The sequence below is a fragment of the Dermacentor andersoni genome, chromosome 1 (assembly GCF_023375885.2).
Source record: "Dermacentor andersoni chromosome 1, qqDerAnde1_hic_scaffold, whole genome shotgun sequence".
NCBI lineage: Eukaryota > Metazoa > Arthropoda > Arachnida > Ixodida > Ixodidae > Dermacentor > Dermacentor andersoni.
Genome location: NC_092814.1, coordinates 194,311,683 through 194,372,610, shown reverse-complemented (window position 1 = coordinate 194,372,610; position 60,928 = coordinate 194,311,683). Strand labels below are relative to the sequence as shown.

The 60,928-nt window shown below is 48.6% G+C and overlaps 2 protein-coding genes and 1 long non-coding RNA gene across 4 annotated transcripts; all 3 read left to right on the top strand.

The window, feature by feature from the left end:
• Nucleotides 1-17,871: 17,871 nt before the first annotated feature.
• Nucleotides 17,872-21,365, top strand: LOC126546894 (beta-1,3-galactosyltransferase 1-like). Its single transcript, XM_072288066.1, has 3 exons — nt 17,872-18,134; nt 20,221-20,477; nt 21,343-21,365. The coding sequence occupies exons 1-3, from the start codon at nt 17,872-17,874 to the stop codon at nt 21,363-21,365; spliced, it is 543 nt and encodes a 180-aa protein (XP_072144167.1).
• A 9,928-nt stretch (nt 21,366-31,293) lies between these two features.
• LOC140215273 (uncharacterized) lies at nt 31,294-32,706 on the top strand. The gene is made up of 2 exons (XR_011892229.1): nt 31,294-31,758; nt 32,104-32,706. It is a non-coding gene; the product is annotated as an uncharacterized lncRNA (long non-coding RNA).
• Nucleotides 32,707-37,520: 4,814 nt separating this feature from the next.
• Nucleotides 37,521-57,607, top strand: LOC126546997 (uncharacterized). Of its 2 annotated transcripts, XM_050194789.2 has the most exons (2): nt 37,521-42,325; nt 57,359-57,607. In XM_050194789.2, exons 1-2 carry the CDS (start codon nt 37,933-37,935, stop codon nt 57,478-57,480), a joined length of 4,515 nt encoding a protein of 1,504 aa, XP_050050746.1. In that variant the 5' UTR covers nt 37,521-37,932; the 3' UTR covers nt 57,481-57,607. The 2 variants fall into 2 exon arrangements, with proteins under 2 accessions (XP_050050746.1, XP_050050747.1); XM_050194790.3 differs by lacking the exon at nt 57,359-57,607 and having other exon boundaries at nt 37,521-49,568.
• Nucleotides 57,608-60,928: the final 3,321 nt, after the last annotated feature.

Below are 60,928 nucleotides of genomic sequence, written 5' to 3'. Positions count from 1 at the left end.
TAGATCCCTATGTTTCAAGGTCGCGCTGTGAGGTACAGAAAATCGGAGCGCTCATGCCACTGCTCGTGCGTTCGGCGTTCGTCGTCGTTATCCTCCACATCGCTTCTTCCACATGGCTGCCACACCGATTCCGCTAATCATGCCAAAAAAGACACATTTAATTAATATAGAGTTAATTAGGGCAATCGAACCCACGACCATTGACGGGAGTCGGACCCACGACCTTTGGTGTTAATTAGGGCGAAGTTAATTAAGGCACAGTTCATTAAGTTAGCCTTACTTAAGGCACTCGATCCCACGACTTCTCGTGGGAGAAAACAATATATAAGAAATAACAGCACCTTCGAATGAGAATGTTAGGTAATTGAATGGATATCTTTTGAGCGCGCAGGCTTTCGCCTTCACCCTCCTTGGCGTATGCTAAAGTGACAGCAGGGCGCAAGCAAGTATACAAGACGCGCGAGCGCGCATTGCGTAGCCGCGTGGACTCAGAACTTCATTCCACATCGCCATGGGTGACGACGCACCAGGCCCTAGTCGCGGGCGGGGAAGACCTAGAAAGTACGTCACGGCGGAAGAGGCTAGAGCAGCTCGAAATGCCACTCGTCGTGACCGCTGTCGGGATGAAGATGCTATGGACGAAGCTGCGGCAGCGGCCCGACGACAGCAACATGACGTTCTGGGAATGCAGAATTAGGGGAGAGAGAGGTCGCTGCCGCACGCGCAAGATGATCCGTGTGGCCTTGAGAGGTGAAGGTACCGACGGGGGCGAACAGGAGGCTCCTGGCGATGGCGTTCAACAGCAGATCAGCAGAAAGTTTAACAGCACATCAGCAGAAAGTTCAACAGAATGTTCAACAGCAAATCAACAGAAGGTCAAACAAGGCTTTCGCCTTCACATTCTTCGAAAATTCTAAACATCCTCCGTATTTTTTCAGTTCAGCCGGTTCAAACTTGTCTTAGGTATCAACCAACTAGCGCAGCTAAATACTATTCAGACTATGCTGGCTTTCTCGCTCCTTCTTTTTTTTCTTAATGCGAAAGCATTATATTCCCCATTACGCGAAAATCCGGCGATGTCGTCGGCGGCGGGACCGAAAGATTGTAGCAAAAATGGCCGACGGTGCGACAAGCAAAAACACGTCAAAAATGCTCGGATTGGCGGTAAATTTGTCAGGCAGATTTGGTACATTTGGTGAATTTGGTATATTTTGACCTGGGTGAGTGCGAGACGGCACGCTTCCTCGAGCCCACGATGACTCCACGGTTATGGCTGACGAAAGTTGTGTCTAGTGCGTGCGTCACTGCGCACGTCACGTCACTGCCTCCCACGTGTCACTTGCTCTTCGGATTTCATGGGTGCTGTGCCTACTGCGATGCACTCTCGACGCCAAATCATGAGCGTATAAAGCGAGGTGTGTCTAGTGCATGCGTCATTGCACACGTCACGTGGCTGCCTCCCGCGCGTCACTTGCTCTTCGGATTTCATCGGCGCTGTGTTTACTGGGATGCACTCCGAAGCGTCTACCTCAGTGGGACCTGTGAAACGTGACGGTCGCCCAAGGAAGCACGCCGCAGAAGACGAAGCAAGGGAACACGAAAAGTAATGCCGTGCAAGTTTACAACGTGCACAACGACATACGTACGGATGAATACATACGTGAAAACATATCCCCAAAACGACTACAATGCTTTCGCATTCTCACACGTAAGCAGTCTTAAGTGTCGCTGCCGAATCTTTCTTTTTTACTTTATTTTCCAATCGCTTTGAAAATATTTCTTTGTGAGCGTCGCTACTAACTTGCGAAAACCTTTGAAACAGACACAGTAAGAAGATGTCAGATCAACAGTATTGGTGCCATCACGACCGCGCGTAAGTAGCACTAACTGCGACATGCAAAACTACCGTGGTGGCTCAAGGATGTTGGCCGAGATTCGATTGACTATCTTTTCAACAAACCAAGGAAACCGTGCAGCACTAATAGCAATATTAAGTAATTTTGCTTACAATGGATGTTTTTAACTAAAAATCGTCAATGAAGCCAATCAAAGAAGTGCGAAATTTGATTTTGCAGGCAAATTTGCCATATTTATTTCTAGACTTCCTTTTGGTGGGGGGGGGGGTCCGATTCCCCCCCCCCCCCCAAAAAAAGAATATTACTACGCCAAAGAAAGAAGTATGTTTCAGGTTGGCTCAATGTACGAAACGCCTCTTTTGAGATATCAAAAGAAAGAAATCCGTACCATCGCTCAAGCATAAACATTAACAATTTTGTATATAATGTGCCACAAAATTCATTTGTAAATTTGAAATCACCTGCAGCGAAAAACTTGTGAAAGCTGTGGGCTACTGTAGCTCTATGCTATGCAGCGTACCAGCTTTACTTGCTATCTAACATATGGTGAAAATGCCGTGCTTTAGGTGTACGTGGCTATGGCGTTGGGCAAGTTGGGATGCTAGGCACGAGGTCACGGCCCCGGCGGCGGCATTTCGATAGGGGCGAAATACGAAAGCACCCGTGTACTTAGATTTAGGTGCACGTCAAAGAACCCCAGGCGGACCGAATTATTCCGGAGTCCCCCACTGCGGTGTTCCTCACAATCAAATCTTCGTTTTGGCACATAAAACCCCATTATTTTTAACTTTCTCCAACACTGAGGTGGCTAGTTGCAATATACACGGCTTCGGATAAGGCATTAGATGACGGAACAAAGAATACAAGACAGGCGCTGCTTTCAACGGAAGTTTTATTGCGAGGCATACACCGTTTATGGCATGCGCAGATGGTAATTTGGCGGCTCATTGCCAAATGCGAATGCCGTCCATACTTGGATAATACCGTGGTGTTGTATCTCGACCCGGACTTGCCTGCACGGTTGGGTCCTCTTCGGGCGGTCGTCCTTTCCGCTCGACTGGGGAGGCCTCCTTTCTCGTCTCTTCTTTTATTCGCCTCACCTCTCCCCGGTGCAGTGCTGTATCAGATGTCTTCACAGCGAGAGACAGATACGGCACTGCATGTTTCTCTTCAATTTCCTTCCCTTAAAAGTCACATACAATACTACAACTGCACGGCTGATAGTATAGACTGCCGAGATGAAGAGGGACGAACTCATAGCGGTTAGCGCTCCGTCTGTTTCGCTAACGAGTAAGGAGCTGCAGTTTGTCGAGTCTGCGCATCCCGCTGTTTGATTATATTAGGTTTTTATTCACATGTGTGGCGCCTCAGAATTTCCCTGCCGATACGAAGGGCGCACATGCTCTTGCACAACTACGCTGTAACGCAGCATAACTGCGGGGCGCCGTTCGTCGCTGGAAGTTGACCATACCTTTCAGAAGCACGTGCTGTCGTGCGAGAGGTTTGTGGAGCCCAAACGTTTCGGTGAGTGCCGGTGGCGCTGATGCCGCGCCTTTTCTGCGCGGTTGAGACATCGCTCTGCCAACTCTTCTTCGCTGAGGATCCGTCTTGGTGGCATTTTTAACCTTCCGTTGCAGACGGCCGCGATTTTGGCTAGCTACCACAAGCTAAGCAAAGGGAAGGGGGCCAGTCGCAGGCTCTGGTACCACCTGCCTCATCCAGTTATCTACTTTTACTGCGCTAGTTCGGCCCCACCGAATCTCTCTCCACTGCTGCGCGCTCCTCGCCTCATTTCAGCCAAAAACTGTCAAGGTAGGCAATGCTATTCGCTTTGAAAGAAAAGCTGACCTACTCTAAACAAGGAGAGCGTTCGATTGGGTGGTTCAAACAACGCTGCGGGTCACCACCCGATGCGGGCGGTTACATAAGTTTGATCTCAGAAGATTGGAACAAAGACAGATTGGAATAGTTTAACTTTATAGGGCCCCTGCGCAACAAATTAATGCGGGGCCGAATTCGAAAGGCTTTTTTTTTTTCGTGTGTGTTTTGTTCGTAAGTGCTCTTTGCCATTGGCTGATCGCCTTTGCTAATAATAAGTCCAACATCACTATTTAAAGGCAGCTGGTCTTACAAAGATTCATGGCTTAAGAGGGCTTCACTATATTTATTGTTTTAATGCAGGCCCTGGGTCCGTATTCGCAACAATCTCTTGCGCTGGAATCGTTCGTGAGGAAAAATTCCAGAAAATTCTGATGCTGCACATTTCATTAGCGTGAGTAGCCCGCCAATGGCAAACAGCACTTACGAGTGAAAAGCTTTGCGAACTCGGGCCTTGATCCGCACTTCTCTTTCCTAAATATGAACACCCGCGTACATTACAACGGACCCGCGTGAGCACCACGCTAAGCGATATTGTTCTTCGTGCCCCGAATATCGTTCGCCTCTAAGTTCGACTAATGGTCGACTATTCACGGGGCTTACTTTCGACACCTTTCTGCCGCCTTCAAGCGATGAGCATCGGCACCGCCATGTCGCAAAGGAAATCGGAAGGCGCCGCGTGCTGGCGTGCGTTCCGTATATGGTCAGCTTCCACAACTCAAGCTGACTCCCGCAGAGTATTCACAAACGCTCCAGCCGCTCCGCCTTCCGCCTGGAGCGGTCGCCGCGCTTACAATAGCGCGCTCCTGGGCGAGTACGCCTACTCCAATTAATGTGTGGCTCGAGAAACACCCCTCCACTGCAGAGTCCTTCGGTGGGCGATCAAGGTGCCTGATTACGAATTTCTAGCTCAACTATTGCCAAGGCCAGTCACTGAAGCACAGAGATTATAATTCACTCGAGAAACTCCCCATGCTGTCCGCTCAACCGTGCATGTGACTCGCGACTTCCTCAATGCCCCATACCATCGCACATAAGCTAGAGCGTGTTCATTTTGTTTTTCTTTTACGTAGCAAGGTATTTTGTTGCCCTTTTAGCAAGTGCACAATTTAATGCAATCTTGTCTTGAAGGAGCAAACAAAACGAATGCGAAGAAATATCACGCGAGGATTAAAAAGATCTGGAACAAACGCAACTCCTTTACCATTGGGCCTAGATGGTAAACTCTTTTCAAGCGCGTCCAGCCGCGTGCATGTCACGTTCTGCTTGTGTCAGAACTGTTCTAAAATCACCTTCTTCGAGCAATTAGCGTTACTGCTGTCTAACGCAGCGACAGGTTGTCCCCGTAAAATATATGATTGGATTGCAATCGCCGCTTGGGGTTCACTGTGATGTAGCGATTTTGTCGAGGACCACTTCCATGTAGGGATCCTCTGTTCGAAAGTACAACTATCCAATCGCAAAAAGCAAGGTATATAGCTGCGTAGAGCGAGAAAGCACCTGAATTATCTTCTACATGTAGTGCGAAATCGTTCCAGCCTTGGCGCTGTAATTTTGAAATATTGTTTTGTAACAGTTCCGTCTTACGCAGTGACAGACAAATCGGGTGCAGGAAGTACGAAGTGTCACGGCAAAACAGAGACGCGATCGGGCGCATCTATCATTAACGCGTCGGACATGCCAGAGGATATCGGATCACGGCGGGTGCGATGGCAAATGCTAAACCGACTGTTTGAGCGAGGGTTTCCCAGCAATTATTCAAAGGAACGCTTCAATTCAATGTATACTTGCAAAAAAGAAGAAGAAAAACGCATTCACTCAAAATCCTATTTTCATTCTTTGGCGGGAAAAGAGAGTGTTTTGAGATAGCGTATATAGTGGGCCTTGCCTGCGTTAAACGCGAACAATTTATGGGACGTAAGGGTGCACGGTCACTTGATGTATTTTATGGCACATTCGAATGGTCGTTTTCGAGCGCTTTAAATCGCTCCCGAAAGATTTATCCTGTTCAGGTGGTCGGAAAGGGGCCCGCCGGCTACATTCCTGAGCTCTTTTCCGATCATCCGACTCCAGATCAGAGCCGTCGAGAGGCGCTCCCAGTATCCCTGTCGGAGCAGCAAAGAAATCTGGTCAATTTCTGGTCACCTGACCCCACTCATTCTCATGGTTGCGCTAGCGAAAGCGCATCGACTCTCACAGCGACGACTATTGTTATCCACACGTACGCTGGCTGCCATCGCCAGCGTACGTTTTCTACTTCTGTTGTCCGTGTGTCTTAGCGCAGTAACCCGAGTATTACAAGATGAACTTCCACCAACTAGCCCAACTTGCCACTACTGCCATCGCCACCATGTTTCACATCCAAACACAGTCGGTATGCGATAGCGGCACTGGCAGCTTTACCGCAAGCAGCCCTTAGATATCGCTTTCCCCCCTCCCCCTTCTTCCCCCCCCCCCTTTCCTACAATGCTCTGAAAAGCAGAAGACTTTTCGGTTGGCACAAGCGCAAGTTATTTGTTAACAGACTTATATGGGCTAGTTGGTTGCTGGCTTGATGGAACATGGTTATAACGCGTCGTATACTCGGACTTTTCAAGGCTCAGAAGAGAGGGAATTGTTTGAGGCATTTTGTATAAAAAAAGGAGAATGTTGCATTAACACCACGTCGCTCAATCTACCAAGAAAAGAAGCGATATATTTGCACAATAAGTATCGAAGTCCGCAGATATAAAGACCATAGAATGCGTTATAGCATGGTTAGGAATGTGTCTTTAATCTTGCGCAGATCAGGACTTTCAGAAGTGAAGTGATACATGATGATCTGCTTTTGTGCCGACAAAGTGCGTTGTGTCAATGTTGTTTATAATGTTTCCGCGCAGCAGCTGCTGCTCATGTAATTTTTCCGCAGTAAAGCTCAATTGAAGTTCGGCTACTGGTCTTGTGTACATCCTTTCAGTGTCCTGTCCTCAAAACGCGCCGTTATAACCATGTTCCATCAAGTAAGTGATCTCCTACTTGAACCCAGAGTGCCTCAGGGATCGGTAAGCTCGTATACGGAGGATCGCAGCGACCATCCAAAGTTGCCATTAGTTTAACGTACGGTAACGCTAGCGTCAAAAATAGAGGGAGGTAGAAATTGAAAAAAGGAAGAGGGAGTCACGTATTCCCCCGCCATGATTACGAACGCCCTTATGCGTACGCCGCAGAAACGTGATAGCATATAGAGCTTGCGCAGCGAAGTTTGTTCCTTTCCGTGCGTTAGGCATTTGCGTTTGCTTTCTTACACTATTCTAAAGCTGTCTAAAAGGAGATAGATAGATTATGGGGTTTTACGTGCCAAAACCACTTTCTGATTATGAGGCACGCCGTAGTGGAGGACTCCGGAAATTTCGACCACCTGGGGTTCTTTACCGTGCACCTAAATCTAAGTACACGGGTGTTTTCGCATTTCGCCCCCATCGAAATGCGGCCGCCGTGGCCGGGATTCGATCCCGCGACCTCGTGCTCAGCAGTCTAACACCATAGCCACTGAGCAACCACGACGGGTGTGTCTAAAAGAAGAAAAGGCCGGTTCCGGTAATGGCACTTAAAACGAACAACTTTCCTAGGCGGTCGCTCAACCATCTGTCATGCTAGACCAATGACCTTGACGGTACCATCTGAGATGGTAGAGCGACCGCCTAGACATGACAAAAGACGGAAGATTGGTCCCCGGGTCAGGACGAACTTTTCTTCAACTGGAAGTCTTCTTTCCGAGAAACCCGTATGGGTTTCCTTTGTAGCTTCTTGCTCTTGTCGGGTGGATGTCAAATTTTTCCGCGCCATTCCTCTTTAGTGTATGTCCCTTCAGCACTATAGCCCCGCCGCGGTGGCCCAATGGCTATATGGCGGTGCACTACTGAGCTCGAGTTCACGTGTTCCTTCCCTGCCGTGGCGGCCGCAATTCGACGGGGCGAAAGGCAAAAAAATTCGCGATTAATCCATCCTTCAGAGATGACTGGCGAATTTAATGTGATTAGCAAACTATCTTAGGATTGGGTAGTAATTGTTTATATAATTTATGTTATGATTATTATGAAAAGCGACACCTACGCAGTGACACATACCCTGCGGCCCAAGTTGGCGCCAAAGAGGTTCACTGAAGAGCATCACATACCTGGTATTGGATACTAAGTGACCCCAGTTGATCCGACGGTTCATTTGAACCCGGTTCCCTGAGAATTGCAACCCGATGCTCTAGCCATTTCACCATCCCAGTGATCCAAGATGGCAGAAGGACGTTAGGCATGGACACACATATTCATAGAGGCATACTGAAAATTGGGTGAACTTCCCAACGAATGCGAATCGTATTAAAACGCTCGGGTACTTAGATTCAAGTGCACGTTAAAGAATCCCCTGTGGCAAGCATTAATACGGGGTCCCACACTATATATACGGCGTTCCTCATAATCAGATCGTGGTCTTATCACGTGAAACCCCTGGATTAATTAACACTACGGTAAAGTTAAGCTTTTTTTTTCTGCACATCATTACTCGCACCGGCAAACATGAAAATTGTTTAACCATCACTGGTGAATAAATGAATTATCAAACATTCACAAACGTTTCAGTCAACTTCAGTAGCGTAATTGCAATTGCGGAATAGAAGCCGATCAGTGCGTTTCCACTTGCTAGGCATCCCGAGACCAGTTCTGAGATAACCGTCCCTCAGTAATATTCCGGCGACGCATGCACTGCCATTTCGCGTATGCGTTTTCCAAAAAGAAAAAAAAATATTCTTTGGTCTTAGGTGCCAAAACCATGATATGATTACGAAGCCTGCCGTAGTGGGGGACTCCGGACTAATTTTGACCACCTGGGGCTCTTCAACGTGCACTTAATGCACGGTACACGAGGGTTTTTTGCATTTCGCCCCCATAAAAATGCGGCCACCGTAGCCAGGATTTATTTTAAAAAAGAAAAAAAAAAGCTTTTCGTGTGACGCGCGGCAGGACGAAACCACGTGTAACGTCTGTGTTTGCTGGCAGGAACCGGTGGCGAAATATAAACACACATACACATGTATGTAAAACACATGTACACATAAAACACATGTATAAAACACTTGTAAACATGTACACATGTAAAACACATGTACACATGTACACAAGATGCCGTCGCAGTGTCTTGCGCATCGACTGGTTCGAATTCCGCAAGGGATGCGATCGAGTGTGATTGGCTGAAAAGATTGTCGGCGAATATTAATGCAAATGCAAGAAACGATTATCACGCAACTTATTTGTGTCCGCAGGATCAAATAATATACTGCCGAAATACCAACTTGTTTATCTGTACAGCACTGCTCTTAAGGATTACTTGACCGCTGAAATATGCTGGCGCCATGGGCATTAGCGAACCATGCTGAATTCGCTTGGTCTTACTGTGAAACCGCCGGCTGCCTCAAGAATAACGGTACATCCGTTTGACTTCGAGCCAGTGCCATGAATTCACCGTGTTCTGACAATAATGTGAACGTCTAAGTTTCACTTGGCATGAGCGATGGCCATGCTTTGTAAGGCGTCTGTGTTTGCACCTTGAAGATCCTCGGGCCACTTGAACCAATGTCCCCCATTTGTTTTTCGTATCAGTGCACGAGGTGAGAGCACAAGAAGAGGCAGCGTCAAGGCAGTGGGCTTGCGTTGTGCTGCATTCATGCGCACTGAGTGTTTGATGCGCCTTGCTACTGGTGTCATGTGCTCGTACGCATGCATTTACACCCTTACTTTTTTTTAATGCGAAGCAATATATAGGTATCTCTCATCAACGTCACACAAGGTAATTTTCAATTTCTCAGTTCACCTTTAAAAAATATCCGCTTACACAACTACGGCAGAATAACGCTATAATCTTAAACCAGACCTAATAACGTCTATAATGCTGAAATATATGATGATATATGCAGTATGTAATTAGTTAACTTTCAAAGAATCCTCAATTTCTTTCGTTTTATTTTAGGAGTGTGAAGTGATGGAGCTAACTCAGGAGTCTGAAAATAGGCAATATCATTGTCTATCTGTGTAGTAAGATTTCACTCAAGGTGAGTGACGTGACCATAGGATAATATGGCGGTCCTGGGTCGTGTGGGCACGTAGGCCACATCACCCGCAACTAAGTCTGAAGCTCCACGTCACCCTAAAGCGCTCAGCTACCGCTCAGCTGGCGCACACCTGGCGCGGAGGCGCGCGCTCATTGGTGCAACGATTGAACAGCGGGCGCCGCTCGCCACTCTCCACAACTCTGCGTAACACAAAAGGCAGCGCCTCGCTATCTGAGGCTCCAGCTGGTTGCCCAAGCACAAGAACATACCGGACCAAGTATGTCTGCAAATATGTGTCTGCTGCAGCAAAAATTCGGAGACAACTCAGCGCATCCTAATGGAACGCGAAGGGAATTCATCTAATGAGGCCTATACGTATCGTACACCTTCCAGGAGTCAGCAGTCGAGATAAGCAAGAGAGGTTTAGAGTATTCGTGGAAAAAATAAGCAGGGAAGAGATTGATAGGATTCGATCCGTTACAGGCATAGGCAACGGTACGGGGTAGACAGAGAAGTTTCGAGGAAGAGAAAACGTATAAAGAAGATTTATACAAAAATGCTAGAATGAAAATCGTGATAGCATACCTGATTAGCTCAAGCAGGCTAGGTGACTATTTGTCACCGCACCGTCTCGAAGAGATGCTAGCAAACCATCTTTATTATGAGCTTCTGCTGCTTCTGTTCTTGCTAGGACAGCAAGCATGACTCGACCAAAGAATTTGAGCGCGCTTCTACGTCATGCGCCAGAACAACCAGGGATCGGCAGCGCTACCCTAATCCAATGAAAGAAGAGAAGCAAGAACAGCTAGATCGCAAACCAGCAAATAAGGAGCCACTATGTAATGCATCTCGTCACGGTAATACCTCTAATGGAAGTTTGAGCCGCATTTTTTTAAATGTTTTTTACGTACCATGGACCGGGAATTCAAAAATTTTTCATTCGAAAGTGCTGTTTGCCATTGGCTGGTCACCTTCGCTATTAATATGCCCAGCAACATAATTGGCTGGGTCTTAAAAACAGTCCCAGCCCAACAACACTTTCTTTTCTTTCTTTTTTCTTCTTCAAGTTGCGTCCACTGGTGGGAGGGTAGAGGGGGGCGCACCAAGCTAGTCACCCTTTCATTGCGGATTGCGCTATAACGTTGACGGCTGTGTTAATTGCTGTATGGGTATACAGAGCAAGCATGACGCATAGAAAAAGAAGGGTAAACCACATCTTGCTGTCCCGTGTCGTTTTACAGCGTAGCTGTTAAAAGATGTTCCACAGCTTTTTAGAGTGGTGGAGTGCTTGGTATCAAATGTTAATCAAAGAACAACTGTAGTCCAATATTCTTGCTTTGAAACGTATTTATAAGTGAATATCAAATTAACGTTACCTTGTGTATATATCATTCGAAATAACGGCATATTATTCGGCAGTATTTGTTTTTTAACTAGTAGTTCGTAATTGTTTTTCGCCTCCAGTTTGACTGGCTCCACGTTGTTGGTCCGCTCTTGTACAGCTCTGGCGGGGAAAGCTGAGGACGTGGTTCTGCGAGCCGAACAGCCAGCCTCGACCGCGCTCGAACGTATAACAGCAACTCAGCGCTGCTGCTGCGTTCGAGCGAGGCTGTCAGACAGCAAACATACCCCTAGTATTTGCAAAGTTTGTGAGAATTCGCATACGTAGCTTCGCTGTCTTTCATGTATCAGTTGTCCTGCGGATTGGCATACATCTCTAGCAGTATTCTTTTTTTTTCCCATACCTCTGAGACAACGCTTGCGTGCATGCTGACGGCTTCGGTACTTGACGTCGTTAATTATGTGGTCTCCCTTTGCGATGGCTTTCTCCGCTGTGCAGGTGGGCATCGAGCTGACAAACTCGCGCTGCTTCATCCCCTACGCTGCCAGGCATCCTTGCGACTATCGCAATTTCATCTCAACCCACGAGCCGGAACTCGATAACCTGTGGGTCGCGTGGCAGAGCGTTCACGACACCGACGACCAGTGTCCACCAGCTGACGACAGCTTGGTGGCGTGCTCCTATACGCGCTTTCAGAATGAACACGCGTTTCTCGAGTCGCTGTTACGGTATCGCATTAGTGACTATAACCGACGTGTATAGCTGCCGTCCGGCGTGGAGAAAGTGAGCGTGTGTATGAAGGGAACAGAGAATGAAAAGGTGAGCGACAACTCAAAGTGTACCCTCTTTTCTCTTAGAATGCCAGAAAGTGAGGGGTAAAGTGTTTGCTACTTTCCCATCAGTTGATACTGAAAGGCATCCTGTGAATCTCGTATCACCTATATTTCCACGCACTGCTGTTTCTGAATACAGTGGAATCGAGTGAAGCAGCTGTTAGTCGCGCCACTTGGCGACGGGCACTTTGGCTGTCTCTTGGCTATCTATCAAGCCAGATTTCAGTGAGGCCGAAACAGACACTTTACGCTGATATATGGTAACGCACCGCTGCATTCCTTTTTTCTTCTTATCGCTTCATGCATTCGCAGCAGTGCCGCGTTACTGTCAATTCATTTTATGCATGCTATTTTCCTCGGCGCGTCCAAGGACACCAGTGCAGTGTATATATATATATATATATATATATATATATATATATATATATATATATATATATCGCTTTCCCAAATAAACATTGAAACATTTTCACAACGAACTATTCTGCTCAGCCATTATCGTGATATTGCAATAAACAAGTTTCAATGTGCAGTACGTATCAAGAGCTGACATACTGCGTCGAGAGACATCGTATGTCTCCAGACCGTGCCGCTGATCGCCACCTCCACAAGCGGGGACGACTCGAACTTGAGTCGCCAGACAACCGTGTTCTCGTCGTCTTCTTCCAAACCTTGCCGCAGTGCCTCCTGTAGCTCGCCTGGCTCTTCGCAAGCTCAGGGCAAGGAAAGATGGGAAGGGGTTCACAATTCTCTCCCAAACCAAACGCTTTGAAGCATGCAGTGAAAGTGCTGCATACTGTATATGCATACCACTATCATCCTCTCCCTCCGTATACTCTGGAATAGGTAAAGTCAAGCTGTCAAGGTATGTAAGGAGGACAAATGGGGGGGGGGGGGGGGGACATAAAAAGCTTGACCTCATTACTCGAACCTTAAAGGGGTCATGACACCAAATTTTCGAGCTTGAATTATGCATTGCATCTTATGCAGCACACGTCCCAAAGCAAACAGGCTTTTTTTTTATGTCGCAGTTGAACCGTAGAGCCGCCTGGCAATACTGAGTGGCGACGAAATAAATGGGCAACCTGGAAACTGATCCCTTGGGTATCAGAAGCCGAATTTGAAGGTCACGTTTTTGTGTATTGTAAATTTGGCAAGACCTAGCCGCCTTGTCTAGCCAAGACAAGACGACTGAAAGCATGAAATTACAAAGTTGCATCTTCTACACGAATAGCGGATAAAGTGTGGTTGGTTATACTCTTGAGCGATATGCAAGGCGCTATGTCAGCAAGAGAGGTTTTACTGCGTTCGTCCGGAGTGCCCTTTCGTTTCAAGCGTGTAAGTTTAAACTTTATACATACCTGGCTGCCCTGAGCTCTCCAACTAAGGAGCCTCGCTGTCTCACCTACTGCCTATATACGACTTTACTGAGAGAGCGAAAGAGATGCAAGTAAAGACACGGGGGTTAACCAGACCAGAGAGGGGATGAGAGATTAATAGAAGGAGTAGGCAAAAGGAGAGAGATAGCACCCGCGCACAGCATAGTAGACGCGGGGTGTCTGTAAGCGTCTATTTAGGCGCGTTGATTTTCGAAAACCATTAGAGAGCGTGTAGCTTTCTGGGTTGATGATGAACGACTTCACGAATGCGCGTGTAGACTGGCTCCTGGTAGCCGATACTTTTTAACTCTCTCCTCCGAGTTTCCTAGTATATTTCGCTTCCTTTATTATCATTATTTTCTCCAACTACTTAAAAGGAACCTCGAAGCTGGGCTTCTACTCGGTGATATGGAGCCACTCACGTGAACGCAGTCACTCAAGAAGTTGCGGCAAGCTTGTGAGAAGAAGAGAAAGACGACGGTACGCCCGGCGGTAAGGTGTAGTAGACTGCGTTTATTCCTTGGCCTGGCTTTTATTGGAGGTTACCTAGCTTCAGTTGCATACATGTCAGATTATTTTCTTTAATGTGTACATCTGTTAAGTGCGTAACCACCGAGAGCTGTGAGCAAGAGCTCCATCACACTCCCTTTGATGCCATCTTTCCGAGCAGCGCAAAGCATATCGTCTACCACATCGTATATGGCCTATCGCGAGATCCTTTAATGTATCTCACGGTAAACGCTGTCATTGTGATAAATTTGTCGCCACGTGAGAAAAATTTTAGTGGTTGGACTTCGTCAACTATCTCGACTGTTAACAGCATGGGCACAATGCAATGTTCGAATCTATTTACCTCCTTCGTATGAATGAATTTGTGCACTCGGCCCTTGAGAAGCGCTTTCTAAGGTGCCCGGTATTAATTACTAAGGCCACAAACCTCTCACTGGAGTCGCGCTCTGAGCGTCGCCAAACTGTGCGCTGGACAGTGAGAACGCTCGAAAGCGCAAGAAGGGCCGCGGTGCGCCGGTTCTTTACTCGCTTGCGGTGTAGTCTCAACTAAAAACGCTGGTATGACTCTACAGTATAGAAACAGCGGAAAGTTACATGTGCGGGCGCCCGAAGGCTTAACAAGGTTTTCTTTTTCCGGGACTCTTACACCTGTGGCGCTGTCCGCGCAGATGACCTGCGCCGAGTCGCGGCCCGTACAACGGTTCGTCAGGCGCAGCGTCGCCTCCGTTTGGTTGCTGCTGGCCCTATGCGTGGCGAACTACGCGCTGGTGCGATATTGCATGAGCGACATGCGCTGGCACGCCATGCAGCGCGACCAGACGCGCATCGTGGTGGGGCCCGGCCGGTTTTCCGCGCTGCCGCGCCCCGGCTGTCCCGACTTCCTGGCCATCGTCGTGTGCAGCGCCGTAGATCACTTCGAGCAGCGCGCCGCTGTGCGTGACACGTGGGCCCGCGATGCCGCGGCCAGGAGGTCGAGTGTCTTCTTCATCATCGGCTTTGACGACAACACGGTCGGTGCACTCGCTCTGTCTCCGACCGCGCTAGGCAGCCTGTTTGGCAGTGTTCCTTGATTCCGGAGCAAACAACTGAGCTTAATTAAGAGCGTTTGCATTGAGGTGGAGTGTGTGTATGTGCGTGCGCTCGGGGGAGGAGTGAGGAGACCGGTGATTAATCACACTGAAGAGATCGAGAGAGAACCTGTATCAGCGCCAATGCTGTAGCAGGATCCATCTTCGTTGGTCGCGCCCTCTTTCCAGGCGTGATTATATTTAAGTTTTACGGAATATTCTGAACTTTCTTCTTGCACATAACGTAATTCTAGTCCTTGAGCTGGATTATTACTTGCACAAGAAATCGAAACACATGTTCAACTAATTAACATATATTCACGAATTAACTTCTTAACTATTTACTTTACGGCACGCATGGCAATTTAGGAATTGTAGGCGGCGAGTTTGCAAGGAGTATCCGCTCGGAATGAATTTCCAGAATGGCACCAGTTTGGAGATTTTCGCCATCACACTAGCTTTAAATAATGAACTGTTGGTATGCTTACTTTTTTGAGGAAACGCTCTTTTATGCATTGAAGCACGAAATTAACTGGAACGCCCACGTATCTCGTCCCACACTTTGGGAAACGATATATCGAAACTGGTGTCATTCTGGAAATTCCTTCCAAGTGGATACGCCTTGCAAACTCACCGGCTACGATTCGTAAATTGCAATATGTGCCGTAAAGTAACAATTAGGACGTTATAATGAGTGAGATTTCATGAATTAGTTGCATATGTGTTTGGATTTCTCGTGCTAGTAATGTCCGCCTCTTCGAATGTTACAGCTCAAGGACAAGAATTATGCTACCTGCCACAGGCGATTTTTAAGATTTCCGTAAAACGTAACAACGGTCACCTCACCTCGTTTCAGGAGGTGAAAGATATATAGCCACAGACAACTTTTTGTGGTGATGAAGGGAAAGCTACAACGGTACAGCGTGGGCAAATATGTCTCACTGCGCCAAGTATACCGGCAGCGTTTCACAGTGCGTTTGGTTTCTTTGAACTGATACTGAATCATCGTAGCTTCCACGCGTGATGGTTTCGCATTTGCCCATACGCGGTAGGGAAAAGCAGAAAATATGAATCACATTTAACACTCGGTGGTATATATTGTTTTATTTTCTTGATGTAAATAAGTTGTTTCGTTCTTTGTTTTTTTCAGCAGCTTAAGCTAATGCGGATGAGCACGGGGGGACTTTTCTTTAATAGAGCTCTTACTTGCATGTGGTTTGCCTCCGTGCTATAGCTTACCTTTCGTTGCCATGGAAAGTTGTCTGCCGCGACTATAACACAGTGTACCACGATGCGCGTCCTTTTATTCGTTGCAGCGCACGCGTCAATGATAGAGGAGCGATAATGTGAGTATCTCCAAGAGACGGCAATCAGCATTACCTTAGTTTATGTTCAGCTACGCGTGGCATTCGCATATCTTTTAAGTTTGGCTCAAGGTACGTAAAACACCCTGTATATAGGCACCAAGTACTACCCGTTAGGCATATACATAGGCTCAATTAAATACAGCTTCCGCTGTGCATTAGAGTATCAATTATAATTTTTTAAGGAGCACAGCCTACTGAGTACCTGTTTTGTGAAATTCATTTTATTTTCTCCGTAACATGGAATGAAGCAAGTTGCGTATGTGACAAGATTTGTCTGAAATTTGGTGCCACTAGGCATCGCGGCAAAAGTTGTTAAAGCACTGACAAACAAGCAATATTTCAAGATTTTCTGGTATCATGGCGTACCTTTTTACGCTGAGTTTGTATGCAGAAAAGGAAAGCTTAGCATCGGCCGAAATTAGTGGCACATATTTCGAAAGGTTAACACGATGACCCAATGCTCTCTGCAATTACAAAGTATTCGCCAATCAGAGCCTTTGACAGTTCTTTCAGCACCGGAAACCCGTGATTTTTGCCCGAGACAGATTGAAGTTTCAAATTAACTCCACCAGCAACAGGTCCAGTTACGATGGTGGCGAACCTCTCCTGAGCATTGAAAATGAGCCCCACATTCCGGGTCACAGTTGCGCTCGAACTTTCAAGATTCTCGATGACGTAGGAACGTGAAGTGAGCGCACAGGCACGCTAAGTCACCTTAAAGTGTATCGTCGCATAGGGCAGCTTGAGCTCTTCCCATCGCCGAGGCTCTCGTCTCCTATAAAGCTACTACTAACAGCATTTACGCCTACAGTCTTTGTGGTAATTAATCGACCGCCTTAAGTCAAGTTCTCAGGCAGGTTCCCATTTTTAGCGTCTGTGAACTGCCGTATTGTTTAGTTTCAAGCCAAGGGTGCATTGAGGATTCGCTGTGAGTGCCCGGTCAGCCTGCAATCTTCTAGATGGCGATTCAATGCGGCACTCTCTCTGCCTCTCTAAATACGCCCACACCCAAACGTTTCCTGTTGGCCACATTTAGCTGATATCGCATATTTAGGCGACAGTTTGCATAATGTCAATTCAGGTTTGAGTATAACGACTACTCCGCTAGGTCTTATGGGCCAAATGATTAGTGGTTGCCAGACATGCATGAGAGTAATTTCATGTGAAGACGTGCTTACAGCATGACAATTACCTGTAATCTTGGTACCTACAACAACGCTTTGAGGCACGAATTTAGTTTCCTTAAGCTACAGCTCTACACATTGTTCACCTCAACGAGAAAAGAAAGCGAATAATGAGAATTTCCGGTTTTTCTTATTACTCTTTCTCTCTCTCTCTCTCTCTTCTTTCTCTTTCTTTTTTCTTTTCCCTTTTTTTTTACGCACGCTTTCTTACGGTTTGCGATTAACGGCTCACTATGGTGAACACTAATGTCAACATTGTCTTAGAGTTTGCTAAAATTTGGCACTCATTTGAAGCAATTGACGGAAAACGCCGTGAGCAAATAACAACCTCCGTGTGTATATTCTCGTACGCTTATACGACCACCATTCGACACTCATGGCAGCACCCGCGCAGCCCAGCGGAATGATCCTGCAAGAGCGCGTGGCCAACGAGAGTGCCCGCTACGGTGACATCATTCAAGCGGACTTTCGCGACACGTACCGGAACCTAACGCTCAAGTCCGTGTTCCTGCTGAAGTGGGCCTTCATGTACTGCTCGCGGGCTCAATTCCTCTTGAAGACTGACGACGACGTGTTCGTCAACGTGGACAACCTCGTGCGCTTTCTACTGGCACTGCGAAACGGAAAGCGCCGAACAGGGCAAGCAGCGCTCGTTCTCTCCACAATATCATCGCGTAATACTGCGAGATGAGCTTGCGATTACGTTTTGGCTTGTAAAACTGAGCTGTCCACAGTTCACAACTACTGTCTACGTTGTCATATACGCGTATACACTACGAAGTCGCAAGCTTGCCTTAAATGACTGCGTGGCTCGCTTTAAAGTCGAACGGCATAAGTAAACTGCGAAAAGAAGAACGAATGTCGCACTGGATTGATTGATCATAGCACGCATACTGTGTAAATTCTACAGGGATGATTTTCCCCCTCCAAGGTTACGGTAACCAAGGCTTCTCTTGTTCTCTTTTTAAGTTAAGTTTTTGCAAATGGCGTCAGACAGACTTTCGGATGGAAATATGTTGTTGTTGTTGTTGCTGTTGTTGTTGTCGTTGTCGTCGTCGTCGTCTTTGTCATCGTCGTCGTCGTCGTTGTTGTTGTTGTTGTTGTTGTTGTTTGATAGTCGGCTCTCAGTAAACGAAAAAAGAAAGTTGTCCTTAAACACTATTTTTGCAGGCGCTTTACTAGCTATAACGGGTGTTTCAGCGAACACTTTGCAATTTTTTTAAAGGTTGTCTGTGGTAGATAGCACAATCCTAGTTCATGAGCTGGTCTACACGAAGAGGCGGACATTACTTGCACAAAAAATTGAAATGCATAACCAACTAATTAACAAATATTACTAATTAAGTTCTTAACTAATTACTTTGTCTCATATTGCGGTTTACAAATTATAGCCCTGGACAATCCGCAAGGCATCCACTTGGAACGAATTCTCAGGATGACACCAGTTTCGAGAGATTAATTCGGGTATTTTGCGAAGAAATGCATTGGCGTTTCAGTTACTTTTGTGTTTCAATGCATAAAACGACGTTTTGTTAAGAAAGTTGAATGGCAGTGCATTTTTACCGCAAGTTTGACGGCGCATATCTCGTAAATGGTGTCATCCTGAGAATTCGTCCCAAGTGGATCTGCCTTGCGAACTCCACGGCTATAATTTGTAAATTTCAATATGGACCATGAGGTCATTAGTTAAAAACTTAATTAGTGAATTTCTCTTAATTAGTCGATTATGCATATGAATTTTTTGTGCAAGTAGTGTCCGCCTCTTCGAGTAGACCAGCTCATGAACTAGAATTGTGCTACCTGTCACAGGCAACCTTTAAGAATTTTTTTAACGTGTTCCCTGAAACACCCTGTATATAAATTTCATTGAGATAACTGCGCGAACTCGTCAAAATCAATTTTCGTCGAGGGTCCCTCAAGGAAAATCAGTCAAGACATGTCGACAAATTGTTGGTCGATGTCTTGATCGCAGTCAGTACCGGGAATTCTCTGAAGAAGTAGATTGTAGTGCGGCATTCGTGAAGTCGTTGGCAGCAGTTTATAACGGTGGGTCGGCGTACCACAAGTCATTCACCCCGACTCGCGAACATCCGTTTATGATATGCCTTCTACGCATCCCTCTCTTATACGTGAATGTATGCACCGCTTTCTTGCATTTAGGCTTCCCAGTTGTTTCGAACATTGCTCTCAAGCGCCCGTTTCATCGAAATATCCAGAGACTGTAGGGGTCACGTCATGCATATTTGGGAATAATGGCAACTGCTACAGGTTGTCTTTCTCAACTTTACGTTCTCACTCTTCGCAATCTGAGTGCGCGTCGAATCCGTTAAAAGAGGCCCTTTGGACTTGTTCACTGAACACAATTTCGGAGCTGATTCCACACAGCGAAATCAGCTCCGACACCAGCGGGTTCAAAGTAAGAGGGCGTTATTTTGACAGCGCACGATAGAGGTTGTGCCAAACGACAGTTCGGCTGTGCCAAACGAACTTGAGAGACTCAGCGGGAAGCTGACTAGGAAAAAAGGAGTTGAACCAAGTTCGACTCGGGTGTTATAGGTGACCTGCATAATACTGTAACCTGATTTATCCGGATCGGACCTCAGCTTCGAAATAGCTTTTCTCGGAGCAACAAGCAGGCGTTGCTCGGTGTCGGCGCATTCAGCTGTAGCGATCCCGCACTGCGGCTTTCACCGCGACTAAACGCGCCGCCGGACACGTTCCGCAGGCCCTTCGTGGTCAGTCACATGAGACGGAACACAACCGCCGAACGCGGCTTGGCGCACAAAAACTACCTGCCACAGTCGGTGTTCGCCAACGACAACCTGCCTCTGTACGGTTCCGGCACCGCCTACGTCATGTCGTGTGACGCCGTGCGACCCCTCTTCACGGAGGCCCTGGTGACGCCGTTCCTCTACGTCGAAGACGTCTTCATCACTGGACTCGTGGCCCAAAAGGTGTGCGCCCAGGCGCGGCCGCGCATGCGTCAGTCGAAGAATGTTTCCTATAGCGTCGCCGCACCAGACGCTTTTCTAATTTCAGGTGTAACAAGCGCACCAGTATGCAAACCAACTAGCCTATTCTACGTTTATGTTACACTTTTCTAACTCATGTGAAGAACAAAAAAAAAAAGAACCTTGCGAACAGAAGTCGCCGCCATTCACCTGCGCCATTATCGCGCCTGCCTTTTGACATGAGAAGCTGCGGAACGTGACGTCAAGAAAATTTGGAGGCGCTGGCGTCAGCCTTAGGATATATGACTAATATTTAAGCGATACATACTATAGCATGGCGTGAAAGCGAATAATCAGTGAAACCGAGGGCTCAATTTTTCATACACGACCATATGAAGCCAACAGACAATGGAGGCAAGGAAATGGCTCAATAAAAATTAGTTGTTGTTTTTTTAGTTGAACTGTACAAATAATAATGCAGGAGATTAAATTCTCATCTACATTTAAATTATATATAAAATTGGTTCATTTCCCCTAAGCTTTCTTTTTTTAACTACATTATCTGTGGCTCCATGCACTGCCGGGAGTTTTTTTTTTCCTTCTTTTTTTTTTGAATAATATCCTACCACGAAAATTTTCAGACATCACCTCGCACCTTCAGTTATGCAACTGCAGCTTTTCTATACGCTTTTCGCCGGAAACTAACAAGCGGACATTCCTCTGAAATCAAGTCAGAATAAGCGGCGCTCCTCGGCCAAAAAAAATACATTCTCAGAGAAATTTGCACCCTATGGGGCTTACCTTGTTCCCAGAATAATCGTCGTCTAGGCTGCGTGTATTTCCTTTATTATCTTTTTTTTCTTCCTTTTAATGTTTCGGGTTTCTGGTACTTTCAGGTCATGAACTTCGTGCTAAGTAAAAGAAGTGCACGCAATACAGATGGCGGCTATATTGGGGGAACAGGACAACTTCCGAGGGATGTAGAAATATTTCAGAGGGCACGCGTAGCCCGAAACAACTTCAACATTTCATTTTAAAACATGTTTTAATGTGGCTCATTTCAGTTACAAACTCTACCGTATATTTTGGTGCGTGTCTTAGAAGGACTCATTTATTGAGAACAATCAAAAAGCAGAGCGCTCATCTTTCGTCCCAGCGTTTCCTCGCATGAAGCAACGGAAGTAACCAACGGTCATAATTTTGGGTTTGTCTCCTTGACTCCGATAAAGGCTACGGATCTTAGCGAATGAGCCTCTCCAAGCTGACCGAAGATATGGCCATCATAAATGACTCACTGGTGCTAAACTACACATAAGTATACCATGCAGCTGGGCTTTAAAAGAGAAAAAATAAGTGAGAAAAAAAAAGCTCGTAGGCAAACAAATTCATAAAAGAAACAAAGTTAAAAATAAAGAAACCAGTAAAGCGACTTCAGAATTTCACGAACCACTCTTCGAACCGACCGGTACAAATCTGTTTGTAGTAAGGGGAACTGGTCATCCCGTCCGGAGGCAATAGAGAAGACTAACCGTGAGAACGCTTACCACCGATCAAAGACATATTTCGAAAGTGGCGTCAAATCTTGGCCATGCCCGCACGATTGGTGTGATGTGGTGTGGTGGATACGTTAGCAGCACCTACGCGCCAGTGTGTCGTAATCCCCTGCTACATCGCTCATATAATAATTATAACGTTTATGTTTCCTCAACTTCTTTCGGCAGAATTGAATGATGGAGAAAAACAATGAGGGACGTAGAAAGGAAATGAAAACGGTATCCGCAAGAAATGACAAGCAACCGAGCGGCGGTATACTTTTCTTTTATTCGGGTTTCGTTGTCTGCGACGAATCAATCAATAAATCAACGTTTATTATTACGTTACAAGAAAAATTCGTACATACATATAAACAGAGGAGCTACCCATATTCAATAACTGTACGGGGACCATCGATGAAAGTAACAGAACAATAATAATTATACAGCAAACAAGACGGCAAAGTTGCTGAAGCGCAAGCAACGTGAAAATACATTCATACAAGAAGAGGCGAATTAATCAAGCCGACAGCACATCGATACGATAATATAGTAAAACAGAGGCATGAACTTATGAATTTAATAATAAGCTTTCCACACAATTTTTGTATAACCTTAATAAAGAAATAGTCTATAAAGTTGACGGAAAGCTATTCCACAATTTGATCGTTCCGAAGGCTGTGCTAAATTTTCCGTAATTAGTGAGAGCATTATGAAGTAAAAAAAAAATGTTATCAGCAAACCTGGTACAAATCGCCTTTATTAAACTATTAGGATTCATAAGCGAACGGGAAATCTTGTTTGTTATTTGCTTACACATCATGTGAAACGATGAAATTATAACGAAATAGGCAGACAGTGCTGACGTGTGTTTCACCGAGCATTGCCATATTCCGATCACACCGAGACCATGGTATGAACACTTTTCGCTGTTACTCGAGGTGGCGTCTCTCAACTAAAGCACCCATTCACTTACACAGTGGCCTGTGTGTTGCATGCAGAGCAGATTGGTCGTCACAATATTTTGCACACGTCAGGCTGTACAACTAGTGTTGGAGCTTCCGCATTGTAGTGGCCCTGACGGCGGCACCGAGAGAAATTAAGGTCACGTCTAGAGGCGTCCTTCGCGTTTATTAGCAAAAGCACGGCTATACGTATGCAACTATGGCTTGCCACTGCGCACAGAGAAGGCCCAACAGGCCATACAGGGCTCTACACCAGCCGTTCGTCTCGTTGGCAAATTATTTCTAGTTTGCATCTGCCAACTGTGCTGCACTTCCTTTAGCCGGTAAGAACAAAACTATATGCGTTGGACTAAGGGAATATTGTAAGATTCAAAGTCGAATTGGTAATATAAAGCTATCTTTTCCTTCCTATTGGCGGCTAATATTTGTTTACGGTGTGCTGCGATTTCTGGAACTATGCGGTAGTAAAGACCCACGCAAATGGTGGCTGCTTATAGCCACTTCAAGTATCCGCCAACTCAGTCATAAATTCCTAGACATTATTTTGGTTAACTGTGTGAAAAGGTATTCTCTCGTACTTTCTGATCCAGGAGGCATGGCTGCTGCACGGACGGTGCGATTACCAAGCGATCTTAAGAAAACATCTGTCTTCTTGCCTTTCTCCCTAGCTCGCATTCCCGTGAGGTCACGATCTCCTAAATGTCTGCGTACAAGCTCAAACGTGTGATGTCAGAAAGTTGTGATGGCGATGCTGTTAATTAGGCCGTATATTCGAAAGAAATGGCTGGCCCTGCTGACTGACGCCGACTCGTGGAGCGGTGGGTGCGATTGATAATGGCGTGATAAAGGCAAATCCTACCGACCCGAGATTCCTCGATCAACAACGGCCAACATTTATATTTGTTGCCAAGTTGCTGGAGGTGCACTTTGTGTCGAACAATTCTAGATAACCCGGAAGAAGCGAAGAATAAATGCATCCGCCAGCTACATTTAACACATTTATGTAAGTGTGCGTTTTACTGAGGACGCGCCGAGGCGGCGGCTATGAAGGTTCTCCTCCTAAGCACAAGGCCGCGGGTTTCATTAGGGGCCGTGGTGGTCGCGTTTCCATGTTCGGGGAATGCAAAAAAAGAAAGAGGAAAGATAAGAAAATAAAAAAAGAAACACTTGTGTACCGTGCTTCGGATCACGTTGAAGAAGCCCCGGATGATCGAAATTGTGTTGATTTCCTTGTGCGCTGATTTGGGCTGTTAAATCCCATATTTTCTTTTTCTTACGGGCAGGAAATTTGTTTATACGGATCAGCGCTGTAAACCCCTCTTCTCTTTTTTTTTTCTCTCTCTCCATATATATCAGGTCGGCGTCGATAAGGTCCACTCCGAGTGCTTCGTGTGTTGCCGCGCGGTCCGGAATCTGTGCGAATACAAGACGCTGATCACGGCGCACGAGTTGAAACCTGCGGATATGATGGACGTATGGCACTATATACGCAATTCCAGCCCTGCGTGCTCGCCCCCCAGTGAACGGACTGTTTGCTGAGGCCACGCATCACAATTATGCTGCATCGTTCGTGACATGCTGCGTGCTCTGGTTGTCGAGCGCCGTGCGGTCTAAACGTGATGCATCACATTTTGTGACGGTAGAAAACTGGAATAAACGCTCTTCGTCTTCGCATCTCCATACGTGTGTACTTTTTTTTTTTCTCCAGCCATACTTATTTGCCCAAATTTAACACGGAGCCACGCAAGCTCCAGAAAGATGGCCCGCATCCGAACGGTACAATGTGTACCTGACATGAAGGACATGGCATTAATGACAAGATACGCATGAGGAGGTCATTCCATGTCATTCCGTGTCATTCTTGCCATGCCATGCACGTGTTTCTCGCCACACATATCATGATACGTATCCAGTTAAAGAAATGACCACGACGCCAATCACCTCGTGTCACATGTCATTCATGACAATCACGTCATGACATGTCATTTCATTTATGTCATGGATATCCTTATATATAACTTTTTTTTTAGAAAATGGAAATGACATGAATGTCATAAGTGAAATGGCTATAATGGATTGAATGACATCTCATGAATTTCTTCAAGAAGATATATTCCGTATATGCATGTCAGGATCTGCATGTGTGACGTTAATGACATGTCGTGCCATGTATCTCGTAAATTGATTGGAATAAATGCCGTGGTCCGTCTGTGAAGCCATGACATGATTCCCACGAATGTCATCAGACACGTCACAAGAATGAGACGCATTCATGACATGCACACATGCAAGACGTGACATTACCACGACAAGAACTTTTGTCGATGGAGGGGACGAAGTTGTCAACCAACTTGTCAACTAACGTGTTCGTGATGCCGTGATGGTGTAGTTGCATCGTCATTCCAGCTTCGTAATCGGACTCTCACCGCTGATATTCGCGTGCCGTCTGCGCTCGAGCCAGGTGGCACGCGTAAGAAGATCCCGGCATCTCGACAGCTGATAAGGCTGCACCTGTTCAAACAGCGACTGAAAAGCAAGTTTCCCACGAGCGTTGATTTCCGAGCGCCGGACAGCAACGCGCAGCCTCCTCGTTCCTCCCCTAGCTCTTACCGGACTTCCACAAGACCGAGTATACGACAACGCTGCATCGAATTCCACCATGGCAGCGTCATGACGGCTCGGCCAAGGCGAGCAGCTGCACCATGCCACTCTTGCGAATGGCTATAAGAGGACACGGGCTCCAGGTTAGACTACGGCTTCGCCATCAAGTCACCTGTTCGTGTCCTCCAAGGGATACCACGTGGTGCCGTCCGTGAGAACTTAGTATCTGCGCTTCTTTCCCATCTCGCACCTCTGTGCCGCTCGTTCACATCAATTCGATCGTTGGTAGAAATCATGAAATCGTCGTTACCGTCGTCGTTGTCTTGCTGCGGTCGTCATGCACACGCATTCTGGCGTTAACTCTAGTTGACTGTATACTCTTGTGCGACGCGCAAATACTGGATTTACACAAACACAGTGGTCAATCTGGTAACGTTTTTCGGAACCCGAAAAAATGCTGCATAGCCAGCTGTGTGCAGATTGCTTCACATAACGTCGAGTTGCACAGTGTGTGGAATCTGCACAATATTTTACTAACACTATGGCCCTAAAGTTAATAATTATGAAGTATAATTACCATAAATACGTGCGGATCTATATAGGTGCTTTCGCGCGTTCCATACCACAAGTTATAAGAAGACAAAGAACACTAAACTTCTTTTGGAGGTTTCATTCTAACATACAGCTGGTTTCAACTGCACTAAAAGGGTCGTGGTTCTTTTGTTATAGTTGTTGTTGTTGTTTGCTGCGTGTTTGCTGGCACACCCGGTATAGAAGTGCACATAGTATATCTGCTATTTCGGTGCGCCGTTATTTATTGTTCCCACGAGATGCGGGCCGTGACATCCACATTCTCGGATATCCTCGACCACGTGAAATGGCTGCGCTGATGTGGCCGCCGTCTCGCGCCTACCTGGCGCGTCTGCGGCCAAAGTATTTTCCGCCGAGGTCCAGTTGCGGCGGAAACACCCATAGTGCTAGATGAGAGCGAGCGGTACAGCGACTGCAATCCTGCAGTGCGCGGTTGTTGTTTTCCCCGAATGTCACGCAACATGAGTAGTGGAACAAAAGGAACAAAGCGCTTCGACGCCAATGGCTGCAAAAGAAGAGAAATGCCGAAGGTAGTATGAGTCAGCACTTTCAGCGAGAGAGATACCTTCATATCTTTCGATTATTGCGCAGCACTTGTACCGTTTTATTTACTTATTTTTAACGTACTGGTTTACCTCTTGGTTTACCTTCTTGGCTTACCTAGAAAATTCCGCGCCGTTTTCCCATCGTATACCACAGGCTCGTTTGACTTCTAGAAATATGTTTGCGAAACCAGTATGGGCAAAGCGTTACCTTTTAGCGGCTGCATAAATAAAAACATTCTAACGACACGATTATAAGATTTTATTGTACATCGGACGCCGTTTTGGCGCGGAAAGAATTTTACAAAACTTCCTAGGTTGAGTCTATGCTTCATTTAGCTCGTCTGGCGGCAGCAGCAGGCATCGCGGATGAAACAGCCTGCTACTATACAAGAGAGCTCGGATCATTCGTTGTATATTGTTTCCTAGAAAAACAAAGGCCAATTTGTAATGTTCGCAGAGTTCACAGCCTCTACCTTAAAAACAACACAGCGCTTTAAAGAGGAGAGTGAAGATAATGTAAACGGTCGCAGCAAAATGTGGGCACGGTTGCCGCGTTCCTATAATCTTTGATGTGAGGCTCATCCATAACTCTAATTGGTGGACGTACATAACATAAGGTCGAAATCGTTTATCACGTCACTTCCTTGTACGGGTGAATGTAGAATTTCTGAAGACAACGGCGTCCATGGTTCCTCTATTATATCGAAGAGTAATTAATAACTTGCCTTTCAACGGGCCCCGATAAGTATGTGTCGAGGAAAGGCCGTGTACATTTAGAGGACGCGAAAAAAAACAAAACAAGTAGAGTGTACACAATGCGGAAAAAATAAAGCATCAAAACGTGGTCCATCCCCGCTCGCGGATGTACGTGCCATTTTTAAAGGAAACAGCAACAAAACTCATGCACAAAGCTCATGCACACAGCTCACGCACAATAACTATACTACACGCAGCCCGTTATAAACGCGATACGGCACCGTCCTTAATGAAGTACCACCGGTGTGCGTTGGAGTCGATAGCGGTTTTAGATTTGCACCCATCTTTTAGGGGTTGCGCGGTGCACACTTTTCCAAAACTTTTCCACATCAGAGCCGCGGCAGGAAGCAGCATATGGTGAACGCGCGCGGACGCGGTGCAGCTGTGCTTGCTTGGCTGCAGACAGAGTTGGCCTCATGTGCTGCGGCACGCCCAAGGACTCTGTTTCATGCACAGCTGCGCACACGTGTTGCACTTGTCGCTGGCCGAGGCAGCTGAGCGGCTCGGCAGCGTTCTCCGTACTCGCATCAAGCCGCACCTTTTTCCTCAAAACTTTCATTTTTCTTTAAGCTCTAAAATGGTGAAATCAAATGGACGCGCGAGCTGACGTTGAGAACTGTACAGCGTTATAAGGACTATACCGCGGACGATGACCCGACGGCGTCGTTCCTTGGCCTCTCAATCCCGCCGCACAGGGAATGAGTCAGTCGTGTAGCCTTTGTTCGCGCTCGACTGCGAGAGCTCAAGCTCTGGGCTGGTCGCAGCTTTCTTCGGATGGTCGTATGCTATGTGCGCCATCGTTTGCGTCGTTGCGGGTATATTAAAAGGAGCGCGAATGAAAAAAAAAAAGCTGTTGAATGAACTCAGGTTTTTGCAGCTTTTATAATGAGGTTGAAACTAAGGCTGCGGTGTCTATCAACAAGGTAGAGGGATTTTAAGAGCAGAGGATATCTAATTACTCGCTTCATACGTGCAGCATTGCATCTGCAGACATTATTTACGCGCCACGGAGGCGCTTCATCGCAACCATCGCCGATAACAAAAGATACGAAAACAATAGGAACACTATCTGTGAAGCCGGCTAAAGAATCTCGCCTTCATATACGGGGTTATTTGCTTCACGTGGTGCAATGGGAAGCTAACAAGAATGTCGCCAGCGAGGGCTCATCGAAGCAAGACAGTCACTGTCGCACGTCCAATATGTTCTGTGCAGGCGCCACGATGCCGCTACATATGAGCCCGCATTGGCTACTCAATTTTTCAGAGATAGTCGCACACTGTGCTCAGTATTGAATACGACTTGAGCGTGAACTTACAACAGCAAATTCACAAACTAACGCCTGCACAGCAGTGTATCGAAGAGCCTCGGTGAGTACGTGGTAGTAAGGCCGCCATAACTTTCGGTGAAACCATCACTGGCGTGCAGAAGCCGAGGTGCGTGGAAGGGTAATGCAGTCGATTCAGGCACTACAAATTGCTCTCTTCTGATTTCTGTGGGTTCTATCCTAGTGCGTCGCTTGTGATGCTACAGCTTCCACAATTAACGAATTTTCATCTGAGCGCTGGATGGCATTTAGTGTCCTTATCAAATATTGCAGGCTATCAGAAATGACGAATGGTGTTGGTATCCAACAATAATGATATCCGTCAGATGGACCTTACAGCAAACAATAGGTCTAAACAACATGTACAGGACATGCTGACGTCGTGTACCGTTACGTATTACTGTGCTTCTCACATGTCGAATACGGCGCACTCAGCGTTTTTCCCGTTGATTTCCATGACGACACATCACTGGATATCAACTACAACTCAGGCACTGTCTCGACTATAAATGTGTATGTATAAACCCCTTTAATGTTTACACACGTACCCTTTGCAACAGTCCACTAAATATCATGCTTTTCCTTAAAAGCATACCAAGTTGCAATATCCAACAAATAAGTGGAACCCGCAATCTGGCACCAATTTTACTAAACAGATAAAACTCAGATTGATAAACGAATTTTACATGGGAATGGCACTAGACAGCTACATACACTATATACATGGGCTCGACACACGAGGCGTATTTCTTATATTTGATCACTTCTAGAAGCAAGTGCCTATAGTCGACTGCATGAGAGCCTGCAAATATATGGGGCCCTCAAGCTGGCACCAATTTCGCTAAACAGATAAAATGCATATTGATAACCAAATTTTCCTTTGAAATGCACAAGAAAGCTACATACGCTTTATGAGCTCGACGTGCAAGTCGTGTTTATATTTTCGAACGCATCGAAAACAACTACATGCAGTCGACTACATGACACAGTGCTTTCGCCAACTTGGCAAACTTGGGTGCCAACAATATGCGACCGGAAGTTTTCTGGGGACACAAGCACACTGGCTGCCGCAACGCGGAGAAAAAGGGCCTATACTTTGAATCTTCGGAAGTATACGGGGAATCAACGTCGCCCAGTGGCACGCATCGTTCTCTGCATTCCCGGCCATCGCTCTCGCAATCGCTTCGGCGGTGACGTCCACACTGCGCGCGCAGCGGTTCTGCCGCGCGTCGTAAGCGTATGTAACAAGGCTGCCGTGTCCGCCGTGCCGGCGGCGATAGGCACCCTTGAAGCGCTCTCGGTGCGGAGATGCGACGCGGGCTTCGCGGGCGCATATAGGAAGCGCGCCCGGCGGGGCGTAACGCGAATCCGCGTGCCGCCGCACCGCAGGACGCGTTCTATTTGCGCCGCGCGCGCGCTATCGTCGCCGTAACGCACGGCGCCGATGTGCACCCGCATCGCGTATACCGCACGTCCGGTTGGATGCCGGCTCCGGTGCTCTCCTCCGCGCGCATACCGACGGCGGCCATTCGAGAGAAAGCGGGTGGCTCGCCGTGGGCGCGCTCGTTCGGCCTCGGCGAAACGCGACAAGAACGTTCCATGAGGCGAGAAAGAGCGACAATTTGGTGTGTGCGCTGGGACGAGGATGGTCGTGCAGGAAAGCTTTGTCCCCATCGCCCATTCTTTCCTCCTCATAAAGAGGCCTCCGCACGAATTTATTTCTTAGCCTGGGCAAAAAAACAAAAAAAAAAACAAATGAAAAGGCAGAAGTGAGAGACGTTTCAGCGCGAAGGGCGAGAAAGAAGGGGCGCGATAGTATCGTGAAAGAGCGGTCAGCAATGACGAAAATTCTTTCAATATGCTGCCTAGATTACGTCCTGCGTATTTGCAATTCTTTCGACTGAAGTAAACTGCCTTGTCATTCTTGGAAAAGCCTTCTCACTAACAAGCCTTTTATGCGTACCATATATCGCGGAAATTGCGAATCATACAGCGCACTCGCACACCGACCGGACGTTAGGCCCCGTGCAAACGCTGCGCTGGCTGGGTATACGACGTGATTTACTGTACAGCCGCCCTGATTTTTAATAATATAGCGCGAGCGTCGACTGAACTGCTGGTGAGCGCCTTATAACGGCGATAAGCGTGCAACAAGGCGAGAGTTCGCGCACGAGCAGGAAGAAAGGGCGTCGTCTGCTACGCTGTTCCGATCATAAGGACACACTCCCTGCCACAACACCATTTCGCAAAAACACGCCAGGCAGTAGAGCACATGCGCATGAATAAAATGCGACAGTGAGACGTGATGCCGTCTCTTTTTTGCTAATACGTCGGCCGCGCTGGCGAAGCAGATTGAAGGTAAGAGAAAATAAAAAGAAGGAAACGCAGCAACAGATGGAAACGATTGCCTGGATCACGATAAAAGACGCACCGACCAGCTGTTTAATCAGCTTTGCAGTGTCTCGAGAGTATAAAAAGGCATCTCAGCTTTCAAACGCTCTCTTCGGCGGAAAATGCCTCCTCCACGCGTGCCAATGGAACAACGCCACCGCGTCATCGCAATGTCGCTTTGCGACAAGTCTCAGAAAGAAATCGCTAAGAGCGTTGGAGTCACTCAGGCTACCGTAAGTAGGATAGTTCAGGCTGTGACGCGCCTCGACATTTGAAGCGTAAGACAACCGAAGAAGAGGACCATGCCATTGTTGCTGCGGCTTGTGTAGCGCCCTTCATGACTGCTGGCGAATTGAAGCAGGTTGCTGGAGTGGACGTGAGTGACAATTTGGTGCGTGTCCGACTTCGAGAAGCAGGTCTTCGCAATCTAGTTGCGGCCCAGAAGCCGAAGCTTTCGGCGACTAACAAGGAGAAAAGGCTACAGTTTGCACGCGATCATATTGAATGGACCGTTGAGGACTGGGCAAATGTTGTCTTCACAGACGAGTCCACGGTTTGCACGAAATGGAACCAGCAACGGAAAGTTTACCGGCCAGACCTAATGAGGTAGGTGATTTAGCATTGTTCATTTTTTTTTATTTGGCTATGTTTGGCTTACATCTGCGAAAGTATATGGCATTTGCTTCGCGGGGTGACATGTGATTATCAATTTCAGCTGTCACTGTTCAAGAAATAGATGATGCAGCACAGGCGGGTAAAATTGTTCCTTAATAGAATTACTTATACTTGGTTAAATTTGAAAAATGTTTGCTGAGATTGTGGATGGATTATACTTTCATGTAAAGAGCGGGTGTATTGTTGCCGTAATATTTTTTTAGGTGTCGTTTAATCTTGTCTAAGCGCCATTCACACAATTTATGTTGTTTATAAAATTTTCTTCCTCTGTTGCAGGTTTGATCCACACTATGTTCAGAAGGTCAAGTCTAGTGGCAGGACGAGTGTAAACATTTGGGGAGTAATAACTAAGGACGGTCTTGGCCCACTCCGTCGTATATCGGGCCGTTTCTGTGCAGAAGCATACCTGGAGATTATTAATGAGGAGCTTCTTCCCCATCTTCTGGACGGCCCTTTCACAATGGTTGCTTCTACCTACAGCATGACCTGTCACCGGTTCATACTGCACGCGCCGTGAAAGAACTTCTGGAACAACTAGGCATCATGACGTTGTCTTGGCCTCCCCAGGGAGCGGACCTCAATATAATTGAAAATGTGTGGGGTATCCTCAAGTCCAACTTGTCAAAAATGAGTCTGCACGATGCATCGCCAGACGACTTATGGGAAGCCGTGAAGAGTGAATGGGATGCCCTCAAGGATGACATGAACCTTGTGCCCGCACTCTTCGACTCCCTGCCCAGGCGCATCGCGGGTGTTGCTCAGTCTGGAGGAGAATTTCAGCGTTATTAACTTCTAAGTCTGATGTGTGAAAACCTTGAGTCAAGGCCTTGTTTCAGTTCTAAAATGCACCATGCAAATAAAAGTTATAACTTCCGCGGATACATGCAACTATGCCTTACTACCCCCTCCTCTCCTCAAAAAAAAAAAAAAACTTTCCTATACACACCACGCTTCTCAATGCACTCATCGCTCCTAATCTGACGACTACGATTTCCAGCTCAGGTGACGCATGCAGGAAACGGCAATCTTCTTGCAGAAAACAAAAAGGAAAGCGCAACCATTCGTGGCTCCGTGTCTTTGCTCTCCAAGTAGTTCAGGAGTGAGTCAGTAAACTTTACTGAATTAAGACAAAAAAAGACAGCATAAGTGGGCCTTGGTCCAGAGCCACAAAAACCGAAAAATGATAACTCGCAAGGAGGCACTCTCCGCGGAAGGGCACGTTTGAAAGCTGCGGTGCAATTTTTATACCTTCTAGACACTGAAATACCGATTAAACAGCTGGTCGGTGCGTCTTTTATCGTGATCCAGGCAATCGTTTCCATCTGTTGCTGCGTTTCCTTCTTTTTATTTTCTCTTATCTTCAATCTGCTTCGCCAGCGCGGCCGACGTATTAGCAAAAAAGAGACGGCATCACGTCTCACTGTCGCATTTTATTCATGCGCATGTGCTCTACTGCCTGGCGTGTTTTTGCGAAATGGTATTGTGGCAGGGAGTGTGTCCTCATGATCGGAACAGCGTAGCAGACGACGCCCTTTCTTCCTGCTCGTGCGCGAACTCTCGCCTTGTTGCACGCTTATCGCCGTTATAAGGCGCTCACCAGCAGTTCAGTCGACGCTCGCGCTATATTATTAAAAATCAGGGCGGCTGTACGCATGGCATTAGAGAGGCCCGAAGATATGCACTCTGAAACCAGCAGTGTCGGCAACACTACAGCCCTGTAAAATGGGAATATGCCGGAGCTGGCTTACAGCTGGCTTATAGCTGGCCCTTATGGTTCTGATAGAAATCTGCTGCGTGGAATGACTAGCAACTCTTGCGCCAGAAAGACTTCGTTCTATCGCATGAAATGCGCCCGACACGTGAGGGTGTAATCGAATCTGCGATCTTCTACGGCTCTGGGACATTCGAACGCCACAGAGCAACGTGGCTGACCACCAGCTGTCTCAACCACGGTCTAGACGCACGGGTGTGTTTCCCACCACCGCGGGAGCGGGCGTGCACAGCTCGCTGCCGCGAAGCTATCGTGAAGTTCATGACGCGCGGTATGACACGGCTCGCAATGCTTTGCGCGCAAATTTTGCCCAAAGCGTCTTGGAGCTTTTAATGTGAACAGAGTGGTAACTTCGGGTAAATTATCTAATAGAGGATGGCCCTTCGGGTTCGAAGAGAGAAACTACGGTTAAATGCGTCGAATGCGACTGTGCTTAGAATATCAAGTGGCACGAATGCGGCTAGAGAATTGCAAACAGAGTACTACTACTACTACTACTACTACTACTACTACTACTACTACTACTACTACTACTAATAATAATAATAATAATAATAATAATAATGATGATGATGATGATGATGATGATGATGATGATGATGATGATGACTTTTTTTTATTGGCGCAATTACACCCACCGCCCCATACTATGCATAAAACAGACTAAAGAAACAAATCCCGCTCAAATAAGCTATGTGCAGGAAGCTTGATGAAAGGAAAGACATTGCCGTCCATCTGAGAGTATATATAGCACGGAGCTATGCAAAGGTTGGCATTCCTCATAAAGAAAACCTTACAGCTGAGCGGGAAAAAAATCGCTCCGGTCGGGCGAATCGAACCCCTCGCACCACCGCCTCGCCGAGGCAGAGGTGCCAACTGAGCGAACCAGGAATAAGCCGTCCGCAAACCGGGATTTCAACAAGTAGCAGTAGAATGTATGTATAGAAAGGCACAGAGGTCGGCTCCCGAGCTTGTGTGCCTTATAACCTGCTACTCTGCACCTAATCTATGCAACCAGAATAAATGGAAAACTGCACGTGATTCTCTCAAAACGAATCGTTGCTACATGCGACGGGACGCGCGCGCCAATCATCTCAAAGCGATAGTTGGCGTTGGCACGAATGAAGTGTGTATGCGTCTGTATACTGTTAGAGAGAGAGTAATTTGGAAAGGAAGAGGCGCACTTTTCTGCAGGCATGTATCGAGCACGTGTCAGGTGCCTAGCCTAATACCAGGCAATGTTACATGAAAGTACTTAAAAGGCGTGTGTGTTCCTGATTAGCCGCCTATAGGCTGGAGCCCCAGGTATGGACCTGAAGGAATTAAAAAAAAGAATGTCGAGGTCAGCCATAGGGTGGCGGACTGCCTTTACTCTGTTTTCTATTTTTGTTCAAAGGTAACAAGAATGTTTTACTGATGTTTGTAGCATGTTAAGAAGCCGAAAGAAAGAAAAGGCACCTGTAACCTAATGGGTAGAGCACCGGGCTCTTCAAATGGGGGAAACCCTGTTGTGATCCCAGCATCTGACAAGTGTTTTGTTATTATTATTATTATTATTATTATTATTATTATTATTATTATTATTATTATTATTATTATTATTATTAATCTTATTATTATTATTATTATTATTATTATTATTATTATTATTATTATTATTATTATTATTATTATTATTATTATTCAAGAGGCCAGAAACGAGGCGAGAGAGGAGCTACCTGCCTACCTATACCACGAAGCGCGTGTTGGGAGGCAATGAATGCTTCACATTAAAAAAGGGGCAAGTCAAAGAGCGAGCAGCTGCACCAAAGTTCATAGCTGTGGAAGAAAGCTGAATTTCCAGCGTTTTTCTCCTTAGTTGCACACCGCAGCGGCTGCGTAATATAATCGTGGTACAAAGCGAACTGCAGACGGACTTGATACGCGTTTCGAAAGAAATCATACTCCCACAGGTGTCTATTTGGCACTCAAATCGACCAGCTGGTATTTCTCCGGTTATTTATTTTGTCTTTCATTCTTTTAGGAGCTTTGCCAAGTAGTTCTATGACATCCCGGCTTGGTCAGAATCCGCACTCGAACTGGTATTCATCTGTTGGGAGTTATATCGATACGCAAAGCTTCGAGTATAAGGGATAAAACCTCTTGGTGTCCCAGGAAGAACTGACCCAAGCGGGGATCGTTCCGAATGATTCTACTGAAGGACAGCCGCGAATGTTGCAGAGAGGTTCCAGTTCCTCAGCGAAGGCATGCAGCAGCCGACTTGTGTGCAATAAATAACACTCATTCAATAAGTATGCCTCACCTTTAGAGAATTTATGAAATTGTCCTGATTTAGGCGCAGTAATACTTTATCTGGCCAATCTCATCCCGTTTGCATCTCGTTAAACTGACGTGCGATGTTATAGTACTGTTGTATATTTAGCTACTTCAACGAACACAACACACTGTGTGTATGTGGTACATTCAATTATCTTTTTCGATTACTCTCATTTTCATGGTGTATCAGACAACTGAAACAAGTTTATAATTTACAAACGCCTCAATTGACCGAATATTCAGTTGCGAACGACATTACATGCGCGACTCAAATATTGTAAATAAGCCCTTTTTCTTTCTCTCTCGCTATCTCCCTCTTCTTTTATAACAGACTCCGCACAAGCTTTTATATTTCTTCGTTTTGAAACGAGAAAATATCCGGTATGCCATTACATAATCGAAGATCGCTTTTCTCGAATATTCGTATTGGATTCCATTCGGATATTTCACCATTCGAACACCCCTGAAAAGCGGCTAAGTGAAAGAAAACAGAGTTAGGGAATGGGAAGAATGAAGTCAACTACTCGGGTATCGCGTCAACTTCGGTGCAGGCGTCGTCGGCAGTCATGCCCCGGCGGACGGCCGCCGTTAATTCGCAGACCGTTGTTCTAGCTCGGGAATACAGACGCGACAGTACACGCCACTGTCCGCTTGGGTTCATCACACCGTAATTCAAGATGTCAGCCATTCCACTTTCAACATACGCGCTTCGCTTAGTCATTGCGACTCGCAGGGCTCGCTATTTTCGCCACTACTGGTTCCAGTAGGAGCTGCAGATTTCAGACGCAGTCGCAGGTGTGTCTGGCGCGGAGGCCACCTCCACCTTACACGACAGCGCGACAGGCAGCACGCACCGCCACCACGCGCATCACTCGCAAAGCCAAAAGCGCGCGATCATGGTCGGCAGTGACGGTCCACGTGCCCTCGGGGTCCAGACGCGGACAACGAGAAAGGCTTGTGCTCGCGCGGAGAAGCCAGCTCTCGCTACTGAAATGCACTCGTATAAGTTACCTGGTGGTTTGCATGCACGCCTCGCAGCGGCCGAACAGGCGTCGCTTTGAAAATGCAAAAAACAAGAGAACGGGGCCTTCGGCGAAAGAAGCATCACGAGTTACGAGCTCTTCTGTGGCCAGGACACAGGCACAAAAGCTTCCCCATCCCTACATCCGCCTGGCATCGCGGCACGCGGCAGCAGACGATAATATACGACCAAACAAACACTAAAAGGTGGTTGGGGGAGATTGTCAAGTCGTGGGACACGCTTCAGCCTTGGCAGTGGTTCGGCCCACCTCCCAGCTGGCTCGGGGTGAGAACCCCAGCTCCAATTCATCGGAGTTGGAGTCCTTTCCCTCGCAGAAAAATCGGGTTGGGCGTTCGGAAAGCGAAGGACAAATAGAATGTATAAAAAGCACGTACACATGCAGAAAAGGAGGGCTCGGGGTTCGAATCGACTAGCAGCCGTCGGGCCTGACCGAGAGGGCGCCGAAAGGGGCAGCTGGCAGCGGGGCGAGGGGGGCGAGCGCGTACAAGAACAACGCACAATGAGGCGAGCGGGAAGCAGCGGCTAGCCAGCCACTGAGAAGAAAAGCGGAGCAGCAGACCCTTTCCGGAAGCCGGCTTCGCCGCATGAGTCGGCGACTCGCCGCCCGGCTGTTCTCCCGCACGGACAGAGCGACGCAGGCCGGCGTTGGTAGCGGACGGTCGCTCCTCTCGGCTTGCCGCTGCCGGTTCTTCCCACCGGCTGAGAGAGGACGGCGGCACGCAGCAGTGCAGCAGTTGCGGCGCAGAAGCGCCGGCGCGCGCGTGGCTCGCGCGTGCGTTCGCCTGCGTAGGAGCCTCTACCAACAACGCAGCTGCGCGGCCGGCTGGGCCGCCGTCGTTCGTCGTCGCCCAAGTGTCGCGAAAAAACAAGGTGAAGGCCGGATCAGCGCGCGCGACGACACTGCAGCAGCTGCCGCTCACCGAAACGGCAGTTCTCCCGTGATGCTCCGGTGCGCGGCGTCGTCAACAGCGACGTCATGACGCAGCAGGACGTACCGCGCTGGGAGTCGCACGTTCTGTGCGCGCCCGGCGCCGTCGGCATTGCTGCACCAGCGCCAGTGGAAGAGTACAGCGGCGGCAGCGCAGGAGGCAGTTGCAGCAGCGACACCACCAGGCTGGAGTCGGCCTCTTCCATCGGCGAAGAGGACTCCGACTCGGGAAGCTGGTGGTCTTACCCGTCTGAGTGTGGCTCTGTGGTCGAGCTCAACAGAGCCGTGGCTGGAGTCACCAGCGGTTTCGCCGGCAACAAGCACCACGATCATTCTGAACTGCCACCTAGCAACTGCTCACCGACGACGCTTGCGAATTATTTTGCCACTTCATCGGCGATTCCCGTTGACGCCGTTGTTGCAACTGCGGTCATCTACAGCGACGCCAGCAGAAAAGGTCCCGGAGGTAATCCTCGTGGAGGTGCAGTGATTTTGCCTCCGTCACCAGATCGGCCTGTCAAATCACGGTGTGTCAATGGACGTTCGCGAAGTGTGAGCGACGACAACGCGCAGGATTACGACGTCAATAATCACGGAAGCGCCGAGCATGGAGCGAACACCGAATATCAGCCATTTGAACCGCCGGCGCACCGCGCCTCCTTCCCCGGTGGCGAAGGATCGCCAACAGCTGACCACTGCAACAACCAGGTGAACACCGGCAGCCACGCGCTTCCGAAACCGGCGGGCAAGGTCGTAAACAGCGGCCGAGCCGCCGCGATCCGCAAAAGCGCGCTCGCGACAGAGACTCGACACAGCGCGCCATCTATTGTGCGGCATGTCACATTCAAAGACCTCTCAGCGTCATCTGGTAGCGACGACGATGACTACTCGAGCGGGCAGGGCCGAAATCGAAACTCGGCAAGTTACCATGGGGACGATCAACAGAACGTCGAGGCTGACCTGGATGACTCTGGTTACTTGGACGGGGACAGCACTTCGAGTTCGAGCGACATCTCGCCCCCCAGCAGTCTGAGCTGGGAGTCGGCGATCGATAGCTCGAGCTCGCGCAAGAGCCACGGCCGCTCGGCGGACCAGCAATGCTTCGTCGACAGCGGCGGTGGCGGGGACAGAAACGGCACGCATTCACCTCCCGGGCCTCGATGTGAAAGCCGCGCTGGAGTGGCTGAAGAGCGCCGGACCAAAAGCATGAACGGCATGCACCGCGACAGCGACGATAACTCGACGTTGAGCTTTGTGCAGACAGAGATTTGCGTGTCACAGAGCGTGAGACGCGAGGACAGCTACGAGTACTACCGGAACGGAACGCGCATTGCTAAGCTCAACAACGTCAATCAGACCTCTTGGAGTGAAACGAGTAGCACCGAAACTACGGAGCGATGCACGCCCCTAGGGAAGCGCACCGATGTCGAGAAGACTGTGTTTCGAGAGCAGACGACACCGCAGCCGAAACCGCGGTGTAGCCAAGCCGATGATGCAGCCAAGACAAGCACTCCGCCCCAGCCAACGCGTCGGGTGCTGCCCTCTGTGGATGGAGCGCGTAAGCGTCAACCGGAAGTGGGGACTCAGAGGCGCCAATCGGCAACGCGGGAAAGTGGGAAGCAGAAGAAAGAGAGCGCCGGCGGCGGTGGAGTAAGGAATGTCGGCGGCAGCGTGAAAGCAGCCGTAGTCTCCAGTGCGGCCAACGACGCCTGTCAGCAGCGCGAGTATCATCGCTGGAGGCAGCAGAAGACGCCGCAGCATCCCGTTGCCGCGTACGACGACGAAGGCACCTCCTGCGACTTGGAAGACGACGAAGAGGAAGACAGCGCTGAAAGTCAACTTTTCGAGGAGGAAGATGTGAGTTTTCACTTGGAAAGCCCGCCGGCCGCGCGCCACCACAAACAGAGAGCGGGAACAGTGAGCGCGACAGCAACATCGCGCGCCGTCGCGCGTTCCCGCGGCTGCAGCACGACAGAGCCCAGCCGCGCGTCCGCCCTGGCATCGGTGCGGGCGCAGTCGCGCGATCCGTTCCTCGCGCTGGCCGTCGCCACAGCGAAAGCAGCAACCACGGCGAGTGCCGAGGCGTCGCGCGAAATCTACGCTGGGTGCAAGCAGTTCGCTCCGCCACCAGATCTGGACGTCGTAGTGCGCACGGCCTGCTCGGTCGGCGGCTCCGAAGATGCCGTCGACCGGGCCAGGCACGCGCGAAGTCAGCCTGCGGATGACATCGTCTCCGTCTCGTCGTCACCGGTGTACAAAGCCAGTTCCTCATCGGCCCGCTCCGACGTCCGGCTGCCGACTCCCCTGCGCTACAAGGAGTTTTCGTCGCTGCACCTCAAGAAATCCGGCGGCAGCAGGGAACACGTGAACGGTCATCACAAAGAAGGCGACGTGTCTCCTTTCTTGGAACGTGAGCCGCTGCCTTGCGAGCAACGTTCTTTTCACGTTCACTCGGACGTTTTGCCAACACGAGCGGACACTTCGCCCCCGACAAGTTCGACGCCGTCTCCTGTGCTTCTTGAAGATCGTGTTCGTGTGCTACAAACTCCTGTGAAGAGCAACGCTGTCATCGTAGACAACATTCCCGACTCTGACGACTGCGATGGCCCGCCCATCACAAGCACACCGAAAGTCAGCAATGGCCATTGCAGCAACAAAAGGCCAGCTACTCTTCCCGTCAACGGAGGAACGGGCCCAGTCTGCCATCGCAAGCCGCCGCCTGTCCCTCAGCAGCAAAAACAGCAGCAGCAAGCATCGCAGCCGCTTCTTCTCCGGCCGCCCAAACCAGTGCCCCCGCCCCGATCCCGGTCTCCACTCGATCCAGCCGAGCATCTCGAACGCATCACGGGCTACGCGACCGCGCGGCGGCTGGCTCAGACGCTACCCAAACCGCAAGTCCAACTGCCCGAACCGCACATGTCGCCAGCTACCGGCCGCCTTGTATCGTCGCGGCGTAGGTTCTTCGAGAACCTTCAGCGGCAGCAGGAGCAGCAGACGCGCCCGAACGACGCATCCGCTGCTCCAGGCACAACAGCCGAAGAGTCGGCGGAGCGGCTGCTTGGATTCCGCGCTAGCGCGCAGGCGGCGCGCGAGAGTCTGGCCAAGAGCTCGCCGGATCTGGCGGCGCTCGAGGCGGATGCTTGGCGCAGCCGCAGGCTGCACGATCGATGGCCGCCTCCTTCGACGGAGCCGCAGCATGCACCGCGGCAGCAGCAGGCTACAGGAACCGAACCGATCGGCACCGCCGCAGTGCTGCCGCCCCGGAGCCCGGCGCCGGCCGTGCATCCAGACAAGTTCAACCGGCTCGTCGAACAGACGCGCAGCCGCTACGCACGACGTCGCTGCGGACAGCCCGCGCACGATGAACGCCGCCGTAGCAGGAGCCTGGGCTACCTCGAGACCGACGTGGACACGCTGTGTTGTCGCCAGGTGAAAGCTTCCATTTCCGCTGCCGAAGGTGCTGAAGAAGACACCGCCCAGAACAGCGACGAAGCAGACGACGCTTACTTGAACCGCACCCGCAGCATGGACCGATTCCTCGAGGACGGCACCGTGGGCTGCCCGCTGCTGGGCGACGAACAGCGAACCAAATCCGAACACGAGCTCCGCATCGAGCGATCGCTCCAGAAGCTCGAGCTACCCGAATGGTACACGCGGCGCGGCAAGCCGGCCGAGACGGGCATCCTGCGGGCGCGGCGCGACTCCGTCTCGTCCACCGGCCGATCCGGCTGGCAAGGGCTAGGCAGCCGCACGCCTTCGACCGCAAGCCTGGCCGCCAACACTCCAGACAGCCGCAACCTGGTCATCCCCAAACGAGTGACAGCGCCAGACTGGCGATGCTGGCATGCGTCGCGCGAGTCCCTCACGTCCAGCCCCGGATCGCACGACGGAGGCGGTTCGCTCAGCCGCTGGGGCAGCGTCAGCAGTGCCCCTGCAGCAGCCTGGTCCTACAGATCCATGCGGCAGCCGTACCTCGGCTGGCGTGCCGCTCCCAGCACCGGTACCACGACTCCTTTGTCTTCCGCGGGCAGCCGACCCGTGTCTCCTGGAGGCGGTTGGACTACGCCGTCGGCTTTCGATTACAACCAGCAGCAACAGCAACATCACCAGCAACAGCACTACCAGCAACAGCTGCAAGAACAGCAAGAGCACCGACAGCAGCAACAGCAGCAGCAGTCAGCGTCACCGTGCATTCCTCGGGACCGCTACTCATACGTTCAAGGCATCTACGGGGACGGTGGTGGTTGGAACGTGGAACGCGAGGACGATTCGGAGGCCGTCTGCCCTTCGGTGATCAGTGACATCGGTGTGCCGTCTACGTCCGCGTCTTCGAACGGTGCCGCCAGGCCCGCCGTGTGGATGGAGTCTTCTTTCGTGGGCTCCAAACCGGTGTCGACATCTTCTGTGGTGGCCGCTCAGTCACCCGCCGCGCCCGCGCTCGGTGAGTACGGTCGCAGTGTCGGCATCACGCTGTGAGCGGCGACGCCACGCCCCGGGCTCTCGTGTCCTCTCCCGCGCGCTATGCTATCCGGGCCTCGTGAGACGCGCGCATGGCATGGTGCGACGGTTACACACACTCGCCGTCACTATCGAAATTGTCAGAGAGTATACAGATTTATCGGGTTTATGATGCTTTTTGGCCGTTGAGTTTGTATTGAAATTTGCCCGAGACTATTTCCAATCCCAGCACGCAGCTTGTATTTGCATTGGGCTTCGCATTCCGCCGGAATAGCGCGCTGACGAAACCTCTTAAAGCCGTACCTCTCACGCCGTTTGATTGCTTGTTTCAAAATTTTTACCTAGGTCTTTCTTTCACTTTGAGTGAGATGTATCGCTTCTTTCATGCGACCATTCGCGGTTTGCTCCAAGCGGCGCAGCGTCGACAAAAATCTTTTCCCGAAAGCAAAATGATGGTTCGATGCCGAACCGTCTGTAGAGGGGTCTGAACTCCTCCGCAGGTGTTACTGGATCCGTGCCATCATGTGTTGCAGCTGGACATCTGCCATACAACAGTTTTGTTGACTTCCAGTATAACTGATCATTCCGGCGCCACTATCCAGCTGAGAGTGTCCGGCTTGAAGGGGTTTCACGCTTCTGCTAGGTGTTACATTCTGAGAGCCATGCCTGATGCCATGTTCGACGATTTTGACCGTAATTGGGAGAAAAAATGTACTACAGCTCATCAAAGAATGGGGCGCATCAATGCGAGCGCGCGACCTTCAGTATATTCTGCGCCCACCATTTGGTGGGCTGGATAGCTTTAATGTGACAAGTGTGAACAGGCAGTGTGCAACTGCGGTGTTTCCTTATCGTCTCTAGAATCAGGCATACGTTTCACCGCGCCGCAGCCTGTGCTGGAAGGTCACGCTGTCGCATTATGGCGTCTTTGTCATTGACGACTGTACAGTTGTGCTATGCGAGGTTTTATCTGTACCCTGTGAAAGTATGCTAAAGTGCAGTGTTTAGTGCAGTTAAATAAATCTCATAATCTGCATGTGACTGCTGCCCGTGCACTCTGCGTAGTATTTAGGCCATGGTTTAAATGTACACAAGGAATGGGCAGCACACTGTGAAACGATTATAAGGCTCGCGAACGCCTATCGGCTGCAAGGCTTGCCGCAAAACCGTCGCGTTCTTTCGGCAACGACGTGCTCTCATAGTGTGACACCTGTTGCTACAATCCCGCCGTGACTCATCTGCGAAGCGCGAAGATAGTGGCGGCGACCTTTCTAGCCGCGAAACCTCTGATCAGGGCTGCCCTACTTCCAATATCAACGCTCGGTAAGCTTCCGAACGCCGATGCCAGGCAGAGCGGCGCGCTTGCGCGAGGGATTGCGAACGCTGCGCTATCTTCTACCGGCGTAGCTTTTTCTTCGTTTCGCAGCTGAGCAAAGGGTGCAATTGTTCCTCTGACGTCTCAAGCTGTGCCTATTCGCAATGTAAGAAATGTGTATCGATTCGAGGAGGTCCACAATCCCATATAAGCGTCCCTCCAGTTGCCCTTCTAACGTCTGGTGGTATCATTCGCCGTATTGACACATTTCTGATAAGGCGCTCCCATCCTATCTCTGAAGAGTTCGGTCAGATCACCGCGAACGTCGCGTGTAGGCTACGTAAATGGCTTTCGCGCATCTGCGACAGGACCTTAAGTACACCTTGCTGCATGGGAGTATACATTATTGCTGTTAATAGCTACATGCCGCCACCGGAAACGCCGCGCTACGGCCTCGAACGAAATGTTTCGGTAGTTTCAAAGCGAGTGAACGCAGAGCGAAGAAACGACGGAGGTGAAAGTGAATGAGCATTGTTTAGGCGTTTCTCCTGATCGAGGAAAGAAGCCGCCATGATGTAGCATTACTCTCAATATCCAGGGGCGGCTCTGCGTTCTGGCGCGCTACTTCTCGCGCCAATCGTTTTATATATAAACTTCCTTTTTTTTTTCCTGTACTGCCACCTGTCATTGCTACCTTGTCTCAAAGACCTGGGTGGCTGCCATGTCTCCTATATAACGCACTGTCGCTGTTTCGCGCCTGCCAAAGAATCTCAGTTATGGCTTTTGTCCCCCGTACTTTCGTGTACATACTGAACACAGCTGTCCTGCTTCTGCCTATAGCGCATAATTTATTGAACCGTACGGATCGTCTCACCTATCAGTCTGCCTGTGCCACCTCTTCTTTATTAGTTTTTTTTTTTCGTCCGCTGCTTCTGTTCCTAGTGTATAACGTAAAGTACGGTAAAGTAAGACGCAGGAAAGTTTACTGTAGACGCTTAGACAAGTTATATAGCTACCTGTACTCTATACGTTTGTTGAACGTGTTTTTTCACGTATATGCAGTGAGAGTTTGTTCCATATAAGAAAGAGCCAAGACACAACCGTTTTGTTCGACGCAGAACAAGTATATGTAGATACATATAGACGCATATACAGTATACAATAGCGTCATGGCCGTCACCACTGATATTTCAGCAGCGCTCCTCCTTTGCCGTGCTGAATGTAGCGTTGTTGTTTTTTTTTCCCCTACCACATTGCCTTCATTGTTCTCGTGAATTTTCCGGGGCAGTAGTAGCAGGAGTAGTAGAACAGCTTCGTGTTTGTACGGCGCATCTACTTTTTTTTTTCTACAACTTTATCTCGCGTCTTTACAACCCCCAGGAATTCCAGGGTCGCATATATATAAGCCCGCATACTTCGCCGTTCGTTCTCTCGCCCTTCGCCGGACGATTGTCGACGACGTGAAACACAAGCACCCGCTCCAGGCCTTTCTCCACCCCAACTGCCTCATGCTCTTGCATGTTTCTTTTTTTTTTTTTTAACAGGGAAGATGAAAGTATAATTAGTAAGGCCGCCCTTTTACGCCGTAATTCGAGGCACAGGTTGAGAACGAACCGCAGTGACAGGTTTCGGAACGTAATCAAAACAGTTACTGCTGTGTTTCGATAGGCGTTTTTTATGAAGGTTATAGTTCACCCAGTGGTCAGGAGCACTCGAGGTCATTCACGTGACAGTGGACGCCATTGGAAGCGGCTGCTTCTTTTGCCTTACATAACACTTAATCCACTCCGCGCTTCTTCTTCCCGTTTTTCCTTCTCGATGTCTGTCCTCACTCACATCATGCATGCTGCCTGCGTCGTAGGCTTGACCAGCGTGTCAGCCGCAGCACAACAGCGTCGACGACGCCTCTTCGCAATTTGCCGTGGTGTAGTAACTTTTGAGACCAACGGCTACTGATTGATGGTCCCGCTTGTTCATCGTGTGTGGCTCAATTTTGGCTAAGTAGCGTCGAACCGCTAGCGTAGCCACTCCCCGTCTTGGAGCCTCAAATGAGCAACGGCGTTGATTGAAGACTTTCCCCGTAGCTTGTCATACCGCTAGTTTTTGGTAGGCCCGCTCTTAGGCAGTCTCACTGTATTGAACGTGACACCCTCATGGGATGCGCATTACGCTGTGCGGTCATTTTACATATGAGCGAGATGCTCCCCCTCCCCCGCTCTCCTCCTCCCTCTCCCCACCTCGCCCCCAAGACGCAACACTCTTACTGGTGTTGCTAGGGGGTGTCACTGAGTTAGACGGTGTTCCTGGCTGAACCGGGCGGGCGCAAGACAGCAGGCGCCTTTTTCTGCAAGACGCAACCCCCAAAAGTACAGCTGTAAACATTTCTTATTGATGTTACGTTATGTGATGCCGGCTTCCCGCCAACGTCGATAATCGTTGCCTTTTAGAACGTTGTTCCTTTCGATAGCTTGCAGTGCACTGCAAGGATGCGCTCCTACCATTAACGGTTTGTGCGTGCGAACGCTACGAGGCACTCAAGGCTAAAGAAAAGGAGTGTAGGCAAGAACGAGGACGTTTATTTTTGTGGATCTTTCTTAAAAGGCAAACCTCAAAAAAAAAAAAAAAAAAAACTTCCTTCTTTATACATGCATATATATTTATACAATAAAGTGCATCATGCGGCGTTGCGTTCTGCGCTGCTTGTTTGCGTTCCTTAAACCTGCGGCCAAGATTGCTTACGTAAGTTCGAAATTGAGTCTTATTGTTTCTCTTAACGTAATTAGCTTTCATTCCCTTCTTTCTTGTATTGTCGTCAGATGTGCAAAATGCAACTGCATTTGGGGCACTGAGAGAACTCGTTGCCTGTAACTTCTGTCTGCGTCTCGCGTGCTTTTCTTGCAGAGTTTTTAATCATTGTCACCTCTTATCACGATCTTAATGTATCGTTTCGTTCTTTTGTCCTTGCTGCCGTAACTGGGCTTCCGCAAGCCTAAGATTGCGTTTCGAGATTGCGTTTTCGTTACACGGAGTGGCTTGGGTTTTTCTTCTTCCTTTCTTTCTTTTTCCTTTTTTTTTCTTTTCTCATCTTTTTTGCGAGTGTCATGAAGTCGCGCGGGCTTTTCTGACGCCGTTAGGTTTTATCCATCTGTGTACGAAGTTAAAAAAATATTCGTAAAGGCGAGTCAGGTCGTTTTCTTACTGTTCTGAAAGAGGCAGCCTGTTTATACATTTGTACATGCATATGCTGTTTATCCATATATTTGCATAGACAAGCCGTCTATATCGGATACGCCTGAACACGCGTGCTTTTTATCAAGGTGCTTTATCTCCGGAAATGTTACCGGAAGTCAACCTTTGACCGTGTCGCAATTATTGACTTAGTTCTTGCGAAGCCTCTTCAGCCTTATATCCCTCCGTTTAGCTACTCCGCTCTTCCTTGCAGGAACAAGATTTTTTTTTTTTTAAAAAAAAGGAAGAAGAAGTAAGTAGGGTAAGGAAGACGTATTCCACGCGAACCTCCTCCCGGACCGAAGACAAACACTCTCGACGCCATTATCGCCTTGTATACATTTGCGTGCGTTGCATGCTTAAGTCGTCCGCGTTGGCGGCGCATTAATGGTGGGGAGGGGCTTGTCCCTTGTACTACTGCTTATTCGTATTTCGTCTGTGCTCGCCCATCCTACGCTGGCTCTTATTTCCTCTTCTGCCTCGCCGCAGACGTCGTATCTTCGTCGTCGTCCGCGTCGTGTTTACGTTAGCTCTGTGACCACAAGGGCTATTGCGTGGCTTCGCAGAAGCAGCGAACGGACGAATTATAGCCGTCGTCTGTTCAAGCGGACCATTCACTTGAACAGGCGACTATTGATGCAGGTAAAAAAAAAAAAACGGGGCCGCGAGCGCTTAGCACTCGCGCGCTTTTCTGCTGTTTGTGTTGCGACCGCGTTGTACGTTTCATTCTTTTTTTTTTCTCTCTTTCTGTTTCGTCGTTCTCGTTTTCTCGTTACTGTTCACATTTCTGCGAAGTGCTGATCCTGCTGCGACTTGGCGGCTGACGACAGGAGAAGTGAATGAGACGGTGTGGGCTAAGGACAGTGACTCGACCTCCTCCTGTCGTCTGCTGTTAACGAGCTATTCCGTCATGTTGTTGTTGTTTTGTTTTTGTTTGCCGTTTCTATCTTCTGGCTGTTGTGTCTGTATGTTCCTGTAAATGGCGCTATTCGTTTCGGCCGCACCCGATGCTGTTATTAGCGTAGTGTGTGTATGTGTGTGTGCTGGCTATAGCTTTCGGCGTGGCCACAGATCCGTTTCAGCGTATTTGTACTACGCGTTGAATGAGCAGACAGAAGGCGCTTTTGTGTGGAGTCGCCATCAAAGGTCGCAATGATTGGTGCCACGTGATGGTAATTGGCGTCTGCATAACTAAACGAAATACACAATTCGTTTGTTTATAAAGGTGCACGAGTTCTAATCACTGGCCACGCCGAAAGCAATACGAAGTCACGCTATATGGGCACCGTGTGTGTAGCCAAAAGGAATGGTCGTGTTGTGTATACTGCTGCTGGTGTGTCTGGTTGACGTTGGTGGCCTATTCTACGTATGTGCTGCGTAAGTTACCTATACATATATATACAACGTGTTTCGCGAGTGAACAAAAAAATAGAAAACGAAAGACGCTGTCGCGAGAAAAAAAGAGTGAGAGAGAAAGAGAAGCAAGAGAGAACTTGCCTAGTATAGTGTTGCTCACGTGTATACCCGCAGTTGTTTATTTTAAATAATGAATAAAAGCCATATTTCCCATTTGTTTCCTGTTTTCTGGTGCTGGTCTCGCTAAAATCTTGTTCCGTCTCTCGCTTTCCGTACTTCACCTTTTCACTGTCGTTTCTCCTTTTCCTTTTTTTTTTTTTTCGTACGAGTCTCAAAGGAATCTCACGTCGAACCAACTATTACTACTATTCGTTATTCAATATGTCCACATCCTCGAACACTTACAAAGCATCGAGTCGGAAGGCACAGCTACCTAATACATTCGGCTTGTCACACGACATAAAATTTGTAGCACTACAAATGTTAATTATTCCTTGAACTAGAGCCGAAAGACGCACAAGCGCCCCGATGATGATTTAATTATTGTGCCGTTAAAATTTGCATATATACGAGGCCACGACTAGCAACTCTGCTTGAATTGGGTGAATATGCTCTCGAAATGCTGACAACCCGTGCAGTTCACAAAACTATACGGAAATAAACGTGGCCTGTTTATTTTGTCACTTGCTAGGACCACAAAGCACGATGTATTTCGTGCCTTCGTTCCTTAGAACCTAACTTTGTTTTCTGTGTGTTTACTCGTGGCTTAGTTGGAGCTCGCGCACCGCGTCGTTCACCCGATCGAAATTTATTTGAATGTGTGCTAAGACACTTTCCGAGAAAACGCGTCTGCATAGTAATCCTGTTATAGATTCAGGAGTCCTTGCCTTGGCTTAAAGCAGTTCGGTGTCCCTCTTCTCAAACTATCTTTATTAGACCGCCTTCTCGTACTGAACGTTTGTTTCTGTAACCAGCTGAACATCGCGACCTGCTGTGCATTTGCGTTAACATTATCTTTCTCTGTTTTCGTTTTCTGCTCCTTTCTAGATTTGTTCTCTTGCCTATACGTTTTGTTGTTCCCTGTGGTTGTGCGTTGTTTTGTGCTTGTAGTATTTCCTTGTCATCTCCGATTGCTGCATCGACGATCTGTTGTTGCTCCTTCCGCCTTTACCTTTCTGTATTTTAGCCGCTCCTTCCGTATGCTTCTACGACAGCGCCATGTGAGCTGCACTGTGTACGAGAAAATGGATGAATAAAATAAAGGGCTCAGTGGGGCAGAAGGTCAGATGCCGGACGTTCTGGCCCGCTGCGTCAGTTGTTCGCGTAAGATGCTCTCTTTGTTGTCGTGAAGTCGTGTGACAAAAGAGAACTTGCTGCACACGCATCCGTTCGCACTTTTTCTACGCCCGCTCGACTTATATGTATAATCTTCTTTTGATTCCAACTAAGTGGAAGCCGACAGTGACGCCTTGGGTATCTCCTGTTTGCTATCGTTCAAAAAGAAAAGAGGCAGGAAGTACAGAAAGAGTCATCACCTTCGAGGTGATGCACGTACCACGGTACACTGAGTGGTATCCGCAGAGTATGGTGTAACCCGTGACGGTGCGGTGTTGTTTTCTGCTGGGCACGGAAAATTGTTGAAGCCGTGAATGCAGAATGTGTTTCTGCGAGAGCTGACGGCCATCTAGTCCTTTGATGCCAAATGTTGTTCTGTTATTGTTGTGTTGTCTTCTTTCTAGTATACTGTAGTACAAATGGTGTAGCATTTTCGACACATTCATCTGTGATTTGTATTTCTTATTTATTTTCACGATCACTTGTTTAGGAAACGCCCACATGCCCGATAAAATTATAACGAATCAGTACCTTGGACTCCCAGAATTACATGTTGCCTGTGGCGGACTAAATGGCATAAGTTCTCCATCCTTGGGTCCGGCACGTTCAGCACAGAACGAGTGAAGTATAGGCCAGCACGCTTGGCGGACGTAATTGTGACGAAGGTGACGCACGCGCTGCGTCCTTCGCCGCTGTCGATCCGTCATTCGTGTAGCAGTTGCGCTATATTGTACTTACATAATGAATTACCAAGTAGCCCAACTAGTGCTAGAACTCGTGGCCGGTGTTAGTGCGGCAAAGCCTGCACCTTACCAGTTTAAAGATCGGTCGGCAAACTCGACGAACGTCGGCACAGTGAGCTAGCTCACTGCATACCAACGTCGCCCTCTCGACGCGCCCAGCACAGTGTCTGCCAGTGCGCGCGGGGCCGCGCCTACACTAGCAGAGACCTCTGTTGTCACGAAAATAAATGTTCGCCAATCACCGCGTGTCATGTAGCAACTACATGAGACGCATTTCCGTCGTACTACGGCGCCTTGTCGGCGCGCCCGCTTCACGCTGCGCGACGAGGTTATAGTTCCAGCCAAAGTAATTCCCACTCAGTTTACGATTGCTGCGGGAAGAAGCTAACCGCGTGTATTTACGTGCGCGCAGCGCAACATGACGCCGGGTGACGCCACTGCGCGCCCGAAGTACTTGGGTAATGCGCTCCGTGTGGTTGCCCTGAGTGCGGCAGTGGGAGACGGGCGCGCGGACGTGGCGCGGGCAAGTTTTTGTCGGCTCCGCTTACTGCACAGGCGCGCGCCAGTTCTGACCGTGTTGCGCGCCTGTGTGGTACGTGGTGAATCGCTCCCTAACGTCTATTGCGGCGTTTACTCGCGAAACCTGTGCATGCACATTTAAGCAGCGATCGCCTTTTCCAGCGATTTCTTTATGAACGATGAGAATTGACAAGAGTACAAATTTGGGTTAGTTGGCTTGCGTTCGAGAACGACGAAGAGTATGGTGTCGTAATCGCCAGCTTCAACTCGTCGCCCTCCTCAGTGCTCGTTATCGGGTGATTGTACTACACAGGGTGTCCCAGCTAACTTTAGCCAGTTTTTAAAATATGCGAATGCCACGTAGCTGGACAGAACCAAGGTAATGTTGTTTGCCGTCGCTTGGAGGTACTGAGATACATTTTTTTTCGTCCCGCCTAATTAGATAATCATTCTTCATTAGTTAATGAACTTTTCAAATATTATAATAAGATGAAAAGTGTCAATGAGAAAATTGTAGATCAACATGAAAAAGTCCCGATACAGCTTTGTATTGCTCAATACGTGCTACATAAGAATGTTTTTCCGAGCGTGAGAGAAGCCCCCGAATACACGTAAAATTGCCGCGCGACTGGCCACTCTACGCACTTTGCATGTATTCGCTGGCTTTCACGTTCGGAAAAACACTTTTATGTAGCACGTATTCAGCAAGAGAAAGCTGCATCGGGAGTTTTTCATGTTGCTCTACGACAATTTTCTCATTGACACTTTTCATCTAAATAAAATATTCGAAAAGTTGATTAATCGATTAGGTCTGATTATCTAATTAGGTGGAATGACAAAACATTTATCTGAGTATCTCCAAACGACGGCAAACATTGCGTTGGTTCTGTCCAGCTACGTGACATTCGCATATATTTAAACTCTGGCTAAATATAGCTGGGACACACTGTATATAGTAGGGCGTGAATAATCTGGTGAGCTGATGAGGCACTATAATTGCTGCATTCCATGCCGTGGCGAGCAAACTTGATGCAACTGGGCCGGTATTGTCGGACGATCACTTTCGGCGACAATATCACTTTCGCGTGACCTCTAATACACGGTGGGCTGGATGATTCGAGCGGTCTTGCTCAACCAGCCAGTCAGATCAACCAGTTTTGCTCAACCAGCCAATCAGCGCGCACTGAAAGTGATATCTCCGAAAGTGGTCGTCCGAGAATACGTCCACTGGGGCGTTCCGTGATGCACTGCGCCTAGGAATGGTCGCGGGTGCAGGCCCGCACGCAGTTGTCGCATGCCGCTTGCCATTATTCGATCGGGTCAGCACATTGCGCTTCTGCAAAAACGTTCTGTTCATCAACGTGTTACCCTTGCGCAGTTAACCCGAGGCTCTGAGAAATATACGCATATCGTATGCGCATATCGTACAGTGTTCTCTTTACTAGGAGCGCACAGTGGAGCCTCCGTTCTTGCATGATACGTTTTTTTTTTTAATTCACAATCTGTCCCCCCCCCCCCTTTTTTTTTTTAAAATCATCCCTTACATACAACTCTGGGACTCCTTTCCGGGCGGGCCCCATGGTGTCACTTGCTGCGCCAGCGTGGCTTGTCTCGCCGCCTCTTCGGTTCCATGCCGCGGCTAACACAACGTGCAGCCCCAAAATAGCTCTGCCGATCGACCTGCCGTTTGCATGCGAAGAGCGCCTTTGCCGAGAGAAATTGGAAAGCTATCGAGGCGGGTGTGGACGGCCCATAGTGGGGTGTCGAACCCCGATGGAAGAGCCGCACTCCAATTTTAATATCCACCATTTCCCTCAGAAGCTAAACGGGAACTGAGCTGAATGATATGATCATGTTCTCCGTGACTCTAAGGGAATTAAGGTGTAGGCAGCGTTGATATCTCTCAGTGACCTTTCTTTCTCATTTTCATTTATTTTGCAAATTCAAAAGAGAAATAACCTTTTTTGCTATTTCCGATGCTGTTTCGTTACTCTATATTTCAGGTTTATTTTGGCAATTATTGTTTAGCTGTAAACGAAACTGTTGCTTTCCGTTTATGTCCTCTGGAACGAGCAGAATCACGCAACACATGCGGCTTTGCGACCCTTGGCTTCCACCGGCGCACTGTGGAAAGTTGATGCGGCTCTGGGGCCGTCATGAAGCGGTTGGAAAATGGAGCAGAACGCAAGCAGTACAAACAAGCCCGTGGTCGCGATCGCATGCACTGGGCGCTGCGCGCTTGGTGCGCGCGCCAAGCTGGAGTCTGCCTGCGTCCACAGCGCTTTCGGCTTTAGTGCTTCGCGTTGTCCATCAGCCAGCTGTCGGTCTCTGACACCGCCAACGTACTTCGAGGAGAGAGAGAAAAAAAAAGAAAGAAACTGCGGAGAAGGAAACGCCGCTGGGCGTCGAAGCACCGGTGACGCCAAAGCTCACTTTTGCTTTTACGAAAGGAGAAAGCAAATGAATAAGAAAATACTCCGGCTAGGATGCGTCTTGCCGAAGTGTCTCCAGTTGCGCGAAACCCTCGCGCTCCAGACGAACCGAGCCTCTACCCCACCGAACCTCGCGCAAGGGAAGAAAGAAGGGAGGCGTGTGGGTGAAGGGCTCTTGTAAGGCGTTTAAGCTCTAAGGAGAGGGGAGAGCGGAGTCTAGGTTGCGCGGCGCCGCGATGTGAGCAGGCGCCGCCGTGTCGCGACGCCTGGCTTCGCATTTGTCGGCCGCTTACTGGCGTTTGCCGCCCGCGTGCTGCGTACGCGTGCCGAAAATGCGTGGAGTTCGCTGTACGTACGCCCAGCTGGCGGGAACTAGTTCGTCGCTCGCCCGCGCGCTTGCATGGAATGCCTGAAGAGCACGCAGCCAGACGCGTGAACCTTTCGTCTTTTATAATAATTGCATCAGCTGGCCCGCCCACTTTCGCCGAGAGTGCGGCGTCGGGAACAAAAGAGGAGCAAACAAAGCGTAGATCCTGCAAATCCCATTCCAACTTCACGCCACAGCATCTTTGAGCCCACGAAGCTCAACGTCCGTATACTTTGGGATGAGTCAGTCGTGTTCGCGCCGGCACCTGGAGTGGGGTCAATTTTCAAGTTTACAATACGGCTCGGAATGCCTTTTGTGCTTTGTGATGCTGCCGGGCGAACAACCGTTCCAGGGGCTGTTGTTGTGCCCTTGATGTTGTTCAGAACTAATGCATAACATACTCAGCTTTTTAAAGTCGCGTGTATGGTGGGTACCCTGTGTTGCTCAGAAAGAGTACTTCCTCTTGCTTTTTTTTTTTTTTTAATGCTTTCATTTTAGTCATCCCCATTCAAACTTACAAGCCCTTCTAGTAAGGCTCGCCTCTCCGTGCTCCACTAAAGTAATCAATTCCGTTACTCGCCTGTCACACTAAACAGGAAGCATGTGCGACGCTTCTGAGTCCAATGGCATCCATACTGCATGGAGCGCTTGGTGTACGCAATGGTCCGTCCTTTGTTTAGTGCTAAGGTCACCGGTGTTTATAATTGAACGCAGTGTTCTTTCTTTCTTTCTTTCTTTCTTTCTTTCTTTGTATTTCATTGTTATTATTAGCATCAATATCGAAGCTTCTGGAGCAAGATCGTAACTTTACTCGCGTCACGTAAGAGGTTTGTTTCAGTCACCTAACTTACCACTCAGCACACACTTCTGCACGTCATATCATTATAAAGCGTGCCATAGTACGCCAATAACCTGTCTCCTGTAAGTGGTGAGCCCGTATTTCTGGCTAAAGCGTATGTGCTTCCTGTCGCCGTTGGAAGACGCAGCGAGAAACACGTATATATAGCTTGAACGTGACGTTACTGGACGCATCTTTTCACCGTGATGGTTCTCTAATATTGTGCCTAGGATGACGTCACTGCAGGTCATCTAGTATAGGCGCATTAAGACGCGCGTAAGCGCTCGATAACGTGTCTGTCGACATCACTATTCTTTTAATGTTGCAATGTCATAGATGCCATGGTCATAGCCCCGCTAAGGCAGCGACGACTGGTAGCAAAATATTCGGCAATGCGCCTTTTCTTTTCCGCCCTCGTTTGAGGCAGCAGCGCCACCCGCTCGCGAATCCGTCTAAGCTGTAACGCGCTCTCTCTCGCTATAGATGCATTATATATGGCTGCTCCATTTACTTGAACGCCGTAGTTGGTGGTCGAAATTCTAGCATTGTGTCCTTACCGTGTTACGCCGGAGCCGAGATATGCCTTTCGCTGCGCATACTTCTTTTTTTTTTTTTTTAACGCCTGCCGTCACGTGCAGTTGTTTCAAACGGACGAGATTAGCATTATTGTTTGTTTCCGCAGCGCCACTGGGTGCAGTGCTCCCTCATGTCTGTCTGCGAACGGAAGATCGATCCTTGTCGTATAGCCGCCGCACGCAAACGCCAGACCTGACCAGGGATCGACCCGCGTGCTTGGGGAGTCGATCCGTCGCGTGTCCTATAGCTATACCCGGAGCGAAAAGGGAGAAGGTTGGTGTGCACCACAAAGGCATCGTGCTGCAGTCTGGAAGGATGCTGCCCTCTCTCTCTCTCTCTCTCTCTCTCTCTCTCTTGAATCTTACCTAGCTGGCTTCGATAGATCTCCTTTCGTCAAGTATAACCGGACGCGCGCCAGGCTCATGAAGGAAGAAAACAAACTGGGTGAGGGCATTACGTCATGCAGCCAGCCTTAGCCAGCCAACTCTCTGTGAAGCCACACCTTCGCCTTTCGTCTCGAAAGGTCCGTCCAGCGCGTAACCCTGCGCTCTGCGGACTGAGCCCATTGTACTTGGTTCCCGGTAGGTTTTAGTCGACGCACACTGGTTCGGGTGCTTTGCGAACCGCTCTGCGCACGTAATCTCCCGATGCGCTTGTGCAGCTTAGCTCGTTTATGGCAACGTATACAGGGTGTCCCAGCTAACTTTAGCCAGAGTTTAAAGATATGCAAATGCCACCTAGCTGGACAGAACAAAGGTAATGCTGTATGCCGTCGCTTGGAGATACTTCAATTATTTTTTTTTTGCATTCTGACTACTTACATAATCAGTCTTAATTAATTAATCAACTTCTCAAATATTATAGTTAGATGAAAAGTGTCAATGAGAAGATTGTAGAGCGACGTGAAAAACTCCCGATACAGCTTTCCGTTGCTCAATACGTGCTACATAAACGTGTTTTTTTTTTTTCGAGCGTTAAAGAAGCCCCCTAATACACGCAAAATTGCCGCGCGACTGGCCGCTCGAGGCGCTTTGCGTGTATTCGCGGGCTGCTCGGAAAAACACGTTTATGTAGCACGTATTGAGCAACGGAAAGCTGTATCGGGAGTTTTTCACGTCGCTCTAAAATCTTCTCATTGACACTTTTCATCTAACTATAATATTTGAGAAGTTGATTAATTAATTAAGACTGATTATGTAATTAGTCAGAATGAAAAAAAAAATAATTTAAGTATCTCCAAGCGACGGCATACAGCATTACCTTTGTTCTGTCCAGCTAGGTGGCATTTGCATATCTTTAAAGCCTGGCTAAAGTTAGCTGGGACACCCTGTGTTCGCTTATCGTCTTCGCTGGGACGTGCGAGTGGGGCAGCCGCGCGTTTCTCTTGCACCCGTTATCTTTTCGGAATAGCGTGCACTGACGGCCGCTGGAAGACACTGAAACATTTACCGCGACGTAATCACTTGGTGGGCCGCCTTTTATTGGCTTCAGTTTTCTTGCGCCATGCTCTATCCCATTTTTTTTCATATTTTTTTTATCGGTGGCTGAAATGGGCGTGCACCCAAGGCGAGTCGTCTTTCGAAGGACATTGGCTCGCAACGAGACGAGCGTCGACCACTCGTGCGCAAGTTTCGCTTTGCGCAGCGTCTCACTCGGGGCAGTGTCTGACGAAACGTTGTTACGTGCTTCCTCAGTCTAGGACCCAAGCACGTGTAGCCCGTAGCAGAGCGTCGATCAAAGCGAAACTTGTCGACGCGACCAGCCGCAACGACACGAAACTGAAAAGCTTGCACAGACATGCCCGCGAGGTTACTGTGGTTCTTACACTTTTGCAGTGTGACTGAACTTAATTTACTTTTTTATATATATAGCACAGACATTCATTACGGCTTCTCGTGGGTGTCGATGTGTCTCTGGCTGTACGTCGCGCGAAAGGATTGTGATCGCGCTGTCATGGCAGGGACAATACATACGGTTTTTCTTGTTGTTGTTGTTGTTGTTGTTTTTTTTTTTTTTTTGGGGGGGGGGGGGGGGGTGTAACACTTTATGGTTCCATTCGTGCCTCATCTGCTTTTTCTTTTTTTTTTCTCAGCAAGTCAGCTTACCTGGTCTATAAGGCCGCAGTCGCTGGAGTTCGTAGGAATAATCAGGAATTAAAAAAGAAATATCAAGTAGATACTATAGCAACAAAAATTTAAGTAAGTTATAAACGCCTGCTACGGTGTTTTACTGCCAGAGCGTAGTCATGGTTCCTTTTTCATGTTGATTTTTTTTCTCCTTCTTTCTCGTTCTTTTATTTCGTTACAGTTCACATAACGATCGTGTATAAGCCAGTCAGACAGCAGGCAACGGCGCCGTGTCCAGAAGCCACAAAGCCACTCCACACTACGGGAACTGAGCTGAACACAGCGGTACACGTCACGCACTGACCCCCTAGCGAGAAGAGCCTTTTATATTCTTTGTTGCTGCTTTTCTCGTACCTCTTACTATACATTGTTGACCACCCGGATCAAAATAAAGATGCTTCGTAGTACCAGCGATTATTTACCACTCTAATATGCGACACATTTCTCTCCGTTGAGAAACTGTAACGCGGCCTTTTCATTATCGGTCCTCTATGCTAGCAGGACCCTCACTCACACAGATGGCTGCGTTTTGACTCCACGCGAAGTCACATGTTCACAAGATTATGGAGGTTGTAATATGCGCTGCTCGCAATACATGTTCGGGCTGTGCGCAGTTTACATAATTTGTTTAACATTTTCAGGCGAAGCTGCTCTCAAATAGGGGACTGATTCGGTTATGCTACCGATCAGCTGGACTAATCTATTCAGCGGACTTTGACTTGTTAATCGCTTAATCTGCCCGAAATTAGAGTTTACGCCCGAGGATGAGGAAGTTAAGAAACTGCATGGAGGGTCTAACGGATTCCAGTTGGCTACGCTGTACTGGGATAAGAGGATGGAAGGATTAAAAGTATAGTCGCGACCAGGTGGCCATTGTTCAACGCACCACATCATGAGTCCTTATTGTTTTGAGATACTGAAGTGACATCTGTGGGCTAACTTCATTTTTCAGCGTACCACGTCTTTCTTTCTTTTTTTCCCTTTGATTTCCGGCATTTAATAGCAGTGGATAAGAGGCACTTGAACATACAAACTTTCTTAAACATTGCGATTTCTTCTGAGACTATTATTTCGACGTCTACTCCTAACCATGTTGCTGCAGGCTACGAAAACTGTGGAGTCTCGTGCTGTGCAGAACAGCATTAGCATTTCGCGCAATACGATTGCCGTGGACCTTAACGAAGTAAATTAGAGTGGCGCGTGGACTGGCACAGTTCAAGTAAAAAAAAAATTACCTGGTCATATTATCGTCACTGCGCGGTGAGGTCACAAATCTTCTTGCCCTCAGAGTTTTCCCACTGAATCCTTCATCTCAAGGCGTCCATCAATATGCACGCCAAGTGAACATAAATTTGGCAAAGTAAGATATCGTATGGTGCCATGATGGCGTAAATAATTTGTATTTCATTTTATTTCAACGGGTATTCCTTTAACAATACATCCACCCGATGCTTTTGTGCTTCAATTCTAATGGATTTTTCACCACTCGCTTTAGCGAATTCGGCGAGGCGTACCAGTCAACCGAATAATGATGCTAATCGATGCACAGCTCTATACTCATGAACGCTGCCTTTTGCTGTGCACTAAAGGCAGCACTTGTCGATGGAACGCGTAGTGACACGGCGTTTTCCCCGAAACCTAGGCATCCCATCCCTGGCAGGAGCTACGTGACCGGAAGAAATGTAAGTTCTTGGCGTGTCGGAACATACGAGCTCCTCTTGAACATTGTGTGCTCACCGTGAAACCGAATATCATCGCGTCTTGAATGGTACTATAGCTTTGTAGAGGCGGTCAAGATGAAACTCCCCTAGACTGAGGTCAAGGTGAGTTTTCATTTGGACTGTCTCGACAATAGTGCTTCCTGTGCCCTGTGGTTCATATTGAGATAAATAATATTGTATATAGGGCGGCGTGCTTCGACACACATCTATCTTTCTTTTACCTCTTGTTTCTTGGACTACCGGGTTTCGTACGGTTGAGTTTTTCGAAGAGAAAGTACGCCATCGAAGCGCTGTATGCGCTCGCATTGAAGGCTTACACACATCGGAAGATCAACGGTTCCCGGAGTTGACGTGGTCGAAAAGCAGAAACACACACTGCACGCGCGCACGCTTAATTTAGATGCAGCTAAAGGCCCACCTGCACGCGGCCGCGCACGTTAGCTTTGCTCAGTTAAGACTGTCCACGTTATACCGCAGAGGCAAACTGCTTCCCCAGCTCCCGAACAAGGACAGCTGTATATTCACCCGGAAGTTCGTCACCGTATAGCGATGCCACCGAGGAAGGACGCTGCTCACTCCTTGTTCCATTTCTCCATGGAGGCAGCATTGTTTAGAAGCCTTTTTTTTTTTTTTTTCCTCCTCTAAAGTTGGTCGCTGACTAGCTTCCGAAATCCAGAAGGCGACCGCAGTTCGCCACGTGAGACAGACAGCCCGTTAGGCCGTAGGGCCTGCACTACATCAGATGTCATCCGAACACCTTCTAAATAGCCGCCAGCGCGGTAATTCACTCTCGCCTAGTCGGTCTCCACTCCGGTTCAGGGCGCGCGGTCTCGGGAAGTTCGCACGCGCTGTGCATCCTGTTCAGCGGCACATTTCGAGCGCGCGCCGTGTTGATGCCCCTCCTATATAGTCCCGTGCGGCACCTGTAGTCCGCGCCGAGTATCGCAAACAGGGCGTAAAAGGTGCCGCTCCTCATTCGCTCGTAGCACGCTGTCCCATAACGCGAACGTTTTGGGTGTCGTTTTAGGCACTGCAGGGCGCCCGACGCGTGCTATTTTACTCCGGGTGTACTTATATAGAGTTTGTCCCCTTCGTTTGACGACGCGGACAGCAGCAGCTATCGCTGCCAGTTCAGATGGCATGCAGGAAGCGCGCATACGCAAAATAAACCGACCGTTCCACGCGACCGCCCACGCGTACGTCTGTGGGGCGCGCTGCGTGTAGCTTGACCTTGACCTTGAAGCACGCCCGTACTCTGCTTTATTTTTTAGTTATTTTTGTCTCTCCTGCCGCTCTCTTGCCAGGCTGGCGCGCTGCGTGCTGGGCTACACCCCCCCCCCAGCGTTGCCGCATGCTGAGGCGTTGGGATTGACAAAATATCACGTGTACGTACGTAAAAAACCGCGCCTGAGCGTTGCTAAAGGGCCGAGTTACGTCGCATGTGTAATTATATGGGGGACGCGAACGGCAAACGAAAGCAAAATGTTCGCGGAGGCAATCAGCGTGCCTTGAGCGGCGCTTTATAATTGAGCAACGGAATTGATTACAGTCCGCTTCGAAGTCGGCGAATTACGAAACCAACGCGCTCTCACTTAATTTAATGCCTCTCGGTAGCGGGCGTCTGCCTGCCGCGCAGTTTTCATGCGACGACTAATAGTATACACTTCGTCTGAGGAGGAGCTACAACCGATGACTCACGTAGTATCGCATTGCGCTTTTCACTCTATTCTCTTACCTAACATGTTATTCAACAGCTCGGAGAGGTCACTGTATTCTGAATGCAGTTATTTGCAATTGTACGTCGCAGCAGGTCGCTTGTAAGCAGCAGCAAAAGGGTGCCTGCGAAGGCTTTCTCGCTCCTTCACTGGCCTGCTTGGTGGCCTTCGTTACCAGAGACGCGACGTTTCGTTTTCTGGCTGCGGGACATTCCGAGTGGAATGTAATTTCCCGGGTAATGATATTAAGGCTAATACAGCAACGACAAGTAAGCGCGACCCTTGGCGTGCGGTGGTTGTATGCAGCTCGCTCTT

Coding starts and splice junctions, on each gene's coding strand:
- LOC126546894 (XM_072288066.1), top strand. CDS start 17,872: ATGGCAGCACCCGCGCAGCCCAGCGGAATGATCCTGCAAGAGCGCGTG. Junction 18,135..20,220: donor AACGGAAAGCGCCGAACAGG/GCAAGCAGCGCT, acceptor CACGTTCCGCAG/GCCCTTCGTGGTCAGTCACA. Junction 20,478..21,342: donor CCAGGCGCGGCCGCGCATGC/GTCAGTCGAAGA, acceptor TGGTACTTTCAG/GTCATGAACTTCGTGCTAAG.
- LOC126546997 (XM_050194789.2), top strand. CDS start 37,933: ATGACGCAGCAGGACGTACCGCGCTGGGAGTCGCACGTTCTGTGCGCG. Junction 42,326..57,358: donor ACCCGCCGCGCCCGCGCTCG/GTGAGTACGGTC, acceptor ATTTCGTTACAG/TTCACATAACGATCGTGTAT.